This window comes from Lytechinus pictus, chromosome 4, assembly GCF_037042905.1.
Source record: "Lytechinus pictus isolate F3 Inbred chromosome 4, Lp3.0, whole genome shotgun sequence".
In the NCBI taxonomy this organism is placed as follows: domain Eukaryota; kingdom Metazoa; phylum Echinodermata; class Echinoidea; order Temnopleuroida; family Toxopneustidae; genus Lytechinus; species Lytechinus pictus.
Genome location: NC_087248.1, coordinates 26275868 through 26347956, shown reverse-complemented (window position 1 = coordinate 26347956; position 72089 = coordinate 26275868). Strand labels below are relative to the sequence as shown.

The 72089-nt window shown below is 35.2% G+C and overlaps 2 protein-coding genes across 3 annotated transcripts in view; both read right to left on the bottom strand.

The window, feature by feature from the left end:
* Window positions 1–5328, bottom strand: part of LOC129258255 (ribonuclease Oy-like) — a 14253-nt gene extending 8925 nt beyond the window's left edge. Inside the window, exons 1-2 of the mRNA XM_064098741.1 lie at window positions 4991–5328; window positions 1405–1468 (exon numbers count right to left, since the gene is read on the bottom strand). Coding sequence (XP_063954811.1) covers window positions 1405–1468; window positions 4991–5088 — 162 coding nt within the window. The 5' untranslated portion in view covers window positions 5089–5328. The remainder of the gene's footprint in view (window positions 1–1404; window positions 1469–4990) is intronic.
* Window positions 5329–17404: 12076 nt separating this feature from the next.
* Window positions 17405–55279, bottom strand: LOC129259223 (transmembrane protein 181-like). 2 transcript variants are annotated; one of them, XM_064098739.1, is made up of 16 exons: window positions 55018–55279; window positions 50983–51086; window positions 44120–44169; window positions 36983–37073; window positions 36018–36139; window positions 34448–34564; window positions 32679–32759; window positions 30693–30792; window positions 29792–29919; window positions 28706–28855; window positions 27143–27245; window positions 26095–26146; window positions 25205–25287; window positions 24451–24540; window positions 20992–21058; window positions 17405–19674 (listed from the first exon to the last, which is right to left on the bottom strand). In XM_064098739.1, exons 1-16 carry the CDS (start codon window positions 55041–55043, stop codon window positions 19602–19604), a joined length of 1437 nt encoding a protein of 478 aa, XP_063954809.1. In that variant the 5' UTR covers window positions 55044–55279; the 3' UTR covers window positions 17405–19601. The 2 variants fall into 2 exon arrangements, with proteins under 2 accessions (XP_063954809.1, XP_063954810.1); XM_064098740.1 differs by lacking the exon at window positions 17405–19674 and having other exon boundaries at window positions 20988–21058; window positions 55018–55136.
* Between the last annotated feature and the right edge of the window lie 16810 nt (window positions 55280–72089).

The window sequence follows — 72089 nt, the reverse complement described above, 5'->3', positions numbered from 1 at the left end:
TTTAAATTTAAATTTGATTTTCTGCACATCAAACTCCGATTTGGGTAATGAAGGATATGGATGGAAAGATGGGGTAGGAGCAAATAGTCTGCAGAGACAGACCATTGGTTTTCTCAATTCACATAGTGCATACAGGAATTAATCCTGCCCATTCACCTCACCTGGGTCGAGTGCAGCACAGTGTGGATGAAGGAAAATACGCCATGAGTAAGATTCGAACCCACGACCCTCTGTTTGAAAGGCAAGAGCCATAACCACTAGACCACTACACACCCACATAGACATGGTATGATTGGTTACGTGTCAAATTTGTCAAATTTGGGTCTGTGCTTTCTTTACAAAAAATATATATATGCATGTGAGTATGATAATAATTAGATATAAATAATGTGGGCACTAATGTGATAAGGGTCGTTTAAAATGAACAAAATTGTCATAAAGGAATCACACAATTTTATCGTGCATTGGAATTGAACAACACTTGATGATACCTCCATGGAAGTATACACATTGCCGATACCGGTTACACTTCTTCCGAAGGTTCTTTATTCCGACGGTTCGTAATTCCGAAACACGTAAATTGCCTATACCTCGATGTTCGTTAATCCGAAAACGTAAAAGGGTTCGTTAATCCGAACATTTGTGGCGTTATTCCGAAGGTTCGTTATTCCGAAGGTTCGATAATCCGAAAACGAAATAAGGTCCGATGTTCCGAAGGTTCGTCAATCCGAAAACGAAATAAGGTTCGTTGTTCCGAAGGTTCGTTAATCCGAAAACGAAATAAGGTTCGTTTTTCCGAAGGTTCGTTAGTCCGAAAACGAAATAAGGTTCGTTAATCATTAGTTTTCGGACTAACGAACCTCATTTTGCTTTCGGACTAACGAACCTTCGGAATTACGAACCTCATTTCGTTTTCGGATTAACGAACCTTCGGAATTACGAACCTCATTTCGTTTTCGGACTAACGAACCTTCGGAATTACGAACCTACGGAAATACAAACCTTCGGAATAACGAACCTTCGGAATATCCGAACCTTCGGAATAACGAAGCTTCGGAATTACGAATGTATGCGGCCGATACCTATCACTGGCGGATCCCTGGGAGTAAATCCGGCCCTTGGCCCCTTCTGACAGGGGCCGCAGAAGCGGGGGGGGGGGGGGTGCTTCATCCCCCCACTTTTTTCCAAAACCGTATACAAAAACGTAAAAAAGGACCATGATTGTGACTTTTTGCATGGTCAGCCACCCTCCCCACTTTTTTTGCTTGCTTTTAGTCAGTTCCTTAGACCCCCATTTCAGGGTTTCGTGAGGCACACCCCCATCAAAATATGATTTGAGTGACCCCCCGCCGCCCCTGGAAAATCCTTGATCTGCCCCTGCATGTTGATAGACCTATGACTTACCTTCTCGCAAAAAGATGGAGCCCACGATTCTACCAATGTCAACTTGTCATAGGTATCTTCTTCACTGTTTGAAAAAAAGAGAAGTTTTTAAAGAGGGAGATTGAGAAGGAGAAAGGGTAATATGAGAGAGCCAAACAATATTGAATCGAATTGAATAAAAATGGTTTATTGGGGATATACAAATATCAATAATCCTAAGAAAAACTATAATAAACCGCTTTTGTGATGTTTTATGCAATTAAAGAAAAGCCCGGAAAACCGCTTGGAATGAAAGATTCAGAACAAATTAATATGATTTATGTCGATTTATATATTCATATGTTTTAAACAAGAAAAGAGATACAAGAGGGAGCTAGGGGAACGAAAGAGATAGCTCAATTTTTCTGAAAACACAAAATATATACCATTTCTTTTTCTGACATTATTTTTCTTTTTATATGAAAAATCAATAAACGCGTTTGTTGGGCACATTCCGACCCGTTATAATTATGTTCATCATGTGTAGTTTCATCAAGTCCAGCACTCAAGAGTATATACAATATAACAGAGCGTTGAAAGAAAGTGGAGTTGCAATTTAACACAAAACAATTCGCACTTTATCAAAGAACTGACCCTTATTTGGGAGATTATTCTTGGTTTGGAATGCAAACGTACGTTCCTTGCAACTTTCATACATCTGATGCATGAGCGAACACAAATAATCTAAATACCAAATATTTCATTAATCAAAATTTCCATGTCGGATTTCTATACATATAAACTGAAATCTAAACCAAGGAAAATGACCGAGGAGTTACAAAGTTACGTTCTTTTAAAACAACTGCTTGAATTTCAAAAGTCAAATCACAAGTCTTGTCTCAAGAAATTTCAATATCTGCTCTTAATAAAAAAAGAATGACCGAGAAAATACGAAGAAATGTATCTTTAAAATAACGCTTGGATATCAATGAGGAAATCACATGCCTCAAAGTCTCAATACAGTGCGTACCAGAAAAAGGGAAACTGTAACTTAGTGTATATTTGGGCTATAATAATCATAAATTTGCTTCATGTGATGTACATCAATGAAAAGACATGCTTCCCCTCTATCCTTTAAAGCCCATCTCAACGTTCATAATGCGCGCATGACCGGGATAGAACAATGGAAATTGGTGCTACCAAATTTTAATTTGCACTAGCGAACTGCGATTTTGAATGGGATATTTCTGGATTTTACTGAAATCTATTTCGAAAACAAAGCTCATAGATTGAATATACATCTTTTCATCTTCCATATGAGACCTTATGCGTGAAATATGAGTTATTTTTGCCGGGACAAAGTGGCATGAAAACATGCTTGATTTCTACATATTCGACAGATCGGTGAAAAATAAAACAAAACAAACATGTATAAAAGAGTTTTCAAAAGAGATTTTTTAAAAATAGCAATATAGCAATATCTCTTTCAGATCATATTTTCAATTTCCCCGCCGAACAACCGATCGAAAATTGCATTCTTGATGCAGACATTATGCTAATTTATGCAAAAGAATAGTAATTTATGCTTAAATCAGCATTTCAGTGGAATCGGAAGTAAATACAATGAATAAAAGTCTAAATAACCCCATGTATCTATTAGGTCAATAGCTTTGATAAACCGACATAACCCACAATTGAAAAAAAAACATGTTCAAGCAAATGTGCTGATATGGCATATTAGCACATAATTATGTAGTACCAAAGGTATTAAAAATTTGAAAGACTGTCTAAAATTTTGGTAAAAGAGCATTAATGAATTTGAACTATACTCGAGTATCATCGAACACTACAATCAATAAAGTGTGGGGGTTTGCGGAGGGAAGGGGTGAGTAAGGAGGGGGCAGGTACAACGCATATACTTTTACAAGTTTGTTCTCTAATATTTGTTTGTTAAACTAATCTGGTACGATGCAGTGTCTTGGAATATTATTTCATGATGTGCATAATGTATAAGAGTTTAAGAAATTTGTTCGAATTATTCTTTATAATTGTTACTTTGTGAACTGCATTGTATGAAATTGATTTGAGAGAAAAACAATAAAACATCTTAACAAAGTTATATATATATATATATATAATTTTCAGCCCCTATCGATGTTTGAGAAAGTATAATTGAAAAAAAAACATGTTCAAGCAAATGTGCTGATATGGCATATTAGCACATAATTATGTAGTACCAAAGGGATTACACTGTAAAAACGCTGTTTAAAATTTTAAACACGTTGTTTAAGCCCGTCACCCTAAGCCTGTCACTCTAACAACAGGTTGTTTAAACTTTTTAAACACATGTTTAGACTTTTTAAACAACTGTTTAAACTTTTGTTTAACAAGTTGTTTAAAAAGTTTAAACAATTACAAAACAGTTTAAACAACCTGTTGTTAGAGTGACAGGCTTAAACAACGTGCTATTTTTTTACTGTGTAAAAATGTTACTGTATAAAATTTAGGTAAAAGAGCAATAATGTGACTATACTCGAGTATCATAGAACATTACAATCTATAATATATATAATTTCCAGCCCAATCGTTATTTGAGAAAGTATAAACAAAACATAAGTACGTAGATATTTTTTATCGATTGGGTCGGCCTGCACAGTAAAAAAAAAAGCCGTTTAAAATCTAACGCAGTTTATTATATGAACCTGTACCTTACAGTAGTTGTTTAACAGTTTATCAGTAACCATGCTAAATAATATTTGTTGAGAATTAAATATTAACATTTAAAATTTGATGTTTAGGATCGAATTAAATTCTGAAATAAATTTGGCAAATTTACCCAATAAAACACATTTCCTTAGTTTATATCCTAACACCATCACCGTTTGGGGTAACTGCACACTGTAAAAAAGTATTGGGTAAAATTTTAACCAGCACGAGGGCAATGATGTGTCCAACCAATTTGGGGCAGTATTTTACTCAATGCGGGAAGCATATTGTCCAGTAAGGTTAAAAAATAAGCAGCAATTACTTTTGAATGGGAAAATTTTCATCACACTGGATAATAAAAATTCCGAAAAGAAATGCCCAATTTTGGTTGGACACATATTTCCCCTCGTGGAGCATTTTTACCCAATATTTTTAGAGTGCATTACACATTAAAAACGCTGTTTAATGTTTTTTCACACAACGCTGTTTACTATATGGACCTTAATTACAGTAATTGTTTAAACAGTTAAAAAAAGTGTTTGGAATCTTCAACAACAAAGTTTAATTTTGTTTATATCATACGAGTTCGGGGAAATTAACAGTAAGACAGGAATAAGATAAAATACCAACAAAAAAATAAAATCTCATCAAAAAGTTTTCGAAAGGACCTTCCTTATTCCCTTTTTTTCTCCGATCTGTTTTCACTTCTTTCAAAATCAGAGGGGAACAGATGACAGTCGTGGCCCATGACACCCTCCCTGAGGCACAGCCCGCCTCCAGCGAATACTTTGTAAAACTGCTCTCCAATATATATATTTTTTTGTAGAATATATGATTATTAAAACAAAAGTTGTTATAAAGGGAAACAAACAGTGAGAAGAGAGAGAGAGAGAGACAGAGAGAAAAAAAAATGTAAACTTACAAAATATCGCCGAGAAGCTCCCGAAAGGACCTTCCCTCACTGATGCTTATGCAGCAGCTTAGGGCAATAACAGCAATCAGAACATAAAGGCGAGCCATTTTGACGGCAGAAATGCATACAACTCCAGATTTAATCAAAGTGTTTTTCCTCGATCAGTGTTACTTCGATACGTGTTCAGACGATCCCGTGCGGTAAGTCGTGGCGTCACACTTCAGCTTTGACTGGGTCGGCGCGAAGTTGGGCACGCCTTTTATTTAAGAGCTTGTTCATTAGACGCGTACACGGACATCCCTGGTCTTGAGATCGATCACACTCTAAACATATACCAGCGTTTTGGTGACAGGTACGGGCAGACCATCGAAGACATGTACTAACTTATTGTTAAGTTTTAAATGCCAAAGCGAGTGGACAAATGATTGATTGAGTTTGAACGATTTCATACCCATCTCCTTATAGTCTTTCTCATCGTCAATAACGCGAACATAAGGACCCATCATTTATACGACGGGGGGGGGGGGGGGGGGGGGGGGAGATGTCTTCTACAAATTCCGGCTGCGTAATGACACACAATAACATGTTAAGGGGAATCAGTGTAGGGCCCGCTATTTTTGGAAGTTTTTGAGAAATCAATGCAAGTGAGCCAAAAATTAGAATAAATTAAAATAAATAAAAGCCCCACATCATATAATACCGAAAGTTAAATAAAAGTACATGATTGAAAAACTACAATGTAATAAATTAGTAAAGTGATAAAAGGTAAATAATATGCACACTTTCGTGGAACAACACAAGGGCGTAGGCTGGTTTGAGCACGGGGAGGTGTACATCCTGGGGAGGTGGAACTGAAGTGGTATGGGGGTGCGCATCTTAATTAGGGATGTGGCACTAAAGTTTGGAAAATCAGCTGTTGAAAGCAGAACTTAGGGGTAAAAAATGTTTTGCTTACCATTGTCGGAACTCCTCTGCCTCAGCTGGAGGGTGCACGTGCACCCCCAGCCTAAGCCCTTGCGCGACGCCCCTGCCCCTTTCGAAACGAAAAAAGTGACCATTAGGAATAATATGCCTGGCTCTCGTAAAAATCTTAGAACCTTTCTCTGTTCCTAATTTGGAACCTTTTAATGTCTTCAAAGAAGCAGAAAAGGGTTCACAAAGTTATTTCAAACCGATTTTGGTGTAGGTAATTTTATAAGCTGCCCTCTGAGTGAATGTTATGGACGTATTTTATGTCATGCTTCAGTGAGCACTTCCAGAAGGCAAAATTGTTGTTTTTTTAAAAGTCATAAGCCAAATATCATCACTTTGATTCCACTTTGGAACGAATTCCTTATTCTCATCACGAAAAATAGTCAGAATTCTTGTAAAAGGTACTTTCTAAAAGACGATACCACTTTTTTGGCTGAATTTCACGGTTGAATAAACACAAGTCAAAATTTGCTATAATTGATTTTTGTACACATTTCTATCGATAAAAATGATCGACTATGATAAAAAAAAAATTTGGGAAGACAATATTCATCATTTCACAGGTCAATGAACATTTAATGAAAACAAAGAATACGATTTTCAAATATCATAGGCATGATAGGCAAGTATTGTTTCATTTTGCGAACTGAAATCATCTTATCAATTTTTTTTGCGTTATTTTAAAGGCGTTTAATTAAACATTCACACTTGAATGAACACGTGGAATATGTGATAAGCTCTTGTTTACGTTATTTGAAAAAATGCAATAGCCAACTATGGATATCTGTCACAAACCTTGCATATTTTATTTGATTTGATTTTTATGAAAATGCAAATAAGAAGGAAGTTCAAGGCCTTGGCCCCACTCTGTACCGTATCGAATGATTATTTTGGTTTGCGTGCCTTTCAGTGTTACTCTGAAGCATGCATTCGCGAAGTTTCATGAAAAAATTGTTAGCAGAAGTAACAAAAACCGTCAATGAAACACACCCTCATTTCACTTTTGTTAGAACTTTGACTTCCTCTCACAGAGGCATTGTGTACACTATGGGTGCGTATGTTTAAGAATAAGTAACCCCTTAATACATGTATTAGATATGATGGAACTTTTTTTTTCAAGGCTGTCTTTAGCAATGCCATTTTGGGCAGGAATGTTTATCAACCTATATGTACAGAATTCTGGTCATTTTAAAATCAATCTTCGATTGCTCATGCATGATTCAACCGATCAATCTTATTTTCCACCCGGAAATGCTTGATGAGCGTAGAAAACCAGCTACGAGAAATCATATCTCAAAATTACTTCATTCAAAGGTTACAGCAGTTTGATTTAGGGCGGATTTACTTTTTTGTTGTGTGTATATATAATTATATATAATATACATCCTCTTAAAAACCGCTAAGCCTGTTTTAATTGAGAGCATGTATCGTGACTAAGTGGTAAAGGTCGAACCAATCAGATGATGATCAAGTCTGAGATTCGAAATATGCCCATAAAGTGTGGTAGGAAATTTGTGAATTGTAAAAGTCATGTCCACCCCAGCAATAAGTTGATCTGAATGGAAGGGGAAAATCAAACTGAGCCTAAATCTTTAGATTCCATCGAAATTGGATGTAATATAAAACAGTTATGATGTTTTAGAGTTTCACTTTTATTTCATAAAACAATTATATGCTCATGGTCAGTATGTAAATGAGGGAATCACTGACGTAATATCCACTCAACATTTCTCATTTATTTATAGTATGAAATATCCTAATTGTGTTCCCTTCCTCATTATATTTTGAAACAATGTATACACCGTCCTGGAATATGTGAGATTACTTTTGACATGATTGTTGCAACCTATCGTGGTTCATGAGGATGTTTCTTTATTGCAAAATCTGCACACATTGAAATATTCAAAGTGTTATAAATAAAATAATTTCCCCCTTCCCATTGAGCGACTAACATAATAATATTGACTCTTTCATGTCCATATCACTGTGTATTGCATTTAGCTGTTATGTGAAAAATACGTAAAACTTTCAAATTTCATAACTTTCTTGTTTTATATCCGATTTCAATGAAAATATTTAAGCTATGTTTGCTTGATTTTTCTCGTTTTTATTCTATTCCACCTTGTCTTTGGTTGGACTTACCCTTTAAAGGTCAGTCCTAAAAGTGAACGATATAAGATACACTGCTGTAAAAACCCAAATGCGTGCACACACACACACACACACACACCCTCTACATTGTAGTATGACAAACGGGGACTCGCTAATCAAAACTTGCCAAAGTGAGGACTGAGGACGTGTGTTTGCAATGTCATAAATTAAATAATTTGGCATTAATCCACTAACCGGGCTCATTTTCGGACATGATAACGTGAGCATATATAGTTAGCTAACCGGGGACACTTCCTACCTTGCCCTATACACACTTTGAGTTTCCAGGATCAGTCCACCCCAACACAAAGTTGATTTGAATAAAAAGAGAAAAATCTAACAAGCATAACACTGACAATTTCATCCGAATTGGATGTAAAAAAATAAAGTTATGGCATGTTTAAGTTTCGCTTAATTTCACAAAATAGTTATATATGCACACCCTGGTCGGTATGCAAATGAGGGAACCGATGATGTCATCCACTCATTATTTCTTTTGTATTTCATTATATGAAATATTCTAAATTTCTGCTCATTGCCCTATAAAACAAAGTTTTATTTTTTCCTTACATGTGGAAGTACCTTTGTTTGAGAATTTTATGGTTCAGTCAAGTTGGTCCTTATTGTCAAATCTGTAAAAATTGAAATATTGTGCAATTCAAACAATAAAGAATAAAAGAAATAGTGAGTGGGGGACATCATCGACTCTCTTATTTGCATGTTGCTGAGTTGTGCATATAACTGTTTTGTGAAAAATAAGCGAAATCTTAAAAATGTCATAACTTTTTTATTTTACATCTAATTTTGATGAAGTTTTCAGTATTTTGCTCGTTTGATTTTTCTCTCTTGATTGAAATCAACACTTTTCTGGGGTGGACTTGACCTTTAACCAAATGGGAACTTTTTACAAATCATGAGTTAACAATACATGAGACGGTTTTAAATGAAATGAGGAATTGATTGGCAAGTTTATATGAACCGGGGACGTCCTCGGTTGATGGGTAAAAATGAAAGCAGATGTCCCAATTAATAAACTCACCCTCATAAAAACGCAAACATCGTCTACCTCGTATGTTGGTGTAAGGTTTATCATTTGTTCTACAGACTTCGCATATTATTAACCGGACAGGCTCGGTATTTCATAATATATATAATATATATTAATTTCATTGATATGAAGAAGACGAGAGGTTTGCGTCGAAATTTTGGATGATACTTGGAATAAACTTTTTGTTGGAACTGAATTCATTAGGCCCTACCACTTAAAGATGTACTCGTTGTACGTATACAGTGCGTATAAAAAGTATAAAAATATTCCTGTAAAATGATATACTAGTGTATATTTGTAGTATTCTTAAGCTTTTTCCACATTTAAACATTGGTGCAGATCTCTTTAAGCAAATGACGAGAAACAAGTGGAATGCCTCTGGCCGTCTCACCTGCATCACGCGATTCAATATAGCAGCAGTGCTGATTTTGAAAACTACTATAACTCGCACAAGATGTTCAGCAGTGATACTTGGTTACTCTTATTTCCACGTTTTATGAACGAGACCAATACACTTATAGAGATATGATGGCAATTCAAAAAATACCCCCCACGTGGCCAAAGTTCTTTGACCTTACATGACCTTTGACCTTGATCATGTGACCTGAAACTCGCACAGGATGTTCATTGATACTTGATTACTATTATGTCCAAGTTTTATGAACTAGACCAACACACTTTCAAATTTATGGCTGTAATTCAACAAATACCCCAATTTGGCCAAAGTTCATTGACCCTAAATGACCTTTGACCTTGATCATGTGACCTGAAACTTGCACAGGATGTTCAGTAATACTTGATTACTATTATGTCCAAGTTTCATGAATCAGATCCATAAACTTTCAAAGTTATGATGGTAATTCAACAGATACCCCCAATTCGGCCAAAGTTCATTGACCCTAAATGACCTTTGACCTTGGTCATGTGACGTGAAACTCATGCAGGATGTTCAGTGATACTTGATTAACCTTATGTATAAGTTTCATGAACTAGGTCCATATATTTTCTAAGTTATGATGACATTTCAAAAACTTAACCTTAGGTTAAGATTTTGATGTTGATTCCCCCAACATGGTCTAAGTTCATTGACCCTAAATGACCTTTGACCTTAGTCATGTGACATGAAACTCAGGCAGGATGTTCAGTAATACTTGATTAACCTTATGGCCAAGTTTCATCAACTAGGTCCATATACTTTCTAAGTTATGCTGTCATTTCAAAAACTTAACCTCAGGTTAAGATTTGGTGTTGACGCCGCCGCCGCCGTCGCCGCCGCCGTCGCCGTCGGAAAAGCGGCGCCTATAGTCTCACTCTGCTATGCAGGTGAGACAAAAACTGTCGAAAATTCTTTTCGCTTGAGTGAGCACCACTTACTTTTGAAAAGTTCGTGAAAACTGATTTGCGCAAAACTTGGAAATAGTTATTTGAATAAAAGAAGCCGTTTATCATGAAGAATACATGGACTTTATAGCTAGGAAGATTGATTTGAAGATATCGTGTAACTTTTAATTTGTTTCCTTGCCCAAAACACTTCACAGAGCGACATTGCCCCCCCCCCCCTCACAACGAGGCCATCGTCATGATATATCTGCACGGAGCAGTGATTCTCAAGAAATGGTTTAGGCTTTTGTTAATCATTGTCAAGCATGGGAAAAGTGTGGAGAATCGGGTATTAAATGAAATATGAAATGTAAACCCACTTCAAATTATAAAAACCTAGTGAACCCTCCTTAGTGAAATAATGATGGAGAAGTCTGCAATACCCTTTTGATACATTCAGTTATGTTCTCAGATGCAGCTGGCACAAAAAGGTAAAGGTTGTGCTTACCTAGGGTCAACATGCTAATTTGGGTGGCAAAGTTGTACATTTTTTTGATATATCTGTTTTCTTTCAATTGGCGAAAAGTGCAAGAGAAATGTATGAAAAACTTTCCGCACGGTCAGTTTGTATCTGTCTTTTTTCCTTGAAACAGTGAAAATTAGCATTTCTGCGCAAACCGATTTCTGCGAGCTTTACAAAAGACGACAGTACTCACTGAAGTATACATGTATATACCGTGTGAGTAAAAAAAAATTACACCTCACAAATCCCAATTTTAAGGAAAATATGTCATGAACGCATAATCATTATATATGGTTGGAAAGAGTATCTTCTCCAAAATGATTTAATTGATGCAATATTTATTGCGCCAAAACATATCTACATACAAATCCCTTTTCAATAAAATTATGTTAGAATTGATACAAATAAGTGTTTATCAAATAGTTCAATGTAAATTATTGAAAAAGTGTTTTGAAATGGATTTTAATGTAACCGTTGTAGGATTGTGAAATCATTTACATCTGGATTCATTCATTGCAGCCATGCCTTACTTTGGCGCAAACCAAAATTTACATCACTGCAAATAATTACCTCCTGATCATCCAAGCGTTAACACGTACCAACCCCATAAGTATGGTATCAGATTATTTGGGATGAGATACTCTTTTAGGCCATATATAATAGTTGTGTGCTCATGACATTACTTTCCTCAAATTGGGGATTAGTGAGGCGTCCATTTTTTTTTCACACGGTATATATATATCATATGCATACTGGTAACATAAAAATTAATGTGTTTTGCCAATCAAAAGTTTCTCAAATTTACAACGTTCTCTACCTCTTCACAAGGAGTAAATGACACTTATCAATCATAATCAGAGGGTGCATCCTCAGTCAGACGTTGCTATGATAGGCAAACAAGCACTAAATTTCGGATTTGTTTTGTTATCACTGTATGAATCCAATAGATCATACTGTAAGAACCAGTAAGCACAAATTAAAAGATATAAACACAAGGGGTTAAATAGTACTCGTCTTTACTTTATTATCATACTGTAGTAAACTTCTTGTTTACCAATATTACTATGTACATCACATTATTGTGTACTGTTATTATCCTTTACTATTACATAACAATGTAACGAAAATCACCTGAACAAAAAGTGAAAAACTTGTATGCTGCTTCTGTATGGTAATCATTTGACAATTATGCAACTCTGCTCAAATATCTCATTTATTCTTTACGAGTGCTGCTAGCTGTTCTGCTGATCAAAGAACGGACTTACATATTCCAAACTTAGATGATAGTTTTCCTGGCGAGCTGTTTCATTAAAGGGGAAGTTCAACCTGCAAAAAAGTTTATTGTTAAAATAGCAGAAAAAATAATATTGCCAAAGGTTTAAGAAAAATCCATCAAAGAATTAAAAAAAGGTTATTACAATAATGATTGATTTGTGACGTCACATGCGAGCAGCTTTCCTACATATCAAATGGACATTTTTCAGAAAATTGAGAATGGTTTTACTGTACCTTTGGTATATCAATAGACAATTTATTTTACACCCGTTCCTGAAGAGAAAACAAAAATAAGTCATCATGAACCATTGAAAACTTTAAATTTGTGCATTCTACATTGCATAAATATATAAGGCAGCTGGTCGTTTATGACGTCACAAATCCAAAACTTAAAATTCTAATATTTTCTTAATCTTTATTGGATTTTCCCCAAACCTTCACCAATATTTTTTTTATTATTCTTACAACAAACCTTTCTTCAAGGTGAACTTCCCCTTTGGTTTGGCATGTCTTTACAAATGGCCAGATATGAAATGCTCAAAAGAAGCTCAAATTTTCTCCTAAAAAAACAAATTCAGTAATTTTCATTCGAATAGTGAGAATAAACTCTTAACAGAAAATTGTGCCATATGCAAGTCGCTGGTTAAGTGACACTTGGCGTAACCCATCTTTTACAGTATTCTGTAATTCTCATTGGCTTTGTACAGGGATAACCCAGGTCCTGTAACACAAAGGGTGACCATTAATAACATGTTTGATTTTCAGGATGAATTGTGTGTTGTAGTCAATGAGATCAATCATAAAAGAATAAATATGTTATACGATCATTGCTAAGCTTTTTGTTACGGGCCCCCGGTTGCAAAAGGCAATGTGTTCATAACAGCCGACAAAAAAGCCAAGGGCATTTCAAGAAACGAGTCACTTTGAAAATTATCACCAATCTTGACAAAGAAAGATTTCAACTGCTTCTTATTATTCACAGTAAACCTGGAATCATTTTAAATCCCTGGATTCGAGATTGTTTGATAAAATGGTGAATATCAACACGGGAGAGGTGAAACAGGGATAAACAATGGGAATGACAAGTCCATTAAAATGCATAATGATATAGAGTATGATGGATTTCAATTGATGCACTTATCTTTATCTTGGCGTTGGGGGCCAATCAACACAACATACAAATGTGAACAGAACTATATAAAAATACATGTATCAAACTGCCAAGGATAGTACCTTTCATTTCACATATGCAAGCTTTTTTCATAACCGCACGAGGTATACGCACATCATAATGGAAAGGTAAATCAATGTCTTACATTAGAGGATTTTCATAAAATATTTACTCTCATTCTCAATTCCAATCCAATATCTGCTAAAAAAAAAAAAAAAAATGGCAGTTACTAGTACAAGTTATCACTTAAAAAAAAAATTCCCTATAAATTAATATTTTTTTTCTACAAAACTCTTACTTAAAAATGCTAGTACTTACAAAATCCCTATTCATCCCTGCACTGTATGTATAGTAAGTAAACCATAAACAGATGGCTTAATAATACTTTGTAAATCATTGACTTTTAATAAAACGTAACAATATACAAATCAAAACATCTGTCTGGTGAATCGCACACACCTAATAAGTTTTTACCTACATGAAAGAAAACCGTTATACATGTAACTTAGAACTAAATGGTACCAAAAATACTCTGCAACTCCAGATCAAAGTATATACAGATAATTAATCTTCCGTAATTGCAGCTATATCCCTTCAAGCACAGGTAAATATGTACAAATTTATGATCAAATATCAACTCAAAAGCGAGCGGGGGTTAAATAAAAAGATGAAAGAAAGAAAACAGGAAAAAGAGCTAGCAAGCCAGCCCCTCGGTAAAACAATCAAATTCAATAATAATATATTACTTTTTCATATAATTATATATCCCATAAAGAAGATTAAATAATTATCATCGGCAGTTAATGAAAGCAAAGGTATTTTTTTCATATTGACCCAATATTGCACACTTGATAATTGAAAACCCTTGTTTATTAATACAGAGTGAAGAAAATTCTAATAGAATACAACATATTTTCAACTACATCAAAAAAATAAAGAGGATTTATGCCCCTCGCCCTTTTTAATGCAACTTTTATTTGTGCTGAGAATAAATAAATTCAGGTATAAAAGGGACAGTCCCTAGCTGGGAGTAAATTTGATGGAAAATTAGGAAAAATGAGAGAGGAATGCTAATAAATCTTTGAGATTCTTTTAACGATAAAACAAAAATTCTGATAACGTAAAACATGTATTTTCATCAAATTCTGAAATTCATAATTATGTAAGATGTCTTTTTTTTAAAATATCACTTTCTCCTTTATATTAGTTGACAAATTGCTAAAAATAAATAGTAGCACTATACTATTGCTTCTCTTCTTAAAAAAAACTTTTAAGTTTATCAATAAATAAGGTAATTCAAGTAAAGTTATAGTGAGACATAGAAATGAAAACAAATGAACAAATAAAATACAAAGGGCAATTTGCATTACGTTCTCTCAAAACTTTGAACTACCCCCCCCCTCAGGAAATATAAGAGCTACAATTAGAAAAAAAATATTGACATTGAAATCCTACAGAACTGATTGCAAAATTAATACATACTACATGTACTTACAATTTCGAATTGTTCATTAAAGTGAAAAAAAAAACCCACAAGACACATGACCTCGTAAAGGCTGTTCAAAATTTCACATGCTGGGCTACAAATTTTATCTATCGGAATATAACAAATGCTTGTAGGAATAATAGTAACGGGGGGGGGGGGGGGGGACTCTTTATAAGCAACCCCTTGAAAAGGCATTCCAAATTTCACACTTGCTGGGCTTTATTCTAAGCAAAATATATATGAAAAAAATCTTTATAGTAAAGTGTTCTTAACGTCTGATCATGAATTTTCCTGTATTCATATCCATTACTACTACTTCTTCTAAAAATAGTATGTCATAAGAAAACATGTACAAACCCCAAAGAAAGTTGGAGAACATATTTCACATTTGCCAAGTATGAATATTCTTTGATTAATTATATTATGCCCTTCTTCCCCGAACCTTGATTCTATGGCCCGTATTCTGAAGTTGGGTTTGATTAAAACTCTGGTTAGAGGTGTGGTTTGTGTATGGATGTCCGATAGTAGCGTAAATCAGTATAAACAGTATAATTTCAATGTATCAACTCATTTTTCTCTCAAATCATTTTAACTGTTTCGGATGGATAAATAAGATAGCTTTCTTCACCATTCACGAGTTAGGAAGATCACAGTATACACAAGAAAGATACAATTTAAGGAAAGTTTTGACGTTTTTGGCTTTCCATAATTTTAGCACAGAGTTAGACCATGATCTAAGTTAAACCTGACTTCAGAATACGTGCCTATATATTTCATTACTGTGTTACATTACATCACTCACCTCTTATGGTACATGAACTAATATGATGAATGTAGGCAAAATATAAAGATTTCTCTCTTATACAGTATAACATATATGATCCATCTCGAAAACTGGGAAAACAGATTAGGGTACGAAGGTGGACAGTAATCAACATAATTTTGATATTATAATGACTAGAGGGGAAAAGACACCTAAGTATCGCACACACACTTTCTGAAATAATGCATTTACCACTAACTAAAAATAACACAGCCCGTTTCATAATTAAGCAAATATATACATAATAATCTACACGCTGAAAAATTCCTTTGTGGCAATGTTTTTTTGAAAAAATGGTCACACATTTTAACTTTTACAGAGTAAAAAGAAGAATATTATGTTTAAACATAACATTGACTATATTACATGTCTCAATCACTTGTTGCCTGAAAAAGGAAAAAGGAAAAAAACAAAACAAAAACAAAAATCAATGCAAACTGACATCTCTATTTTCATGACTGTGGTGATAAATAATTTCGAAAGTGTTTTGGAGACGTTGTGCTGATGTGTTAAGTGCTATATAAAAACACATATATTTTCTTAATCACTTGATCTATGCTTCATTACATATAAAGAAAGAATTGGTACAGAAAAAAACCAAAGGCATTTAAGCACGAATAGATCTGACATAAGCATAAACTATAATAACTTCAGGGTTGTCATAATAGTCTTCACTAAATACCTATTTTATTGATGAAAGTCAAATTCTGTCTCCAGGCAATTCCAGCTTACGAATATGCATTCAGCAAGTTCCAAGGCATCACATTCTCAAACTTCCAGTATTCAAACAAATTTGACTGAACAGTTCTACAGGGAATGTATTGCATCGGTGAATGAATATCAAATGCATCCGATAAGCTCAGCAAGACCTGTTGGAATGCTGTAAATTTCAAAGTGTGAGGCTCTTAAAGTGTTATGTCTGTTCCGTGGACCACCCCTTAGTATAAGATTTTTCTTCAGTCTGTCCATATTTTACATGCTTAACAAAGGCAAGTACAAGTATATACTTCAATTTCCAACAATTATTTCGGAACTAAATTGGCAAGGTAATTACATCAGAGCTTTTCTTGGAGGTTAGAGGCCTGTACTAAATACCAAAACAGGAAGTTAAAAGAGCTCAAATAAAAATAATTTGGCCATCAGCTTGAGTAAATTCATATATATATGAAACTGTAAAAAGCTTTCATTTTGGAGATTTAAGAATCAAAATATGAGTAAAAATGCAAATAAAAAGAAATATATAATATCCATCCCACTGTTATATAATTCAGTGTGCATTGGCAACCACAAATAATATTGTAATACACATATCATCTTCCCTATACACAATGACAAGTGGAAGACTATTACTACAACACTTTTCTGCTCTACTTTTTTTAAAGTAAGGCAACATCACGTTCCTAAACCCATCAACATAAGTCCTGCATCGTGCACACAAAGCTGCAAACCTTATGCAACAAAAAAAAAAAAAAAAAGGGGGATCATAATGGCAAAAAGAGAGGAATATCCCAAAAATAGGGAATTTCGAAACACACCCCTTTGGGAATGACAAACTGTGTTCAGTGATTCTCACGACTGTATTTTGAAATATTGACCCACAAATGACATTTACATTTGGTATCTAAAAAGACTACTACACTCATCCAATTACTTTAAATTGTGTAAGTTTTATGAAAACGGGCAATTTTTTTTATAGAGAATTGTATTTTAATGGATATAAAACGTAATGCCGTAATTTGGTTCCCAAAACGGTAATAATTAGGGCAAAAACGCAATGGTTGGCAGCTCTGTGCACATGCTGTAGGAAAATAGAGCATTTAAAGAAAACCAAAACCCAAGAAGAGAAGCAATCTTATTAGAAAGAGTAAAATGAGAGGAAAAATTTAAAACAAGTTTCATCAAAATCGGTTATGAAATAAGCAAGTTGTCAACGTTTAAAAAGTCTTGTTGTATTTTCGGTGGGGATCCTCACAGTGTCAAACGTGCTTCAAAATGGCTGATTTTGTGGACAACTCTCAATTTGTTTTGTCCACAAATTTTCAGATTTTCCCCTTTATTTTATATATTTCACTTTATCTCCTCCGGACCTTGACATATGTGGTGTGAATTATATTTTCCCATGACATTTGTTGTGCTCAGAAGGAGGCAAGATGCAATTTGAAAGATAATGAGGAAAATCTGAAAATTTGTGTACAATACAAATGGAGAGTTGTCCACAAAATCAGCCATTTTGTAGCAGATTTGCCAATTTGAGGATCCCCATAGAAAGTTCAACAAGTTTTCAAACTTCCATAACTCGCTTATTCTATAACCGATTTTGATAAAACAAATTTTAGATTGCTCCTCGCAATTTACTCTTTCCAATAAGATTGCTTCCCTTCTTGAGTTTTGGTTTCCTTTAATAGCCTTGACCTCTGTAAGATATGAGCAAGTATATACATGTACCCCGCATGTCCATCCCAACTGGTACGATCAATGTACAATTATCGCAGCCTCCTTATACAGCGCTCCTAACATAGGTCAAATAATGCCATCTACAATAGCTATGGGCTCTTGTTTTCTAAAATTGTCCAAACTGCACACATGTACAAATCTTACAGAGAATTTCAGTGGGAACCTGTGACATATTTCGATAAATTATAGTCACAGCCTGTCTTCCTACATGGGACCACTCTTTTTTTTAACATTTTGGTCCAATGTTTGAAATATGTAGGGTAAGTTTGCAGAAAAGTCCCCCTACCCAAATCTCTCCAATAAAAAATATACTTTGTGAAAACAATTAATGAATACAATCAAGAATACAAGGAAGCTAAAAACCCAATTGTATTTTTTGTATTACACTATTAGGTATTTAAATCATTCCTAGATTTATCAATCAACTGCAATATGCATAACTGATATTGAAAGGGGGTAGATCAAATATTTGGATGCCAGTTTTTTAGACTAAAAATAAATTTAAAGTGTGTACAATATGAATTACCAATTTTTTTTTTAGAAGAATGCATCGCATCCTAGGAAAGCATCTCTTAAAAAATATTCACAAATGAAAAAAAAAGCTAAAAACAGAGCAAAACCGCATGCATGTAAAAAAAAGATCATATCTGTGTTATGCTATCTACGTACTTGTTTAAAGGGACATATCAAACATCTGGATGGCATCTTTTTATTCAAAATAATACACACATATACAAAAAATCACAAATTTGAAAACAAAAAAAAATCAAAAAGATTAAAAATAGAGCAGGATTACAGTTACCATGAGGCAAATTGTGACCAACTAATGCTTATTTGCTGTTTCATTTTAAGAGTCATATGAAGTACTAAATTTTGATATTTTTTTAAGAAGGAAAAAACAAAACAAAAGCAAAATCCCCCCCCCCCCCCGAAAACGAAGCAACTTTGCAAGTGACAGATAGCAAACCACTTTTGAAAATTGATTCGAGTTTTGGAGTGTAAAACCACATCAAAATCCGAATCATGTACTTTTCTACATGACTCTTCTATCAGCCCTCCCCCTCCCCACACAAAACTCAACACACATGGAATACCAACGGAACAAAGAACGTTGAAAAATTGAGCAAGTTTCCATATGCAACGCCAGATCAAAACCTGAATCATGTACCGACTATCTGGTTTAAAGGGACAAATCAAGTTTTTGTAAGACATTTTGATCAACCAAGGAAAAAAAACACACTAAGATAAAAAATAAATAAATAAAATGTGGAAAATTAAGCAAGTTTACATGTGAGGAGACAGATCATGACCCACTTGTGCATCTAATCTACTGTCTTGTTGAAAGGGACGAATCAAATCTTTGGATGGCATCGCTTCATGGTCGGGAAGAACCTCTTTCACTCCTCCTCGTTAGCCATGTGTCTGTTGTTTCCCGTCAGTGACGTGTGTACACCATCTTCACTGTCACTCCTGAAAGGAATTGAAAGAAATTTGATTGGTATAATCCTAACTATCCAATTTAACTGATACTATAAAAATAAAGGCAGCACTCTTTATGTTTCGATATATGAATAACATGTTACCAGCTATATTCAATGATTATTTTCTTACGGTTGATAAAAAACAGTGTTAATACAAGACAGAGAAAGAATATATTTGTGCCATATTCACGCTTAAAACCAAGACAGACAAACTCTATTAAATACAAAGGGGCTCAATTTTGGAAAAGTCTTGACCCACAACTTAAAAGAATGACCACCGTTACCTCATTTAAAGCTAAAATTAAACAGCATCTTCTTGCCACTTACAAGTGATTCCTTTAAATTGAACCAAAACTAAACAAACAGTTATATGATATATTTTGTTTTGTCATGTATTGTAAATATTGTAACTTGTTTCATGTATTATTTCAATTGCTATTTCCTATGTATTTTAATCCTATTGTAATTTATTTGCTGTCTTTGTATCACTGTTATTTATCTGTCATGGATCCCCCTGCTTTTCAAGCCTCTGGCTTTCCTAGGGTGTTTGATCCTCACATTTTACAATGTATATATCTACTCATGTGATTTTTACCTAATAAATAAATTGAATTGAATTAAAAATCTCGGGGGGGGGGGGGGGAGGGCCTCCCTGCTCCTAAACACTTTATGCAATGAATCTGTAACACGAACAAATCATGGTGCAACATTCCCTGACTGTTGAAACATGGTATACATGTATATCAATTTCTTTAATAAACATCTGACAAGAATGCTAAAAGGTCTCTAGACTAGAATTCGGTCTGTAAGTTATATTTAAAGATTAACAGCCAAACAATGATTTCATGCATTGATAAGCATAATTAATCAGTTAAAAATAAAATGTGATTAATTTTGATACATTGAACTATCCAACTTTTCGAAGCCATAATACACAGTGTGTATGTACTAGAACATTTCTTTCAGAAATACAGGGTATATTATAAATTCCATGTGCTTTTGCAACATGAAAAATAAATGAGAATGGCGAGTTTTCCTTCAGCAAGATATTTCCCCCCATTGTGCTGCACTCAACCCAGGTGAGGTGAATGGGTACCCAGCAGGATTAATTCCTTGAAATGCACTGAGCGCTGGAAGGCAGCTTGAGCTAAAAGCTGGGTAATAATAGTAATAATGCCATGCGGAATAGATTATTTCTAGATAGATGGCGCAATATAAATGCCTATTATGATTACTTCCATTGATTTTTTTTTTCTGATGGAAATGAAAATAAATGAATTTTGAATGGATGGTGTCAGTTACTTACCCATAGATAAGTTCATCCTCTGATTCGTTCAGCATGGAGAATGTTGGATTGTCCTTGAAGTATGTGTCTAAAAGAACCAATGATATTATACCATTAACAATCATCCTGAATAGGTAAACACAATGGCCAGACCTGCTAACCTCTGGGAATGAAAAAGTGTATTCTGTGATAAATAAAGTGTATTTTTCCCCCAAAAAGTGTATTTCATAATAAAATGCGTGGCGCACTCGCTCATCGCGGCGCTCAAGCTGCATGCAAGCTAAAATGCGCACTGCTCTTGCAGATGAAAAAAAAAAAAAACATTTAAACATGTGTATATCTCACCCTGGTTTTAACAAAATGATTGCATTACGTCTTACCCCCGTTTGGGAACGGACCGCAGTTCGGATTGCAAACTGCGGTATTTCACCCCATTTTGCGTTTGAAAATCTAAAACATCATTTCCAGGCCCTGGGGGTCGTTTCATAAAGCTGTTCGTAAGTTAAGAGCGACTTTAACAACGACTGGTGATCATCGCCAATTGTACCATTTACCGCAAGACATGATCACCAGTCGCTCTTAACTTACGAACAGCTTTATGAAACACCCGCCTGATCAACCCCGCTTGGCCAGGTAGCCCACAGGCCAGATTATGAGCGTTGAGCCAAGGACGAAATGATAAACGACAGCTGTGCTATTACATAAGTCTTCTCTGCCTGTAGAAGGACCTTCGGAATTAAATTATTGTATTCGATATTTAATCACGTTTTCAAAGGCATATTGTTTTCAGAAATTCAATGCTAGCCCATTTTCAATTTCGAACAAAGAAAATCAACCTCGAAATAAGGAAAGTAAGTGAATAAAAAATGGCGACATGTTTTCCCGGACCGCACTCGGGCTGTTGTGTTATCTTCGGACCGAGGTCAAGAAACAGGTGTTTTGATACTTAAATTGCATGCCTGGGGCAGTAGGGTTTTCGTACTTGGAGAAGAGGGGTATAGTGTTATCAAACGGAGCTCTTTCGTCATGGAAAAAAAAAAACAAGTTGCCTACATTGATCAAATAACCATATTTGCGTAAGTTTTATGAAATAGAGACATATAGAGATGATTTTTCTCAATAAATTACGATTTTGTAAAAAAAAAAAAAAGGACTGCCGTATTTTGGTTGCAAAAACGTACAAAATACGCCAAAAACGTACTGGTTGGCAGGTCTGTAGCCCGTATTCTGAAGTCAGGTTTAACTTAGACCTAACTCCGTACTAAAATTATGGGTAGCCAAGAAATAAAAAATCAAGTTTATATTTTATATTTCTCATGTTTAATATTTTGTTTCCTTTTGCTTTCGTAATGAAGAAAATACTCCAGTTATCATTCCCAGACAATTACATGTATGAACAATTTGGGTGTCATATGAGTTAATAAATTGAATGTTTACCGTTAGGGATTTGTGCCCCGATTGGCTCTCCATAATTAAACCACAACTTTAAACCAGGGTTTAATTCAAACCCGACTTCAGAATAATTCATTTTTTTTATATTTATCTATTTATATTTTCCACAATCTGATAAAAACACAGGTACAATAGCATTAAAAAAAAATCAAAAATACATTCAAAAATACATTCAAACATGAATACAAAAGGGTACATTATAAATAGAGTAAATAACAGAAAGTGGTGGGATTAACACTAGGCCTCAAGACCTTTCAAAGGTCAATCTTTGTAACACAAAAAATCTACCAAAACGAAACTAAAGGGGGGGAGGGGGAGGAAGGAACGGATAAGGCAAATTAATATGAGTTCAGAAGAAAATTTCTGAATGTTCCTTTAAAAGTCGAAAGACTTTGGCAAGATTTCAGGCTACTAGGAAGGCTATTCCATATACTCGGTCCTGAATATGTAATGGTTGATGAAGAAAAATTGTATTTGTAATTTGGTACATACAAGTTATCGTTCTTTCGTATATCATAAACATATTTTTTCTTAATAAAACAATTACCTGGAAAGTTTGGCAAGGAGTTATGGACATATTTATACATAAATATACATGTAGAAAATTTGTGAATATCATAGATATTCAATAATTTTTTTTCTTTAAACAAAGGATTGGAGTGAGTGTAGGGCTTAGAGTTTGTAATTATCCGTATTGCATGCTTTTGAAGAACATAAATTTGATTTAAAAGATACTTTGCACAATTTCCCCATACAATGTTGCAATAAATAATAATCAGAATAATAATACTAAGTATTTCTAATGTGAACTTTCTGATAATCATCACTCAAGGTGCTACATATAAAGTGCATCCTACAAAAAGGAAACCCGTTTTCACAAAAATACTATAAATTTGATGCTTATGGTAAGAGCGGAATCCAGTCTTTAACATGACACCAAAATCCTAGCAAACCATTCACGCTTGATACTGCAGATTAAAAGCAATCAATATTGATGCATATCGGAAACGAATTGCACGGAAATTCACATGAATCTTAATACTCCACTCTCAGGGATCAGTGAGAGAAACTTGACAAAAAATACAAAAGAAATGCTAATGAGCCAATCGTCGAGTAGGCACGGTCATCGTATCACGAACCAATCTTGTCCAATTTTTATGCGCAACCAGATTCTGACATTAAAATTTCAAATTTGTCTTGCTCATTATTACGTGAAGTGTTCGTCTCATATTAGCTATCAAACTATAGAGGAATAATTGAATTGTATGGTGTAAATGAAATATCATAACTCATTTGGCTTTGAAGAAAAAGAGACACTGGAATCCCAATTTCCTTTTTTTCTGGGATGCATTGTACAATAAACATAAACAAGAATAGAATGATGATTTTTCAGTCACGGTTAACTTGAATTGTCTTCACTAATTTGATTTTTTTTCTTTCCTGGGTGTTTCTGTATCCATACGAATATCAAATACAACACAAATCAAAGTGCAAGAATCTTCTACATTACGTGACATGCCATCCCAAAACCAACAATATGTCAACCAAAGTGAATATTGAGATATTTATTGAGCTTGAGAATTCATTCCCTAAGCTTTAAACTGATAGATAATACCGGTATGTTAAAATTGACCAACAAGAACCACGACAAGTACTTGATTGAATGCAGAGGAAATTTAGCAAGAGCTTAACAAATAAGGAGAAAACAAGGTTTGAAGTTCAGGGTTCACTCAAGCATGAGATGTGCATACTGTGTAATCTCAGTGAAACTTCCAAGCAGTCTGAAAAAGTAGTGTCCAAGAAACTCTTGTATATTTTCTTTTATTCAAAATGACTTCAAAATTCCACAGAAGAAGAATTGCTCTCTCAGACGAGCTTTTTTTTAATTTTTGGAGACTAAATTACTGTTTTGGCCATTTACGGACTTATTGGTAGTTTTGGGTTGGTAGATCGCATATATAATGGTAACCTACATGTACGTCTGTAAGGGCCAAAAATGCAACAATTAAGAAAAGAGAATGATGTTACCTTTATGAGCATTCTTTGAGGGAGAATAGACAAATGCCATGGTGAAGAGATAGCAGTTGAGAAGGCTGTAGAAGGCCAGGAACTCAGCACGTAAAGAAATGAAGTCAAGGAAACAAAAAAATTTGCACAGAGAGCAGTTTTCGTTGCTCCTTCGTTGCTCCTAAAGATTTGATTATTATTTTTATTTTTTTAGACAACTGAAGGTTTTATGTATCATTTATAAAGCGTTTTATACAATAAATGGCAAGTGCCACAAACTATTACCCCTGCTTTAGCACGGCTACTCTGATTGAGCACTAAAGCATTCAAGAAATTCCTTCCTACATTTACTACACCTGACTGGAGAGTGGCACATGTAGATTTATGCCTTGCCAAAGGACGCGGGTGGTGATGTGGGATTCAAACCCCTGACCTTGTGGTTCAAAGTCCAGAGACTTATCCACTGAGCCACAACACTTGTGCGCTCTGAAATACCCCTTCAATTGAAGAGGCCTCTAACACTGGGGTGCAAAAATATAGCATTTGTTGTCTGATATTTTTGCATTATATAATGGTAATAATTAGTTGGGTCCTTTATTCTCTCTTTGTAACTCTCATCCTCTTCTTTTCATAATCTCAAAATAAAAAGTTGAAAAAGCCTTTCAGTATTGAGCCTGAAAAGTGTCATCCCTATAAATGAAATGCCAACCGCAATTTCATGAAAAAAAAAAAAAATGAAGAAAAATTTTTAAGAAAAAAGTTATGGAAAGGATATAGTTTTTGTAGTACGTCGAGAGCTCTGTCACAAAGTTTTCATTTAAAATGTTGACTCCATATCGCATGATGGTGATTGTTATCCTGTAACGTAAATGCAAATAAAACATTATATATATGAGAGAGCGAGTTAGCTCAGTCTGTAAGATCAAATTTCCTGGATTCGAGTCCAGCCCTAGGTGGATGACTGAAGCCAGCTTTGCGTATAAACGTTCCCTTCCCTATTCCATAGATGAAGGCTACTTTACAGTGGAAAACACTGTCCCTGTAATACATGTAGCATGTTAAATAGAGTCAATTCACCACCTTTGAATGTTAAGCACCCAGTGGTAGGGGGGAAACCCCAGTGTAGAGGTCCATCTGCAATCATCCAATCAGTTATATCGGGAAGAGACCTGCAGGTGATAGTAATTCAGTTCGCTTTTCACCTCCCAGGCACAGGTGACGTCAAAAAATAACACAATGATAATTGCTGGCATCATTTGTGTCATATACATGTCTAATTTTGGGCAAAATAATTAATCAAAGGATTTTCTGCATTCAACTGATGTCTGGACACAACTCAAAAAATTTTGGTATTTGTCAGTGATAAGAAGCATGAATTTTAGGACTATTCGATTTTTAGGATCTCATTTGAGCAAGCGCTTAATAGTAATGCACAAGCTTTTCTAGAGGGTTGGTGCTGTGGCTAAGAAAAACAAAAATCAGCCAAACACAAAAAATATTTATAAACATCATTCCATAGTTGAGAATTAGGTTTTACCCAAAATAAGAGAGCAAGCATATTATGGGGACGCAATATACATTAACATCAACACTAGCGACACCAAACTCCATAATTCTACCCCCCCCCTTCCCATCCAACTGGGGGAAAAATAACTTTCTACTTACGTCGATACAACTACCACCAGCATAAGCATCGTCATGACCTTTAACCTCAGATCTAGAAGAAAATAAATGACATAATCATTATTTCCAGTGGAACAACAGCAGTTATTTTTTTGTTCAAATACATATCTCAACTTAAAAAAGAGTGTACCATATTACCACATACATGTAGGCCCGTATTCTGAAGTCAGGTTTAACTTGAATAGACCATGGTCTAACTCTGTGCTAAAATTATGGGAAGCCAAAAGTTTCAAAATTTTTTATTAAGTTGTATGTTTCTAATGTTTACTGTGCTCTTTCCTGATTCATTGATGGTGAGACAATCATCTATTTATATTTCCTAGACAATGATGAATGATTTGAGAGCCAAATGAGCTGAAATATGATATCCCTACTGTTAGTGATTTATGTAACAATTGGCTATCATTACTTAAACCACAACTTTAAACCTGAGTTTAAGTTAAACCTGACTTCAGAATACGGGCCATAGTGATAAAACATTAAAAATGTACACTAATTGTGAAACTTTGTGTTATGGGCCCCATGAGATGTTTATATAAAAAGAGTTTCTTGGTTCAAAAAGTTTTCTTGTTACAAAAACAAATAGTTTACTTAAACATCAAAGACATACATTTATGGAAAGAAGTATCTTTTATGAGGGTTACTTTTAAAATGGTCAAGAGTTTTAATAATATACATTGAAGAAGTGACTATTTTAGAACCAGGCAATAGCTCTTTCAATGTATGACATGCAAGGCGATAATTTTGCTATAGTACCGGAGCAATAGTTTTCTATAACACCGATGCATAGTTTCTCATGTCTGGCAATGAGCAAAGTTCCATGAAGACCCTTTATAAGAATGACCTCATTCAAGACATGATATGAATACAGAATGACTTCATTCAAGGGGTTCAAGAGCCAAGCTCAATGACCAGAAATAACCTATGACCTTGATTATGTGACCTACAATTCATTCCAATGGAAAGTGAGACAGGAAGCAATAGTTTACAAGAGCCAGTGGGGCAATGGCTGCACCGTCGGCGTACTTACTCATGTATGGAAGCGAGCGTAGTTCCGTGAAGGCTCTAATAACCAGGAAGAGCAGATAGAGAACATAAAACCCTCCAACAACCAGGAAGAAGATCACCATACCCTGCCAATGATAACAATACAGAATCTGATAATCTACAAATAATGAATGTTTATGAGTGCAATGGACAGAATACTTCATGAGGTGAAAGATGAAATAATGATCCATTCAACGAGGCGTAGTTGAATGGATCATTATTTCATCTTTCACCTCATGAAGTATTCTGTCCATTGCACGAATGAAAAAAATTCATTATTTGGTTTATATGACACCTTAAAATTGATTATTTTTGTAATATGAAATTTATGAATTTCGATGCAAAACATGTTCATGCAGTGCGATTTCGGTCTGTTGATTGTTACGTCATTACAACATGCGCACTGCTGGTGCCTGCAGCTGCAGTCTCGGTGCGCGCATGCAATGGACAAAATCGTATGGATCCAAAATTGCACGGTTGATGACGTCATTGCAAAAAGGGCTGAATGAACGATATCAAAGAACCAATCAAATGACAAGGATCTATCTAGGTGTCATATAAAGCATTATATTGCATAGGTTATGTAGATTCAAATCACTGATAGGTCAATATGCCATCACGTGACAATAGCTGCGAAGATCGCATTAGTAATATTCTAGGTTTTGACGTCACCTCAGTGAATATACATGTAACTGCGTTGTATTGTCAATTGCGGCGTTATATTCACTAAGTTGACGTCACTGGCTGCTTAGTTGCGTAACCAGTTAGTTTATAAGATGTACGCGCTAGTGTTAATGCGTCGATTGCATGAAGAACGCGCTTGATGTATTTTCCAAAATTTGTCTATTATGATGTAAATGGATCAGAGCTGCAGCAAGAATTTTGGGTTAATCTGAGAGCCAGATGATGAATGCAATCTCTGATGGCGAATCCACATAGACTTTATAATATAACAGATATTGCCTGGTCTATCTTTTTAATAAATAACATTTCAACTCCCCTCCGAAGCTATATTTTTCCCTCGGGAGAATATTTTCCCTCAGCACTGCGCGCTTCGGGCAAAATATAATCCCTTGGGAAAAATATAACTCCATAGAGGAAATGTTATATTCAAACTCTAGGTAGGCAATATCTGTATAATATCAGAGTTTAACAGAGTAGGATCCAAATTTCAAAATCATCTTGAAAATCCTTAATCTTATACCCCAGTTAAGTTTTGTTTAATGATACATGTATCTCAGAACTTCCAAATTGAATGACCACAAATAACCTTGGATCTTGATTACATGACACAGAATTCACACCAAATGAAGAATGACACTTGATTACCAATATTTCCAAGCTTGTGGTGGGTACCACTAGATTTTGACTTTTCTCACTTCCCACAATATTTTATTTCACTGAGTAAAATTGTAGTGATATATTGTCACTGTAAATAATTCGAAAGATAGCCAAATCATATTGGTTGGCACATCTTTAAATCTCATTGATACTTTAAAAGGCCTCCAAATGTAAAAAAAGTCATAAAATAGAAGCAAAGACTTACGATGAAGTCCCCTGAATCGACTTTGTAGTTGAAGGTCGGGTCGTAGAGACTGCAGTATAACTGCCATGAGGTTAGGACCAGTGTTGAAACCCACAGCACACCAACTATTAATAGCTTGATCAAGTAAAACTTGACCCATTTTCTATCGCTCTGAAAAGAACAAAGTAAAGCCCCCAAAATAATAATAGAATATTAGTAATGAACAATTGTTAAAATACTGTAAAAAATGATTACTATAGGTGCACTAGAGAAAGAAAAACAGGGAATAATTTTGTTGGTATTGCATCGCAATTTGCTCCACATTTTTGAAAGACTGCTATGCATAAAGTCTTGTGTATAGCATATTATTACATAGGACTGTACATTACTTAGTTGAGAGATTTTGCTATTTGCTATTCAAATTTGTAAAGCAAAATTATTCCCTGAAAAGCAAGCTCACTTTGTTAATAAAAAACATATATATATTTAACTATAAAAGTCAATTTCAATTTGGGGGTAGTCCCTACAGGAAATTCTATTCCAGTGCATTTGTTCTCCTTCACTGATAGTGGGCATTCAATTCTGCATGCTCAAAGATTCTCGCTATTTGACTGGTAAAAAAATGTGATGAAATGTACTTATCCATCAAGTATCACTTGCGGTGATGGAACTTTTTGTGTTTTGCTGATAGCTTCAGCCCCACAGGGTTGTAACACATCAATAATTTAGAGTATGCTCGAAATAAGAGGTCATTGGCACTCTTTGAAAAAATATAAATCAACATTTTTTTTAATGGAATAAACCAAAATAACAATGATGATAATACTAATTCAGTTATAAAAAAATAATTGCCTTTATATTTTACTTCCCCTCCCCCCAAAAGAAAAACAACAACAAAAAACAACCAAATAAACAATAAGAGGTCATGAGTGGCTGAAAATGTTATATTTACATGTACAACCCAAATGCTGCTTGTAACCCAAAAGTTTATATAATGCAAATGTGATGTTCTACCTGTCTGATTCTGTGATAAGCACATAACCAAAATAATACAACCCAAATGCTGTTTGTGACCCAAAGGTTTATAACGCAAATGTGATGTTTTACCTGTCTGATTCCGTGATAAGCACACAGCCAAAATAAGAGAAGTGCACATAGGAAAGTTGCTTGGAAAATGTCATCAAGTAGAATAGGTATCCAGCTGTTTACCAGTAACGTCAGAGGATAGATGGGATCTGGGATGGAGGAATCAAAATTAAAGAGAGATTATGATGTATTTTCATGGGGAATTTGACACCATATGGATATAACTCACGCAGAGTAAAACTGTTACTGTTGACCAGTAACGTCAGAGGGTAGATGGGATCTGGGATGGAGGAATCAAATTTAAAGAGAGATTATCATGTATTTTCATGGGGAATTTGACACCATATGGATACATGTATAACTCACGCAGAGTAAACTGTTACTGTTGACCAGTAACGTCAGAGGATAGATGGGATCTGGGATGGAGGAATCAAAATTAAAAGAGAGATTATCATGTATTTTCATGGGGAATTTGACACCATATGGACATAACTCACGCAGAGTAAAACTGTTACTGTTGACCAGTAACGTCAGAGGATAGATGGGATCTGGGATAGAGGAATCAAAATTAAAAGAGAGATTATCATGTATTTTCATGGGGAATTTGACACCATATGGATATACATGTACCTCACGCATAGTAGAACGACATTCTATGACCAGAAGACATAAGGCAATTTCCAACGGTATTGCATATTCATAATTTATATGTGCATTCCAATCCATTTCTAGTGAATCTCAAATCTCATTCCTATCTCATTTCCATTTGATTTCCATTCTCAATCAATACCATTCTAATTTCCATTTCCATAGATTGCCATTCAATCCCATTCTTATTTCTATATTCCAATCATATCATCCTTCTTCCAAGCATTCCCACTGCCAAATTTCCCTAAAAGTTTGAAAACATTTTAAAACTTACCATTATACAGGAGAAGGAGAGGTAATAAAACGGACAGCCACTTTTGTTCTATCGACCAGTCTCTCATGGAAAACTTTCTCAGTGAATGAGCAAACATACACTGAAAAAAAAGGAAAAATGGAACAATAATGGTGAGGATAGTCTGATACTTTTTAGATTAAGATTAAGATCCTTGCATTGGTTGCCTGTCAGGTCACCTATTAAGTTCAAGACCTTACTACTCTCTTTTCAGTGTTTTCGACAAATGGCTCCATCTTACAGTATCTGTCAGAGTTACTTGTAAAATACATGTAGGAACCTGTTCAAAATCTTAGATCACTTCATAAGGATTTATATAACGTACCTGTTGTTAAGACAAAGTTTTATGGCGAACGGGGGTTTGCGCATGCTCCGCCGGAACTCTGGAATAGTATCCCACACAATTTAAGGCAAGTTGATACAATTGGGCAATTGAAATCTGCATTGAAACCATATTTATTTAACTGAAAAGAATATTATTAAAGCATTACCAGCAGCTTTCCCTCATCTTTTTTTTTTCTTCCTAAAGCGCATTGAGACCTTTGTAAGGTGTAATGCGCTATACAAAAGCTGTTCTATTATTATCATCATATCATACTCTTGATTGATAATTAGCTTCTAATAATGATAATAATTATACATGTATATATGTAGCTCCTCATACTTGTATTTTCAATATTTTGAGAAAATGGCACTTTGAGATTATTGATATTACATGGCTGCTCATCTGTGATGTCACAAAACAAAAATTTTTAAGATTCATATTAAACTCTGCTATTCTTTTTCATCAAACCTTCATCAGTATTTTTATCAAAATTTTCTGCTTTTATGAAACCAAGCTATTGTTGAGGTGAACTTATCGTTCGAGATATAAACATTTTTGACTGAGAGAGGTGAATATTGAAGAAAGGGACATATATTTAAGGATACTGAGGTATCGTGGTCCAGTGGTCAAGTCCTGTGAATCACAGGGTCTTGGGTCCGATTCCAATCAAAACACAGATTTTCCTTTGGCAATAAATTCATCCACATTTGCTACTCTCACCCAGGTGCTAAATGGGTACCGGTAGGAAATAACCGTCAATGTGGTTGGTTTAAGCAAGTGTTTGCGTAGCAGGGTGCGAAAAGAAGCTATGAATCCAGTGACCTGGCATAAATTGTGAAGCGCTTTTCTTCGTAACTGAAGATTAAGAAATTAACTCTGTTGAATTACTATACCATATATTCATAACAATTTGAAACTTAATTGTTATATCTCGGCAGCCTATCACTTTTACATTCTTCTCTTACTTTCCTCTCTTCCTTATTCTTACATTTTTATTTTGTTTTCTTGGATGCAAAACCAGTTTAAAGGTGTTTCAACCAATCAAGCTTTTATTTAGCTTATGTTGCAACACCTTTGTATGTTCATTATTTACTGTGTTTCATATATATATTTATATATTATCTGTGTATTCTTTTACATTGTACATTGTGAACATGCATGAATAAATAAATAAATAAATAAATATAGGGCGATTCCATACGTGTCGTACGGGATATTTTGACAACAATTTCTAGTCTCTTAGCTGATCGCTTGAGCAATAGAAAATTATTTTCTGTCAATAATGAAGTTTTAGTAGGTAGTCATCTGAAAAACTGATTACCAACAAAAAATGTTGGATTATGGGTGAATTAAAGGTGAAAATGTTGTGTGTCATACGGGACTCAGAAATGTCCCGTACGACACGCAACATTTTCACCTCTAATTCATCCATGGACAACGTATTTTTATCGGTTGTCATTTTTTTCATATGACTTTCCAGTAGTACTTTATTATTACCACAAAACAAACTGAAGTTCTTTATTTGTTTGGACAGTAGGTTTAAAAATGTTGCGAAAATGGCTGATTTTTCTAGCATGGAATCGCCCTATATATAGATTGGTATTGCGCTATATAAAAGTCAATTATTATTATACTATACTTACTGTTATAATAAATGTGATAACCAGAAAAACAAATCTGAACCAGATCATCATATTGGAGAAGGCAGGATTATACGTTCGAAACTGAAATGAGAAGGATAAGGATTAGATCAGAGGAGATTATCTTTTAACGCCTTTTACTGCTTTTTGTGGTGTTAGTGAAGGATTCAAATAGATTTTACCTGCTAAGATCTTACAAAAGGTTAATCGCCATCCAATAAATTATCAAATCCAAAAGGTATGTCAGCCTAGAGAAGAAGGATTTTGGATGTTAGAAAATTTTAGAGTACCCGTAAGCACTGGGAAACATTTCACGAAGAAAATGGATGCCATTGATCATAACTTTGATACACATGTAAAAGTTGTTGAAATTTATAATTGTGGTACAAAAAACTGACTTTGGTTGGACGATCAGCCCTGGTGCGTGTTTCATAAAGCTCTTTGTAAGTTAAGAGCGCCTTTAAGAGTGACTGGTGAACCGTTCTTAAACGGTAAATTATCACAAATCACAATCACAAACATTTAATGGTGATATCATTTAGCACAAGAAAGGATCACCGGTCGAAACGGCTCCTGTTGCAAAGCAATACCATAATGGCAAAGTTTTGTGAAACAGGTCTCTGGTTAGGAAAAAAAGAAAAAGAATAAAATGGTAAAAAAACAGCATTGCACATCTTCATGAATCCATTTTTTCCTCAAAGCTAAATGAAAGTAGTTGCAGTAAAACACTGATTTCGTGATTAAGTCTGTAAAACCAAGGTTAAGTATTACTATATCATCGTGGATCTAGGTCTGGTACAGTTACATAAACTGAACTTTGTGAAATCATAAAATCTAAGCTGAAAAACGATCACACTGATGATCGCCAACACAGATATGCACACGTGGGACAGTGTATATTATTATTGCTGGAATAAAGACCCGACGGAAGTGCCCGAGTCCGCGCTTATTTTGCTTATTTCTCAGTTATTACACAATTTCTTCCAGAATCCTTTGGCACATATTTTTCATTCATACAAACCGACACTTGGGTGGTCATTATATTGGATTCTGTAAAAAGTCATTTTGAGATCGTTATCACAACTGGCATTTATCTTTAACAGCTTCCTCATTCAATCTAATACATTCATAAATCATATGATTTTGTGTTTGAAACTAAAACCATCTGCAAGATCAAACTACTCAATAAGGATCACCGGTCGTTCTCAAAGTCACTGTCACCTTATGAACTGCTTTGTGAAACAGCCTCCAGGGGCTGTTTCTTAAAGCTGCACATAAGTAGTTATGAATGACTTAATGCACGACTGGTGACCCTTTCTTATGCTAAATGCTACAACCCTATGAAGCTGAATAGCAATTAAGAACGTGTTCCAGTTGTGTGTAAATTCATGCATAATTTTAAAGAGCAGCTTGAACATTTTTATGAAACACCAGCCTGGGGCCCGTAACACAAAATTTTGCAATGATCGTAGAAAATGTTTCTACAAATGATTCCATTGTCTACAATGTACAATCAATCGTGAAAATCAAGTGTACGATCAATCGCTAACCCTTGTGTTACAGGACCTAGGACACGCTGTCCCGTAACACATAAGCTAGCCATATGCTTGATTTTTACGATCAATTGAACATTGCAGTTGATGCAATCGATCGTAGAAAAAAGTTCTACGACCACTGCCAAGCTCTGTGTTACGGGACGCATGGACATTGCTCTACTGACTCAACAATCGTGACCCGACAGCAAAGCGATTGATCGCCAAAAGGCCACTTACATAGAAATTGATTGCAGTAACATGGAGCTTTTCTAATCCCTGGAAAGTCACAGTGACGATGTAAGTGGAGTATTTCAAGGTTGTTAAATGGAGCAGCAGCAGCTCGGTGCAATAGCCCTGTTCAAGAGGGGGAATAAAGAGAGAAGGAATCCTACATCATAAATCCTCATTTCTTGTTGGTTAAGATTGTCAATGGAGGTAATGTACATTTCATCATGTTTTGATTTAATCTTGTTCATAGCTTTCATCTTAAGATGTACATGTATCTTAACAATCTTTGTACATGCATTTTCACAAATCCAATTCTACTTTTAATATATTTTTTGTAACACTTGCATCCCTCCTCATACAGGTCTCAGCTTCATCAAATGTTTACGGAGCTTAAAGGAAAACACGTCACGGCTGGATGTCAAACCCACATCCTTCTGATTGAAAGACGAGAGTCATAACCACTAGACCACAGCACTCCCACAGAGCAACGTTCTCCCAGCTTTTTTTCTGAGAGCCCCGCTTTTGATGGGGAACCCTCATTTGCTAGAAGGGTATTCAAGGCTTACTAAATAAGCCCCAATAATCAGAGGCTGCAACTCTCCTAATTGGGATGACTTTGCTAAAACTATAGAAGTACATGTATATGAAGAGTTAAGTTGCAAAAGGGCTTAGGTCCACTTTGGACCATTCTGAGAAAAACCATGTTTTTTATTCTCACTGCAATATTCTCATGAGAAACTGAATTGTCATGATGTACTACCCTATCATGTAAAAATAAAATTGGGTATAAAAGAAATCTACCTGTCTTCAAATTTTTTCTATAAATTCTTTTAAAAATTATCATTGTGGACCTAACCCCTTTTGCAAGTAAACTGAAATGAATCCAATCTATTTTTATTAAAAAAAGTGATTTTCTTTGCCACTTTTATTCACGTTTTCATGTAAATTTCAAATTTTGAGACAGAAAACAATACAATTTATGAACAATGGACCTAATCCCTTTTGACAAATGAGCTCTTCAGAAGAGTTTGTTTGCAAAAGGGGTTAGGTCCACTCCAAGAAAATCATTTTTTTTTAATTCTCCTATATTGCATATTCTTATGCGAAACTAAATTGTCAAGATTCCCTACCATGACAACATAAAATTGGGTATAAAAGAAATCTACCTTTATTCATATTTTTTTAAATATTCTTTTCCAAAAAAATTCAGTGTGGACCTAATCCCTTTTGCAACTAAACTAAAATGGACCTAACCCCTTTTGAAAAAAAAAGTGATTTTTCTTTGCCATTTTTGATCACTTTTAAATAGGAATTTTAACTTTTCTTTCGTATCATCTTATAGAGCCACTAAAAATCTATACATTGCGACCAAAAAATCAAATTTGATGAAAAATGGACCTAACCCCTTTTGCAAGAGAGCTCTTCATATGTAGGTGAGAAATAAAATTGCTATCACAATAGCGAAGTAAAGTCACATGTAATCAAGTAAGGTAGGAAAACCCATGATGAACCTTTGGGCAGTGAAAAATCAGTGTTTCCCCTTACAAGATAAATCGACTGGGTTGAATGATCTGCTTACCTTTTCACAGCTGAGTTTTCTTGTTCTGTTGTAGGGGGCGCTATTGAGTTTTTCTTGGCTGCTGTCCTGGGCTACGCCTCGGAGCATGATGCTTACATTGAATGGTTTCTGAAAGGTTTCCGCTGGAATGAGAAAATGATAATTGTATATCCAGTTTATGTTTTTCTTCTTTTTTATTTTTAGCATTTATTTGAAAAGTCAATCCTCTGATGACTCCTAACCCTGTAGCATCCTTATCTTTTTTGGTTTTCTTTTTATTTTCCTCCTCCTCATCCACTTTCCCTCTCTCCTATTTCCTTCTTCTTCTCCTCCTCTTCCTTTTCCTCCTCCTCCTTCTTCTCCTTTTTCTTCTTCTTCTTCTTCAAATTCTGTTTTTTTTCCCCTCATCTTCTTTTTGTTTTCTTACTTCTTTTTTTTCTCTGTCCTTCTTTCTCTCTTCCTTTTTTTCTCATTGTTCTTATTCTTCCTATTCTTCATCTTCTGTTCTCTTTCATCCCTTCTCCTTCTTCAAGATTCTTTTTGTCCTTCTTCTCCTCCTCCCCTCCTCCATCTCATTCTCCCCTTCCCTTCTCCTTCCACATCTTCCCATCATCCTCCTCTTTTCCCCATAGCCTCACACCCCCCCCCCCGAGAGTTTCATGAAAGGACATGTTAGATGTTTTATAATTATTAGTGTTTCTTAGCCAATCAAAATCAAGGAAAGTTGTCAGAACTGACTTTTCAGATTTTTTTTTTTTTTAATATTCCAATATTGTCGCTACATGTTGGAGCTAGGTTGGGCCATCTAATTTGCTCTCCAACATCAACATGAACACTTAAAATTGATATTTAAATGTGACATACATGTTCATGTATGTACTATACCTTGATTTATAATCTCCTACAACATTGAAATGCACCAAATCAAATATGCTCTCTACACCGACACCAACAATAACACTACACATTGATTTTAAAATGCTTACCTGACGTATCGTCAACTTCTATTGCTGTTGTAAGCCATAATGATTTATTGAACTTGTTCAGGATAGGTGACGTCAACTCAAAAGGACCATTCTGCCAAAACGAAGAGAAACAAGTCAAGAGTGAAATCATATATGGAAAGTATACATTCTGTTCAATATGAGGTTAAAGGATCTATCACCAAAATATTAAGGTAAAAAAATTCATAGACAAAATGAAAAAAAAGAGCAAAATGTAAACTAGCTGAAATGAAGAAAAAAAAAATTCATATTTGAAATGAGGTACACGTGTGTATTAGAATTCATAGCCGAAATGAGGTACAGTCATGTACAATGCATGTCAAAGTATTCATCACCGAAATAAAGCGAACAAAAAGAGAATTCAAAACCTGAGTGTGCCACAAAGTTTTAAAGGACAAGTCCACCCTCACAAAAAGTTGATTTGAAAAAAAGGAGAAAAATCCAACAGGCAAAATACTGAAAATTTCATCAAAATCGGATATAAAATACATAAGTTTCGCTTAATTTCACAAAACACTTATATGCACATCCTGCTCGGTGTGCAAATTGGCAGACTGATGACGTCACCCACTCACTATTTCTTTTGTATTTTATTATATGAAATATGAAATATTCTAATTTTCTCCTCCTTGTCAAGTGAAAATGTTTTATTTCTCCCTGAACATGTGCAATTACCATTATTTTAACAGTTTACGGTTAAGTTTAAGTTGGTCCTTATTGTCAAATCTGTAAAAATTGAAATATTGTATTATTCAAACAATAAAAAACAAAAGAAATAGTGAGTGATGGACATCATCGACTCTCATTTGCATATCGCTGAGTTGCGCATTGAACTGTTTTGTGAAAAATAAGCGAAACTTTAAAATGTCATAACTTTTTTATTTTACATCCGATTTCGATGAAATTTGCAGAGTTATGTTTGTTTGATTTTTCTCTATCGATTCAAATCAACAATTTTCTGGGGTGAACTTGACCTTTAAGCGTGACAAAAATGGCTTTCTTTTAAAACCTTCAAGGCACACACGGTCTACATATAAACATACTATAAACTCACTGATTAATGAACAAGCAGGAAAGCCAGACCTGCCAACCTCTGGGAATGAAAAATTGTATTCTGTGATAAAAAAAACTGTATTTTCCCCCAAAAAACTGTATTTCATAATAAAATGTGTGGCGCGCGCGCTCATTGCGGTGCTCAAGCTGCAGGCAAGCTTTCAAAAAAACATTGAAACATGTGTATATCTCACCCTGGTTTTAAAGTAGAACTATATTGAATATCGTAAAAATGGAGAATCATATATCAAATTAAAGGAGAAAATAAGGAGAACACGATGGTGTAAATCATTTATCATGGAGACCGATGGAACTCAGTTAATTGATAGTTTAAAGTTCTCTCTCTGAATGCTTCAAACACGCAGAATTACGTCCGCGAAATTGGGGATTTTTTATGACGTCACTTTCTGTACGAGAGGCGTGATTGGCTCTCCAACGTGAAGCTCCACTTGCATGCAAAACCTGTTGCGAGGGTACGTTTTCTCTGCATTGTCACTGAATACTTTGATCCCGAAATGAAAGAAAACCCAGAATTTTATCTAGATTTGGATTTTCAAGTTGATGATTATGAAGATGAAGAGAATGATGATGAAGTTTCTAGCTCTAGAAAAACAAAGTGACGTGGATAGAGGTATACATTAGGGGAATTACGCCGGTGATTATGAGTCGGACAATTCAACTTGCATGCCGATTCGCTACCAACACATGCAGCTGATAGCTGCACCGCGGGTCAAATCCATGAAAATTAATTCCATCACGACCACATCCAGACAGAGTCTCTTTCTTCTATCAACAACATAATGAGAATGAAAATAATGATATAACTGTACTTACAAACAAGTGAATATATCCGAACCTAGGCTGAAGGTAAATCAACTCAAGGAATAACAGCAGACGATATGCACCGACGATGAATTTCACGTGGCTGGGAGATTGTCACTCGTTCTGTTAGATAAAATTTCGATCTCATTATTTTGACTAAATTACGAAACTCGGAGAATTAGTATTCTACATAAAAATTAAGTAACACCTGGTACTATATTTTTTGAATTACGATAAAACCTTTTTGAAGCAAAGAAAATGAGGTGAATTAAAATTAGATATCATAAAAGATCATCCGCCTAGCTCGCATTCGATTGTAAACAATCAGCAAGGCGAGCACATAGAGTTGGATAAAGCTACGCTTTATCCAACTATTTGGGCGAGCAAGCCACTGAACTGAAAATACGTATTTTCAGTTCAGTGGAGCAAGCTGGCCATGTGCTTTTGATTGTTTGTTTACAATCGCATGCGGCTAAGTGGATGATCCTTTATATCTTATTTTAAGTTACCTCAATTTTTTTGCTTCAAAAATATTTTATCGTAATTCAAAAAATAGTACCAGGTGTTACTTAATTTTTATGTAGAATACTAATTCTCCGAGTTTCGTAATTTAGGCAAAATAATGAGATATACATTTTATCTAACAGAACGAGTGACAATCTATTCCAGCCACGTGAAATTCATCGTCGGTGCATATCGTCTGCTGCTATTCCTTGAGTTGATTTACCTTCAGCCTAGGTTCGGATATATTCACTTATTTGTAAGTACAGTTATTTTATTATTTTCCTTCTCATTATGTTGTTGATAGAGGAAAGAGACTCTGTCTGGATGTGGTCATGCTGCATGGAATTCATTTTCATGGATTTGACCCGCGGTGCAGCTAGCAGCTGCATGTGTTGGTAGCGAATCGGCTTGCAAGTTGAATTGTCCTACTCATCATCACCGGCATAATTCCCTTAATTTACCACCATCCACGTCACTTTGTTTTTCTAGAGTTAGAAACTTTATCATCATTCTCTTCATCTGCATAATCATCAATTTGAAAATCCAAATCTAGATAAACTTCTGGGTTTTCTTTCATTTCATGATCGAAGTATTCAGTGTCAGTGTGGAGAAAACGTACCCTCGCAACAGGTTTTGCATGCAAGTGGAGCTTGACGTGGGAGAGCCAATCACGCCTCTCGTACAGACAGTGACGTCATCAAATTCGAGTCAATTCAGAGACCGATGCGAGGCATATTTCGGAGAGGCATTTTAGCGCTTTTTAATTTCCACCTTATGTATTATTTTCGTTATTTTTGAATGACCTAATGGTAATCCTCACATCATTACCTCTCCACTGATATATAATAAGGCCATATTCATTATCAATATATTTCTCCTTTAACAAAATGATTGGAAAAATAAGGTATATGTACCTGAAATTACATTGATCCAATAACCATATTTGTGTATAAAGTTTTATGAAACAGAGACATATAGAGATGATTTTTCTCAATAAATTACAATTTTTTACAAAATTGTATTTTTAAAAGAAAAAATGTACTGTCGTATTTGGGTTGCAAAAACCTACTAAATACACCAAAAACGTACTGGTTGGCAGCTCTGGAAAGCCCATCCTGTAATGCATCTGATCAATTCAGTGATGCTTTATTAACACCACAAGTATTTAATAAACTAGAAATTCAAATGACACTCAATGGAGCATTCTCCACCAAAAATGAAGAGGGACAATACAAAAATACAATCTACATACCTTTATAAATAATTTACTGTACATGGTGTATTGTATTAAATTCATAATGAAATCGTACATGTAAACTGTAGGGGAAGGCGGGGTAAGTTGTGACACTTTTTGCATTTTGCATGTTAGAATTGATATGACTAATAATATTGTAGAAATAAGTACCTTGCCTTTAAATTTGATTCTTGGGAAATATTTTTCACCTATATATAACTTCCTACCCCCACACTGAAATTCATTGTGACCTTTGAAAAAACCGATCTCAAATGGCTCAACTTGCCCCATATGTGGGGTAAGTTGTGCCACCTTGTGGGGTAAGTTGAGCCACAAAAACTGTGTAGAAAATGTATGTGGGAAGAACCAGCATGTCAATTTTTTATTTCAAGTCTTCACTTGCCAATTCTTTATAAATACTAACATCCTCTAAAAGTAAAGGAACTGTCATGTGAATTTGCACCTTTCTGCCTGCATATCAATGGCTATTTAAAGGTTTGTATCTTTTATTATTATACATTACCATACAAATTACCATGGCTCAACTTGCCACATGTTGGCTGGCTCAAAGTACCCCAGTCCTAACTTAATGCGATATTTTTACATCCACACATTTCTTATGCATCCATCATGTAAAAGACTATGACAAGAATGAAGATCCATACATGGACTACCAATATTGTTCTTATTTCTTTATCATATTTTAAGACGTGCGTGGGTAAAAAGCACTGATCTTTTTTACACCCTTTTTTACTTTTTTGGCTGAAATTTGTATTTTCCCCTCTAAAAAAGTACATTTTGTTTCAAAATAATAAAAATGTGGCACTGGTGTAAAGGGTTATGTAATGGGTCATCAATACATGACACCACCACAATGTCTGACTCATTCATTATTGGCCTGGGGGTGGTGGCTCAACTTGCCCAGCACTCAACTTACCCCGCCTTCCCCTATCCATCAGTCATAAGAGATCAAAATCATTTTTGGTTCCAGGAAACACTTCAGAATCCAGATCTTTGTACACTAAACCAGCATACATGTACACTGTATTGCTGTTGGCTGACAGCAAAACAATAGGCCTACAGTGTACTTTTAATTATTTAACAAAGGCTGACTGACAGCACCTCATAAATATTGTATTCAACCACTGTTCTCGTGAAACAGATGAGCTCCCGGGGGCGTTTCCAAGTTTGAGTGTCGGAATCTGATTTAGAGCTTTGGTTACATACATGTAGTGTGAGTGTCAGTGTTCCTTCAATTCACCAAGACATTTCTCAATTGCTTTGAAGTGACCACTCAAAGCTGAAAGTATTGTGTTTTCAAGAGACAGATCTTCATGATTCATGACTTCATGTCTTCATGAATACGCAATGAGCAAGCTGATGATGTCATATCCCCACTTATTCTTTTATATTTCGTATATGAAGTCATATTAATTAAATATTCAATTTTTTCGTCCAAGAATGAAAAAAAAAGACTTCTAATTAAATAATAATGTGTATCATGCACTGCAACTAATATTATCTTCGTACCACGCAAGTACTGTAGAAACATTCTAGCATTTTAGGTACATGTATCTCCTTTCCTCTCCATTTTGAAAATGTCAAGACTCTTTAAAAAAAGGCTCTTTACACAGAGGCACTACAGGGAGGCTTGGGGCATGCTCATTATTCAGAAGGTGTCATTTAAGGACGTTCCACAGGTATATTTGTGCGCATTATGATCTGCGCATAGTTTACACTCTGCGCGCTGACGTCACAATGGATGAACAGGTGATTAATTAGCTGCGGGAATGAGCTGATTTTTCTCATCTTCTGCACTTTAACTGCAGATCCGATGCGTTATTTCATGAAGCTAAAAAATTGAATTATTCCATGGACCATTCAAAAAAATATTCTCTACAATTTCAAAATACTTTACTCTGCAGTGCTGCCAAGAATCACGAATATTAGCCCGAGTTTGAATAAATGGTAGAGTGGTTTTGATTTTTTCTTCACATAGATACTAAGCATTCGGCCCATTTTTGGTGTTTTAAAAAGCACATTTGCTCTAATAAAAATGCTGATAGTTTAAAAACAAGCACATGAACCCCTATTTTTTAATGTTTGTACCTCTTAGGTATACCTTCCTCTACAACTCTGCAAATTTTGGTGAAAATGACATGGATTTTGAATAAAGTGCAGCATTTATTGTACGTTTGTAGTTTGTTACTGAAATTTTACATTTTATAGATTAGGATTTTGTTATCTTTTACGCCATTTTTAAGAACTGACAGTGCTGTTAAACTTAAAATTGCAAACAAATAGCACTATTAATAGATTCTCCATTCTAACGATACAATTATTAACTCTTTTGCGAAATTTGATGACTTTTTCATGTATTTTGACTGAGTAATGGAGGTTTAAACTCATTGTAGTAATCTTGGGCGGTCTAAAAATGCCAAATTCTTTTGAATGCGCAATTCTTAAGAACATCAATTTGGGTGAACTTTGAAGCTCTATAGCAAAAAATCAAGCACATGGACCTATGTTAATTTGTGCATATTTCGAATATTAAGGTTTTAAAGTATCTATGTGCAGAGTTTGGTGAAAATGACATGGATTTCACTTTAACTGTGGAACGTCCTTAACAAGTTCATAAGTTCAACAATCCAAGCACAGCAAACTTGTAGCCTTCAAAGTAAATTGTATTTGACAGGAATAGATCTGGAAAATAACTGTCTCCTACACATCAAAGCACAACTTTCATGAAATCATGACAAAAAACTTAAACAAAAGCTTTATAAATACACTGTAACAAATGATTCAGATTTTTTATTTCATCTGGATCAATGCATCAGAAGAAGTTGATCATTTCAAAGGTTTGAGGATCCATTATGAACACACAAGTGAAAACATATTCCCTGGTTTTCCTTTTACAAGTAAGTATTTCAAACCATTTCTTTCTTTGATATGAAATCCAATGGGTCGTTTTAGCTCCATCGCCGTTAAGGCAACACTTCCGAAACTGGAGTTTGATTCCGAGTAAGATGAGATTGCCAAAATAGGAACAAATTTCCTAATTTTACCAATATGATAAACTTTGCATTATTATTGATGAAAATCATAATCCAAAGAGATAATGAATAGAGGAATAAAATGATTTAGAACAGAAATTAGATTTCGAATTTCAAGTTCTGTTGAAATTTAAAGTTCTGTTCTAAATCATTTTTACATGTAAGGCCACTTTTCAAAAGAGCACATTTTTATATTACAACACAAATTGGAAAATCTAAAAGGCACAACAATATTACCTTGAAATGGGTATTGAAGGCTTGAGGCTTGAGAAACAAACTTGATTTAATATAATATTTATTACCTGACTTCACAATTAAATATCTATGGCAGAACTTGAACACTTTAAAATATGTTCGTTTTCTGGTGGGGCTCACTAACTATTTACATTGTAGCTCCATTCCCGGGGAGGGGGGTGGGCAGTGATAAGAAAATTCCAGATCAATCAAACTTACCGGTAAATTTTCAACCTCTTTCTGTAGTTCATAGGCTTGTATATTAGGACCTGGAGATGCAAAATCATTAGAAACAGAAATACAAATGTTTGATAATGTTCTTTAATGATATTCTGCATCATGGGGACTACATACATGTTGGAATTCCGGATTTTATGAATTAACCAGTACTGTTGATCATGGATCTGATAGTAAGTTCTCAATCTTCATGTACATGTAAATTAACATTACTGGATTAATTCAGTCTGTACAGTACGTATGTTTAATCAGGTAAACAAAAGGCACCAACAAACTTGTATCTTCGAAGTAAAGCATATGTGACGATCTAGAGAAGTATGACACACAAATGTCCTGTCAACCAATCGTATGGTAATCAAGTTGGGTAGTAGGACTTCATGAGGTTCACGGACACATTACATGTGTACATGTACCTACAATGTACATGTTCATGAGCAGTGATTCTCTTTCATTTTGTGTTACGATAGATCTCCATGATTAAACTGACAATATAATTTTATTTTTGTCATTAAAGAAAAAGAAAATGACCATCTCTAATAAAAAAAAATCAAACTTGATAAATAGAAGAAAAAAATTAATTGCAACTACTGTAGTCAGACTAATCTACATACATGTACTGTACAGTTGTAAGGTATGAATTTACACTTTTTACAAATTAAAATGGTTTGGAATGTCAGAATAGAACAGACTTTTATCAGCGTTTATTTTAATGTGGCATAAAGATGTCCCAATATCAAATTTTGTCATTATGTTATGAATTTGCCTTTTGGCACTACAGTAAACACATTATTCTGATGATAGCCTGCAGCAAAAATACAGCATTGAATGAACTGACTGCTTGCAAATCAAGTGTTTGGAAGCTTTTTGAGAATACAATTTGGTGTCTCTACTTTGTGTTTACTTTAAGAGAATTAGATGATATAGTTTGCTCTTCAGAAAGGTCACAGGTTCTGTACATGTACATGTAGTAAGTACTACGGATAATGGGATTGACAGAATGGCTGATTTTTTTTCTTCTTTAAATGTACAATTCATGCCTGCATCGACTCACTAACTAAATGAATACATGTTTGTCCTCTCTGTGTATAATTGTTGGGATAACTATAATTCAAGCTTTCCAGAAAACTGTATGTAGGGGAAGGCAGGTTTTAAAGATGAGCCTTTTTTTCCCTTTTTTTTTGCTTTTTGCATCTTAGGACTGATAATCTTGTAGAAATAAGTACCTTGCATTCAAATTTAATTCTTGGGAAACATTTTGTTTACCTAGATATGAAACTTTCTTCCCCCCCCCCTAAAAAGCACTGTCACCTTTGAAACAAAAGATATCAAATGGCTCAACTTTCCCCACCCATGGGGTATGTTGAACCACAAGAACTATGAACAAAAGCTATGGGACAAGAACCAGCGTGACAATTTCTTATTCAAAAGTCTTTTTACTTGCTTATTTTCAATAAACACTAACATCCTCTAAAAGTAAAACAACTGTCTTGTGAATTTAGTCCCTTCTGCCTGCATATCAATGGCTTTTTATTGTTTGCTTTAATTATCATGAATTACCATGGCTCAACTTGCCCCATGTTGGCTGGCTCAACCTACCCCTGTCCGAACTTCATGGGATATTTTCACATCCACATTCTACACATTTTGTATGCACCCACCATGGATCAATACCTCGACTAACAATATTGTTCTTATGCCTTGTATATTTATACATTTAAAGAGGCATGTGAGTTAAATGATAAACAACCGCGTAGCCAGGATTTCATTTTGGAGGGGGCGGTAATCGCACGCGAAGCGCGCTCCCTAGGGGGTGGGTGCAGGGAGAGCTTTTGGTGTTTCATAAATCAAAATGAAAAGGAGCCGTCTCTCTTGTCTCTAGTACCTATATCACCTCCAATTCAGTTGACAATATTGTGATTTTGAACCTTTTTTTATGAACCTTGTTTTCAAAAGTGATTGTGAGCGAACGCATAAAAAGGGAATACAATGGAGGAAATTAAAATAATAACCCCGCGCGAAGCGCGGAAGCTAAAGCATTTTTTCAATTTTTTTCTGCCATGAAAAGGGTCCCGATAAAAGGGTATTTTCAAAGATATATTGAATACTTCCCTTGGAAAGATCAGATTTGATTACAAACAATTTAGCGACAGTGCATAACTCGCAAAACAGAGGAGAAGAAGTGTACAGCGCGTCCCAAAAAAAATGTCCCTCTGACATAGGGCTGAATTAATTCTAAAATGTGGTAGTATTCTCAAATAAATGTTCATGAGTAGAAAGCTCATTTCATGATCTAGCTTCTATGAAAATTTCATTGGTCACGCTTCAGCGGTTTTGTATAAACACTCTGTTACGTAACAGTGGTGCATTTAAGCCCATTCCAAGTTTGCAGCATTGATTCATTTTTGCATTGTCTATGGCATATTAACCCCCAGTTTTACATCTAGGATCTGAGCAGGGACATTTCCCTAATCATATCCAGGTTCATCAAATCATAAACTTGGGCATGTTCAGAAGGACAAGAAACATAAGAATTAAGTTTGTTTCATGATTGATAAGGGGAATCAGTGCACCAATGTGGAAAGAAAATTATTAACTTGAACTTGCAGAATATTAGGCATGAATTAGGCATTAAACAGACATAACCAGTTGTCCTAATCATTGTGCATCTCCTGTTATCAAACATGAAATGAACTGTCAAATATTGTTTTTGCCCTTCTGAACATGCTCAAGGTTGTGATTTGATGAGTCTGGGTGGGTCATGGAGATTTTCCTGGTCAGATCAGGGAAATTCTTGGTAAGAATGTTCAAAGGGGGTTGATATGCTAGAAAGTGCAGAACACACAGCAGTGTTGCATGCAGGCAAACTAGGAATGGGCGGAAAAGCACCACTGTTACATAATAGTAGGAGTGGGCTATAAATGGGTGATTTTTGGTTTTACTGTGGGAACAGTTTTTTTGTGTTCCTTTTACCTTATCTCAACATGAAATGACAATATTTTTTGTCTCGGGTCCGAGAAAAAAGTGTGCCGGGCCAAAATCCAAAATGGCCGCCAAAACCCCCCAAAATCACAGTTTTGGCCACAACTTTTTTATTTGGTGGTCATTTTCTCTGGTTTTAGTGTCTATTCATATGTTTTTGGGGGCAGGCAATTTGTTTTTCCTATAATTAGTACTTTTAAACCATTATTTGTAGAGTTAAAAGGTAATTATACCTAAATTTTCCAATTTTTGTAGCATTTTTTCAGCCAAAAAGTGGGTTTTATCATCCTGGGGTTCTGGGATATTAGATGGTATGAGGTCAACAATAGCAAGCAGCTTCATGTAGCTATATTGCTTTTATTCCTCCACTTTGGGTTTTACGGATATTTGTGAAATATATCTTATCAAATAAAAGAAAATGTCTTTTATCCATAGGGGCTATACGATGTACAATGCACTGTACATACTACACTGCATATATCCATGCATTGACCACCATGGCATATGACAAGGCCTGTATATAAACTATAGTGTCAGAAATGAGCTTCAAAGGTTTAGAATTAGATTGTGAATTTGATTCCTTGTCAGCTGATGTACATGGTGAAACCAGTAACGTAAATTAAACTTAATGTAAATATCACATACATGTATATATACGTACATCACATTTTTAGCCATATCTTCTTCATTTGGAGGCTTTTTTTAAACCTGGTTCTGGTGTCTAACTGGCCTATGTTTATGGGGTCAGGTAACTACTAGTATCATGGTAACGCTGATCAACAGCCAATCAGAATCAAGGATTGCATGCAAGTTACCATTAAGTTAAGTTAACATAATTGTAAATTTTTATGCAACGGGGCCCAGAATAGCTACAGTGTAAATTACCTCTCTCCGCCCCCTGAATTAGCATATTTGACAAAACATGTCCTCAATTTCTGAGACAAAACATATCTTCAATTTCTGAGGCATCTAATTCTAAACCTGAGAGCTCATTTCTATGACACTATAGTTTATACAAGCCTTGTTATCTGTCACGGTGGCCAATGCATTTATGCAGTGCAGTATGTATGTACAGTACATTGTACATATGTATACTGTATAGCCCCAATGGATAATTGACATTTTTTTTATTTAATAAGATATATTTCACAAATATCCGTAAAACCCAAAGTGGAGGAATAAAAGCAATATAGCTATATGAAGCTGCTTGCTATTGTTGACCTCGTACCATCTAATATCCCAGAACCCCAGGATGATAAAACCTACTTTTTGGCTGAAAAAAGGCTACAAAAATTTGAAAATTTAGGTAAAATTACATTGTAACTCTACAAATAATGGTTTAAAAGTACTAATTATAGGAAAAACAAATTGCCTGCCCCCCAATACATATGAATAGACACTAAAACCAGAGAAATTGACCACCAAATAAAAAAGTTGTGGCCAAAACTGTGATTTTTGGGGTTTTGGCGGCCATTTTGGATTTTGGCCCGGCACACTTTTTTCTTGGACCCGAGACAAAAAATATTGTCATTTCATGTTGAGATACATTACAAGGAATAAAAAAAAACTGTTGTCATATTGAAATTACAAAAAAAGTATTTTTGACCCATGTATAGCCCACTCCTAATAATAGACTGTGTATCAAAAACCACTGAAGCGAGACCAATGAAATGTTTATAGAAGTTAGAACATGATATGAGCTTACTAGTTCCATACATTTCATTGAGAATAATTTTTATTTTTTGAAGTAATTCAGCCGCATATCAGAGGGACATTTTTTTGGGGACGCGCTGTATATGCCGGGAGGAAGATATTCCCCGCGCAGAGCAATGAAACTCTGAAGTTTCTAAGGGCGGACGTTTCATCAAATGCAGATATCTCTAATACCCCATCGGGTCTAATTCGATTGATTTTCTAAGATTATTGAACTTCATTACAAGGAAAATAGTGCGCAAAAAGTTGAAACTTCTGTGATTCATTGAAATTATATAAAAAAGGATTTCTTTGACTTATCCTGAAGCGCTTCATTTTGAATTATAAAGAACCCTAAGTGTCATTCAAAATTTCAAACTGAGTGCGCAAAACAGGACAGGAGATGAATGTGCAGGGAAATTACATGAAGTTTAATAGAATTTGATAATAAATATTGTACTTTTTTATCTAATACGACACAAATTTTATACCTTCCTCTTTTTAAATTAGGAACCTGTTTGCCCCAAAATTATGGTTGTTTAGTAATGAGCTGAAAAGCAGGAGAAGTTGACTTTATGGAGGTGACGGCAGAAATTGATATAAAGATTTTACCCGCCCAGGGCCGACCCGTCCAGAAGTTGCGCAATCAATTAAAAAAAAAGATAACTTCATATACTTCGGCCTAACCTTACTCTAATTATATGCCCTAATGTATACATTTGAATTTTAACTGGCAAGAAACACATATAGCTGAGGTGGAAAAACAGGGTTAGAGAAAGGGTGGGGGAAACAATGGAGAACTTCAATATTATCATTTAACCGCGCGCCGCGCGGAAGCAAAATTCATATATAAATTTAGAGCAAGAGAGAAGGAGTTTCTCTTTTGAGAAAAAAAATAAAGAAAAAAAAACAAAAAAAAAACCACAAAGCTACCTTTCTTCCCTTTCCTCCCTTCCCTTTTCCTTTTCTCCCCTCTTTTTTCCCTTCTTTTTTTTTCTTTTTGGGGACGTTTTGGGGGGGGGGGCGACCGCCCCCACCGCCCCCCCTGGCTACGCGCCTGATGATAAATGCACTCATCTACATGTATTTCACACATTCTTTTGGCTAAAATTCATATTTTTCATTGACCATCTTTGTGACCGAAAAAAAAGATACACAATTTCAATCTTGCTTTCATGAATAGATAAAATAATTTACAAGCACAGTGTATTAATATCTATGCGGTTCGCAGATAATGTGAACACACTAAACACAATTTCAGATTGCCAGCTTTCCAGATTTTTGATTCACTATCTTTGTAAACCAAAACAAAACATGTACCGGTACTGTAATAGCAAGTGCTGCAATGCCAATCTTGTTTTTATGAATCTAGACAAATAAAATAGAAGCACAGTGTATTTAATATCCAGACAGTTCATAGATAAATACAAGATTTTATGTATTTATCAATTTCTTGATCCTGTACACAACAAAGATATGTTATGCACACGTACATGTATACCGTTTCTCCCACTATCATCATGGAAGTCAACCTTGAATTGCAACATTTTGCAGGGTGAAAAAAAAAACATTTGGGTAGAAAAAATATTCCCAATATTTTGCAATAGACATTGCGTATTTTTCAATTTGGGAAAAAATCGATTTTTTATAAAACTGCAGTATTTTCGTTTTCAAAACACAGTTTTTAAAAGTGCAAAAAAAGAGGAACAGTTGGCATCTCTGCATTCTTCGAGCACCTACAGTAACACAATACATCGTGTACATGTACATACCTTTTATTTACATAAAAATCATAATGTGGTATACAGATAGGACCTTGATTCTTAAACTTTTATTCATAAGAGGTGCATGGGAAATAATGGAATGCATACCAGCAAAAAAAAACTTGACAAACAAGGGGATTGCATTTGAAAGTAATTGATAATCAATGCAATAAAAGACATTACATATGTTTCAGGCTCACTTTGTCCTGAATAGACCGTCACCCCCCAGTCCTCTTTTTCTTCTCTTTTTTTAAAAGAATTATTTAGATTTAAATAGATCTATGGAAGAGATGTATGCATGCATGTGCAATATCAACTGATCCATTTGTAAGGATCATTCAAAATTTACAAATTATGAATCCTGACTTAAAAAAAAACAATAGCTCATAAAAGTTTAGAAATAAGAATTACCTGCAATGCCAATTAATAACGAGATGCCGAAAGCCATAAAGAAACATATGAAGACTAAGACAAACTGCCTCTTGCTTAGGGTATAAAGGCGCATCTGAACGGACCTGCAAAGATAAATGAAGGAAAAATATTATACAAATAATGCACGTAAGCGCGTGCATGCAGGGCCAAATAATGATGTGCAAGAAGAGCCAATACCGCACCGAGGTCCACAGGACCGAGTGCGGTATATCCATTTGGCGAGTCGAGCACAGAGTTCATTATTCAGGTCAGGACTCTATGCACAAGAATGTGTGCATTGTTTGTTTTTATATACAACCCCCTTCGTCCCCATGTTGCCGAGTTGCTCCGAATGCTATATTTTATCTAAATTCTAGATATTTCTATAATTCCAGAACTCACACCAGAGTGCAGGATAGTGCATTTTAGATGCAATGGTTCGATTCGCTGAATATCATATGATCCGATTTGGACCAATCAGACTACAGAACATTCTTGGGAGTTGTATAAAGTGTTGCACTAGACTATGTGAACGTTCTGTATAACACAAGCACAGCCTAAAACCAACAGGTACATGTAAACCTGCTTGGAGTTCACCTACATGTAGTCCAGAAGACTCCAGATTGAACGTTGCTACATCTGGAAACTCTCTTTTGCAATGCAGCTCTTTGCCGAAATGCAAATTACTTAACATGCATGTGATTGGCCAGCGCATTTGTATGCTCAGGCTGTATGATTACTACAAATGATCGAAGAACCAAACCCTGTGCGTTTGATTGTTTGTCATAAAAATTACATATTTTCCAGCATAGATATTTCGCAAAGGTGGTAAAGCTGATTATATTTATAGTCTGATTCAATTCTAGCGACCTTTTCTGCCCATTAGAAGAAGTAATTAGCATGTAATCGAAGGGTGAGCTACATGTACATGTATGTACTGTACCTCACCCTTATCCCAATAGACGCTCTACATGTAGTAAAGCTTTGGGCGAACCTCCACCATTACGAGCCCTGCGGCTGACATCTGTCCGTTTAGGAGGACTGAAAAAAATCTTCTGAAACAGCAGATATATATGTATGTCAGTCTAGTTGACGGCATGCTAGCAGCAGGCCTCCATTCAAATGGCCACTGCAACTTCCGGGTTACATATATATCGCATGCCGTGCGATGCGATTCAGCAGCGCTCGCACGCATTGACTTTTGGACCCCCGATGTGCTACAAGTACATGTACATGTATGTCAAACGGAAGGCAGGGGCGGTCGAATCGTGGCTGCAAAACCCCGGGGGTGGGGCACTCACATATATTAGTGGTACGGGGACGCCGCTTTGATGACCCCCTTTTCAAACCTAATTTTCAGTTCTCTAGATACTCCAAATGACAAAAGTTCAGTTCAGAAGCCGCCCAGCCCAGATGCAAGACCCCCATTACGAGACATCTCGGTTCCCCAGCCCTGCCATAATTGATTTTGTCAAGCCCGAGCACCGAATGCGAGAGATGCACGTACGGCTTCGCAACTCCCTACATGTACATGTAAATATAAGTAGTAGCTGCTCCATGCATGCAAAGCGCTATGGTGCAACATACCTACAGTGCCACGATCCCGTTCCAAAGAACTTGTTTTTCACACACCGTGGTACATGTTTATATTTAGTTACCAAGACCACGTACTTTACCCTTTTAGTCAGTTCCTTAGACTCCCATTTCAGAGTTTCGTGAGGCGAATCCCCATCAAAAATAATTTGAGTGCCCCCCCCCCCCCCCCCGGTGCAAAACATGGCGATACACTCCAAGATTGTATAAAATATTGGGATTAAGATTAAGGTGAAAATAAACATTGTGATTAATAGACAAATATATTCAACAAACATTGATGCAAATTTTATTTTGTGAAAAGACATTTTTAGAACAACAAAAAATTGCAAATTATAAGCTTAATAGATCTATGTGGCATTGTGGGCAGGTTACTATCTTTTTGGAAAGACTTCCATACGTCCCCTTTTAACAAAATTCTATGACCAAACCCCCTTTGTTTGCTACCCTTTTTGTTCTTTTTTTCCCCCTTCTTTATACTTCCGGTAGTCCCAAGTTTCGAACCTCTACAATCCGTCGCCTTACTCACTAAAGCTGGCAGGAATTTTTGAAAGCTGGGTTTCACAGCGATTATAAGCCGGTATTCGACTAGTCTCCAGGAGTTTCCTTTTCCTTCCTAAATCTCTTTGATATATGTTAGATATTACTTGATAAACATTCTCCTTATTTTCTTTCCAATTTTAGTGGAGGGGACATATGGAAGTACAGGTGTATTGCCTTATTGGAAATATATGTGATATTTAAAGGTCAAGTCCACCCCAGAAAAATTTTGATTTGAATAAATGGAGAAAAATCAAAATAGCATAACGCTGAAAATTTCATCAAAGTCGGATGTAAAATAAGATTAAGAAAGTTATGACATTATAAAGTTTCGCTTATTTTCCACAAAACAGTGATGCACAACTCAGTGACATGCAAATGAGACAGAAGATGTCCTCACTATTTCTTTTGTTTTTAATTGTTTGAATTATAAAATATTTCATTTTTTTGCAGATTTGACAATAAGGACCAACTAATAATTGAACCATATAATGTTTAACAATGGTAATACCACATGTTCAGGGAAAAATAAGTTTGTTTCACAGGACAATGAGAAAATTAGAATATCTCATATTTCATTATACAAATGAAATAGTGGGTGGATGAGGTCATCGATCTCCTCATTTTCATCAGGATGTGCATAGAACTGTTTTGTGAAATAAAGCAAAACTTTAAAATTTAACTTTATTTTACATCCGATTTTGAGGAAATTTTGATTAAAAAAAATGTTCATCAAAAATTTTAATTACTTGTTGGATTTTTCTTTTATCAAAAAACTTTTTGTTGGGGTGGACTTGTCCCTTAATACTTAGTTTACATTATTCACAGATCTACTTTATATGTACAAAAAAAAATTCTGAAAATCGGGTTCAATATACCAGTAAATGCCACTCAATTTCAGGTAAATTGGGAAAGACTTCCTCACGTCCCCTCCACTAATTTATAAAAATATTTCTCCAAAACCCCCTTCTGTCGTTCTCTTTTTGTTTTTTTCTCCTTACTTCCGGTCAGAACTTGGATTCGAAACTCTCGCTGCAAAACGAGGCATCTCCAGTCATGCTACTGCTAGTCTGTCCCCTTACCGTACTCACTGAGCTAGCAAGAATTGTTGAAAGCCAAGGGTTTCATAATGGTTATCAACCGATATTACGACTAGTCTACTCTCCAACACTTGATATTTTGACGGAATAAAGCCATGTTTTGGTTAGACATCTGGCAGCCGTCTGCGGAGAATTGGAATAAGAAACTTTATTATCATGATTATTGTCCAGTTCTTTTTGTGTATTTTATGAAATAAAGACAGAAATCGATGAGCCCTGTTGGGGGGGATTTTGCATTGTTAACCCCCTAAATACTGATGGCGGCTGCACGATCGCGAGCCGTCTGTGTACGAGGAGATATAACAACAACAAAAAATGTTTAAAAACTTCTCGAAAACGGACGGCCGCCAGCTGTCTAAAACTCTAATCATGCTAAGCTAATATAATAAATGGAAGTCTTGCCTAAATTCAATGAAATTGGGATTTAGTTTCCGGAAATTTCATTTTTTTATAGAGCTGTGGAAACAGTTCCGCTCCAACTCCACCAACGCATCGGCATTCGCGTCCCACCACTCCTCGCTCACTGACAGTGACACTGGCCAGCTCCAGCGCAGCGCCGCCCACTGCAGCTGCACTATAGCTACAGAGTACAGTTACTGTAGCCGCAGCTCAGCCAGTGGACCAGCGGCGGCGCCAGTCAGTGCGATAATGGACCTACGGCGGGCTGTAAGGTGAGGAAAAGGTGCCGCAGGCCGCGGCCGCATCGGTTCAAAAAGAAACATTCGGTTAACTTACATAAAACAAAGCTTTTACCAGATAAAAAAATTTAACTACAATCAGGAAGTAACAGTATGTAACTCACGAGTCTAGAATCGCTGGAATTTTCATGATGATAGGTTTAATTTCACGAGAAACCTCAACAACAACTCACAGCTTTTCTTCTCACGGCACCACGTAAACATAGGTGCAATGTACGTTACCGGACCGGTACCGTACTCGAATTGCGCATGATTTGCCGAAAAAAAAGAAAACACTTTATGTGATAACCGAGTGTTAATCTCAGTTTCAATACTGTACTTGGTATATGTTTCGGTCCGGTTTCGGTGTATCTACCCTGTGTATCTATTTATTCTCCGTCAACAAAATACAAGCAAAAATGACAAAGTCAAATTTTAAATCAAATATAATTACGGCCCTACTCTGACAAAAGGGTTTTAGTGCAATTTGTTTATACTTGTTTTCATATTCAGGGGGGGGGGGGGGTTAGGTCAAAAGGGTCATATTATATACATATAAAGGTCATATGTATGACTCTATAATAATAATCTTTCAAATAAGTGATAGAATGGAGTCCACCAACCAAAAATAACTCCGGTGTTTTACAAGTTAAATAATTAATGCTCAAACTTCAAAGCTGATTTTCTCGGAATGTTTTTGGAGGGCAAAATTTATGCAGATCACCCTCCTACCAAAATAAACCTCACGTACTAGCCCCAATTTCACGTTCAGAGATTGTAGCACTTATTCACTAAAATAATCAGTTTCAGCAGGGTCAAATGATTGTTTGTTCCTTCTTTTTTTTTACCGGAGGCCCATGGAAGGGGACAGGGGTGGGGGTATGATCGCAATAAAATCGGCTAGCTATAAGGGGATTTGATAGTTTAGTAAACGATTATCAAACAATCATGCCGATCAAGCGTTTCAATGTCTACTCATTAGGCCTATAATACAAAACGTTCTCTGCATGGCGAAAACCATAGCAGTGATCAAGCGAGAAGCGAACCAAAATTGAAATCGTCCCCATGAGTTTTTTTTCCTTTTCAAAAAATAAAACTGCAGTAGCTAGAGGGGGGGGGGGGGGCTAGCATCTATTCACTGTTATTCCACTATTACGCCTGCAAACTTTTTAATAAAACTCAGTAAGATGAAAGTAGAAAGATACATAAAGTATGTATTTAATTATTGACATGCTCGTTTTATTAATAATTGTTACTTCTCTTTTTCGATTTTTTTTTTTTTTTTTTTTTTTGGGGGGGGGGGAAATTATGAATCACCGGTAATTATTTTTATCACAAATTAAAGACTACAACACATAGCAGGGCCTACGTGATTACGAAGCACAAATTAATCAAACTTTTCGGTTCTTCATGTACTGCCATCTCGATATATTCCAGACTGTCCCCCAACCACCCCCCGCGCTATCTGTCGGGACCTTACAGCTAATATAAACCAGTGAGTACAGGTAAGTGATCAGCGCTTCCCCCAAAAGCACCGTAGGGGGAGATATCCAATTTTCCTTTACAAAATTTGATACCAAAATTAATAAGGGAAGGTGGAAGGGGAGAGAATGACCATACATGTATATCACCCAATTTTCATTTGCGAATTCGGGAACGGCAAAAGTGACGGAACAAATGGCCTTCAATTTTTATTTGTTAAAGGGATGGTCCGGGCTGAAAATATTTATATTTTAATACATAGAGTAGAATTCACCGAGCAAAATGCAAAAAATTTCATCAAAATCGGATAACAAATAATAAAGTTATTGAAGTTTAAAATTTAGCAATATTTTGTGAAAACGGTCGTCATGAATATTCATTAGGTGGGCTGATGATGTCACATCGCCACTTTCCTTTTTCTTATGTTATTACATAAAATCATAATTTTTTCATTATTTCATACTTGTGTGAATAATATGTCTGTCTTATAATGAAATAAGTTGCAGCAATAAATATCTAATGCACTAAATCAGTTGTCAATCCAATTTTTCTAGTTCTTGGAGGAAAACATTTGAATAAACCTAATTTCATATAATAAAATACAAAAGAACAAGTGGGGATGTGACATCATCAGCCCACCTTATGAATATTCATGACTACTGTTTTCACAAAATATTGCTAAACTTTAAAATTCAATAACTTTGTTATTTGTTATCCGATTTTGATGAAATTTTCGGCATTTTGCTCAGTGAATTCTACACTATTTATTAAGCTATAAATACTTTAAGCCCGGACCATCCCTTTAAAGAAAAATGGAAAAACAAATAAAAAATATATAGTTTATCTATTAAAAATCAATATTCAATTCAATTTAAAGACAAAATAATATGGAAGGATTAAAAAACCATTTCCATTTTGTAATAACCCCAAAAGGAAGAGCTTTATTTATCCATTTCACTCAATTTTCTGGATTTTGTTTCGTTAATTTTTGTTTTCATCTCAATTGAGTGGAGTCTTGAATTAACCATGTTGTTGTTTTAGCTTGGCGCGTTTCATTCAGCAGTGAATATTGCGCCAACAAGTGTAATTCTTTTTAATTCTTTATTCAGTGTTTGCTCTATAATAAAGTAGGTTTATTGCAAATCCGAAAAAAAATTACTTTGGTCTAATATATCAGAGTGCATGCGAAGTGGCGGTTATTATTTTAAGAAGAAATGTTTTGAGTGTGGACCAAGTAGAAATCCTATGACAGAGAAAGCAGTCGTAGGCCTACTCAGTATATCTTCCCTATAGCATGTATAGTCATACATGTACATCTGTTATAAGTATACAGTAATTCCGTCGAAAAGTCTTAGCGCTGTTAATTTCCTGCTACGTTTTTATTTTGATTCATTAGCGACCGTCTCCTTCTCCATGGTGATGAGGGAAGCCCAGATGACTATATCTCGGAGCGCTACCATGGCAACAAAGGACCACCAGAATGTGATGACGTCAAAGTGATTTTGTGCCCCAGTTTTGTGCCTACATCAGCTATGTAGGATGATCAAACGGGTTTGAAGATGGAGAAATGCATCATCCATGAACTGTTTTGAAGTGAGGACAATAGGTATAGGGAATTAGGAGAAGAAGTGGGGAGGAGATCGAAGAATGTGGTGTCGCTATACAGAGAGGAACACGAGAAGGGAAGACAGAGAGAGAGGGATAGAGGGGGGAGGGGTAGATAAGAGAGAGTGAGCGAGAAGAGAAAGTGGAAAGGGAGAGGAAGAGAGGGGGAGAGAGAGAAGGAGGAGAGGGAAGGAGGAGGAGAGGGAAGGAGGAGGAGAGGGAAAGCGGCAGAGATGAAAGAATGAGAGAGAGAGAGAGAGAGAGAGAGAGAGAGAGAGAGAGAGAGAGAGGGGGAGAGAGAGAGAGGGAGAGAGGGGGAGGAGGGGGAGGTGATGCATGTTTATGCCTCCATAATGTATCTTGATTATCTCTCTGACCACTGAAGTAACTGCATATTTCGGGGCAAATATGTCATAGAGCCAATGTCATATCTTACGGCACTGTCGGCAGAATAGTGGAGTGATCTTAAGAACCATATGGTAGCATATTTTAGTGGTTATACCATACCATTGAAAACACGCGCTGTCCCAGGAATTGTTATCATTGCTATTCACACCAAAATCGTTATGCAGCCTCATCACCTTTATCATCGATCATCATCATCATCATCCTCCTCATCATCATTATCATCCCCATCCACCTCCATTCTCATCATCATAATAATGATAATCATCATCATCATTGTCAACAACAACATCAGCATCATTACCATCATCATCACCATCATCATCATCTTCATCATCATCAGCATCATCATCATCAAAGTCGTCGTCGTCATCATCACCACCAACAACATTAATATCATCATCAAGGGGGGGGGGGGGAATTTTCCCTTAGCAAATTAGAAAAGCAAAAAAAGGTTTAAAAAAATGAAGGTCATTCTGCATGTCCCACGTAAAATTTGACTAGCAAAAGTCCTCCCTTGTGTATATGAACGGCATATTCCCATTAAAACATTTGCTGTGACTCCCAAAAGGGGATAGGGGCACACTTGAGTATGAACGACATATTTACATTAAAAATATTGACTATGACTCACAAGGGGGGGGGGGGGTGGTGGGCACGGTCGGATGTGATCCGCCACCGTCTACATCATCATCATCACCACCGACATTAAGATGATGATGATCGTCATCATATCATCATCAGTAGCATCCTCACCTTCTCCTTCCATGCCTTCTCTTCCTCCTCCTCCTTGTCATCAACAACTTTAACAACAGCACCATCATCACCATCACCCCCATCATGACCACCACTATCGTCATGTTATTAATTTTATCATAGCAGCATTAACATCATTATCACAATCCCGAGAAAAATTACCTTCTTTCTCCAAATCAAGTTTATTCTTGTATCAATAATAACATATAAATCTAAAGTTTAAAATCGCCCGTGTCCTTAACATTTTTCCATAATCCATTTGATTTTTTGAAGACACGAAAATCCCCTTCTTCAGAGATTGATGTTTTAAATCCATATAGGGTTAGTAATGATAATAATTATATAGAATAATACTCATACTAATACCAATGATGATAATGATGATGATAATAATAATGATAATAATCGCTAGAGGGTATTCATTTGTCTCGCAAGCTACTATGGTCAACAAGGAAATTCGTGACCACTCTCGCAAAAAGTGTTCACTAGCTTTCTAGGAAATTCGTGATCACTCTCGCAAAAAGTGTTCACTAGCTTACAAGATCACGAGCTTTCGAGTGCCGCTGCAACTCTTTATCAAGTGTCACTTGATAAAGAGTTGCAGTTTCAGTCCGCAATAATGAACCTATTTAGTAATAATGATAATAACAATAATAATAATAATAATGACAAAAATGATAATAATAATGATAATGATAATAATAATAACAGTAATTATATTAACGGCAACTCAAATAAATCCAATCTCATCCGCTAACCTCCCCCACCGCACCCATATGTATTAAAAAGACTTTGGTAAACCAATTTCTCTTGATCATCGCATGCATTTAAAACAGGTGTGGCAGATGTACCTTTTAAATGCTTTTGCTGCCTTGGTTAATTTAATACACATTATTTGGATTATCGTTGATTTCTGCATGGGGGCGAGCTGGCAGTATAACAATCAGGGTATATTAGTGGCTCTCAAAAACCGTGTGATGAAAATAATGTATCAAATTAGTTGCATTGGGTATATAACAAATGAATTATACATATCATTCCCCAATACAGGACTGCACTTCACGTGAAACTTAGACGGGGAAAGGAAAATATTTCCACCTGATCAGTCTGCGGTGAAATGAAGGTCGTCCATACCCCACTCTTCGGGGACGCATTTGAAGTGGAAAATTGATATTTTAATCACTTATTGATGCTATTGATCGGCACAGTGCCCGATATTGTGGACTAGACAAGAGAATTACCGAGTCAAATTACTGAAAAGAATCAAATGATATTTTAAGGCTTTGAAGTAGAAAACGAAGGATGTTCTAAATTGATAACTGATATGATTTGAATAACTGATAATGTCGGATTGATATTGAGATATTTCAATGAGCGGGTTTAAGATTTCACAATTCAGGGTCTCATAAATGGGTTGACCCCCCTGAGTTTGCTTACAAAGAAATATTGAAGAAAAAAACCCCACCAAATCATTCCACTCAACAAATAGCTCTCATGATAAGTGGTTAAGACTCTCGTCTTTCAATCTGAGGGACGTGGGTTCGAATCGCAGCCATGGCGTGTTTTCCTTCAGCAAGAAATTTACCCACATTGTGCTGCACTCGGAGCGGGTGAGGCACTCGGACCAGGTTTGGTTTTTACAATGTTTCAAAATCTATCCATCTGAATTCATCTTTCATCCCTTATTCGTTTCTCTCTTATATTGATTTCTAAATTCTTGGATCACTTGTAATTCATGTAAAATTCAGAAACCTTATTTATTTGGTCTATAAAACAATATTGGTCTAATTCTTCGCAGGTAGTCTAATACCATTTGCTCTCTTGTCAATTTCGTCTAATTGCCTTTTGATCTACACCAGACTTTGTCTGTAATAGACCCTACCCAATTATAGTCTAATTCTCATATAGTATAATACCCAATTGGTTTATAATTGCACTTCGCCTACTTATCATAACTGCGCATTGTCAAAATGATGAAAATCAGGTACGAAAGCAATTAATCTAACCATACAGATTAAGTGTTATTATAGAACAAGTGGATATTAGACAAAATGGTAGGCTTATAGGCCTATACCCAACTGAAACTCAAACGAATTCCAGTAGGAAATGGGCTTAATTGATATTACACATGCAGTAAAACAAATTATACAACGCTGTTTACTATTATGAACCTTACAGTAATTGTTTAAACAGTTTAAACAAGTGTTTAAAACTTAAGCAACAAAGTTTAATTTTCAATAAATTAAACATGATTGTTTAAACGGTTGAATAAATACTGTAAGGTTAATAGTAAACAGCGTTGTATACAGCGTTTTCACTGTGTAGACCAAATGTTTTGTAGACGAACTGGTGAGATGAACTTGGACTAAACCCCCCAGGGCTCTCACTGACTGGAAGTTATAAATACCTATTATTGAAAATTAATATACCCTTTGAGATGACTATGACCAATACTTAGAATAATAATAATAATTCCGTTTTCATATAGCGCTTAATACGATGTGTTTAAGCGCTTTAAAGGAATGGTCCGGGCTGAAAATATTTATATCTTAATACATAGAGTAGAATTCACTGAGCAAAATGCCGAAAGATTCATCAAAATCGGATAACAAATAATAAAGTTATTGAAGTTTAAAATTTACCAATATTTAGTGAAAACAGTCGTCATGAATATTCATTAGGTGGACGGATGATGTCACATCTCCACTTTCCGTTTTCTTATGTTATGACATAAAATCGTAATTTTTTCATACTTGTGTGAATAATATGTCTCCCTTATAATGAAATAAGTTGCAGCAATAAATATCTAAGGCACTAAATCAGTTGTCAATCAAATTTTTCTAGTTCTTGGAGGAAAACATTTGAATAAACCTAATTTCATATAATAAAATACAAAAGAACAAGTGGAGATACCTGGTCTGCGACTGGCTTGCGACTGAGTGAGGGGAGATGTGACGTCACAGCTCTTGTCAGCTTGAGAGTCGCAGACCGGTCCGAGACAAGTCGCAAGGAAAATCGTAAGGATTTGACATGTCGAATCCTTATGACTGGATCGCAAGCTCATCCAACTTTCAGTCAATCAGACAGCAGAGTTGCACGACGTGTATATGATAAACAACGCGCATACGCAGTATAGTAAGGGCATTTTCTCATGAGGCTTTAATTTAATTTAACATTAGGCTTTGTACATTATGCAACCTTCAATCAATTGGTGATGAATTTCACTATATATTCGTTTGTCCTTCTTTTGCTGAAGAAAGAAAGTTTCATCTTCAAAGATATTACACTGAAAGACCGAATACTCTCAAAATAAATCAACTATTTAACTGTGAAAAACCAGAAATCCGTTCCAACCTTGTAAAATTTTGCAAGAAAATTATGCTTCGTTTCAAAATTCAATATTTTGAGCTGTTAATTGAATGGTGGTATAACAGCCAATGATATGCTGATGCCATTACTTGCCTTCTATTAGACAAATGTTTATGCTAATTATAATGTTGATAAGCTTCAATTAATCCATTATCTCAACTGTAGGCCTAATTATCAATTTTTTCTAAACTTTGCTACGCTCGAAATATAATATTTTGAGCTTTTTTAAAGGCTGTGGTTTAATATCCGACGATGTGATGATGTCGTTACTATGATTTTTTTTTAAATCATATGTAAACTTTGATTATATTTTTGAAGCTTGAGGGTAGGCCTACTATTTAACCGTAATTATAAAATTATTTTTAATGCTAAAATTTGTATTCCTTTTTAATTGATTTTTTTCTAAATGTACTCTAAATGATTTGTAAATTACTTGATGAAATACTATTTATGTTACATTTGTATGATTGTTTCTCCAATACCCACTCTATGGGTGACATGGGAATAGATCATTGTCTCAGTTGCTATGGCAAAAAGCAAAAGGCGCATGCGTGAGTTGCAGACAGCATGGTAGTCGGATCGCAAGGTGTGCGGTGTCGACCACCTTGTGATTCATCTCCCCTCACTCAGTCGCGAGCCAGTCGCAGACGGGTTGTAAGGTCTGCGGTGGCCTTTACAGATATATTATTACCCCGGTCATCGGATTCAATCAGCCATTCCCACTCTCGATAAATGCACATCCTCCACTCCCTGGAGTATTCCAGTCAGTCGCCGGTAGAATCGGAACTGGACAAGCTGCAATGACTTTCACATCCTACCGGATACCAATTTCGCACCTTGTTCGAGAGTGGCAAAGTGTGGATTAACGCCTTGCCAATGGACGCCAGACCGGTGCAGGATTCGAACACACGACCCTCTGTTTACAAGGCGAGAATCAGAACCACTACACCACGGCTCCTCCGCACAAACATGATAGAATAAATTAGCGTATATAGGATTTTATTTGTAAAGAGAAACTATTTTTTTGTTGATAGTGCGTTACTGTGATTTAATTCAGGTGGGCATGCACGTATTACAAGATTACACCGCTCAGAACGTTGCATTATGGGTAATGACCTAGCCATGCAGATACGAGTAGTGGAGGACCTGAGGTAATGCTATTTAAGACTGCTGCATGGTTCGTAAGCCCTTTAATGGAATAGTTATAGAGTGTGTCATATGGAAAAACGAGCAGACTTTATCCATAGTGTAATTGGAAATAAATAATTGAGAAGGTCCTATCAGACTGGCCGTCTCGATCAGCAAGGCCCGGTAACACGAGGACCAAGGATTGATTTTGAAGATTGGCTGTGTCACTCAATCACATCAAATCGTAAAAAACATCAATCACAAAATCACTTGGCTTTGGGGGCTCTATCAGATTTGATTTGTTTTAACCGCGTGGTCATGCAGCTAAAATAGAGAGGCCTTGCCAACTTTAAGAAAGACAATTAAGATAAATATTCTTTCGTGCCATCGTCAATATAGGCAGAATGAAAGGTTAAATATTTCCTTGCATTGTATACTATTCATTTTTCTACAAAATCACACTTGGTATCATGATCTAGGCAAACCAAAGCCCGGGGAAGTGCAGTTTTGCCCTAATTTTGATATCTATAACACCCTAAAGTTCGATAAACTACTGTAAATTACAAATTAGGACACGAAATGCAGATGTCTGAGTTGTTGTTATTTTTTAAATAAAGTCATATTTTAATCAGTCGACTGAATTAATCTGCAAGTTAAAAGCAATAAAAACATAAATGAAATCTAAAATAGTTCGTGTTATATATTACACATGGCAATAAACAATGAAATGAATTAAAACCGATATATATATATATATATAAATATATTCAAATTATGATGGGATTTATGGGAGAAAAAGAAGCGAGGAGAAGGAGAAAAGATGAGAAAGAAGGAATAAAGAATTGTAGGTCATACATGTTATAAAGAACATGGGCAGACACCCCGAGGAGAGGGAAGGGGAGAGAAAGAAAGAAAGAAAGAAAGAAAGAAAGGAAGAAAAAAGAAAGAAATAAAGTAAGAGAGAAAGAAAGAAAGAAAGAGAGAGAGGGAGAGAGTAGGAGGAGAGATGGAGAAAGATTAAATTAGGGGGTGTGCGGGGATGACATGGACGAGATAATACAGCGATAGGAGAATTGTCATTTATTGATGGCTTTCAATCTAACTGGGGCTATTTTGGGAAGTTGTAAAGGTTATACATTAACACCAATATACATTACAATGCTACGATCGGTTCGTATATTATTTCGATGAACAGAAACTTGCAGAAAAAAATACATTTGAAGATTTCTGAAATTGATAATGTATCAATCAATTAATAAGATTTCATGATTTTTTTTTTCTGTTTTCCATCACACTGGTCGTAAAAAGCTTACCTTCCACAGTTCCATTTTAAAAACCCTTTAGGTGGTATTCCTATTCGGATAGCCATGTTTTAGTTAAACCCGGGTTAATTTAGACCACACTTATAACACCCTGTATAACGAGTTCCATTTGTCAACTCTTGGATTCATCAATATTTATTAAATATTATTCCTATTCTGCTGCAAAACGTTGTAAAAAATTAATTGAGTTATGAAATGGAATGATAGGAAAATACAAAAGATATCACGACTTGTTATTCATTAATTATAATCACCACGAATATGGAAGAAATATCACGGAGTCCAGCACTTCTATAGAATTGTTGTGTAAAGTTCTCGTTTAAACTAGGGCTAAACCAAGGTTTAATCAACAGAATAGCATCCTTTGTCTACATTGAGTAATGCATTCGATTAGACCAATTAACCACTATGGAAACCACCAGTTTAAAGATTAAATGTAAATACTTCGATAAAGAATGGTCTGTTTTGATTTCTTCTCAGATCCGAAGTGTAGAATACAAACATCAACTGGGGGAGGGGGGTGGAGGGGGAGGGGTAGCACATTCTGATATGGCTGTATGTGGCCTCACACTCACAAATCAGAAAAGAAACAATTTATTCCTTGACAAAAAAGGGAGCGCTATCAGGATGGGGGTGGATCCAGGGTTTCCCATGGGGGGGGGGGGGGGGCACATTTTCCCGAGAAAATTGATAAGAAAAAAAAGGTTTTCACTTTCAAAGGGGGAGGGGGGCACATTTCTGTTTTAATGGCATTTTTACATTACACATTTTAATTGTGCCTCTCAAGGGGGGGGGGGGGGGTGTCACCGGTCGGCTGTGCCCCGGCCCCCCCCTGGATCTGCCAGTGGATGGGGATTTTAGGTGCATACTGCCGCTCCAAAGTTGAAGTGATTGTCCCTCGAAGTTACTTTCAGAATCTTATGAGTGTAAGTATGATCATGCTTATTCAAAAGTGGTTATTTCACACGACTGCCTGCCTGCATGCATCTAATAAGCAACTAGATAACCGACGGCTGAACGCCCTCTGACATATTTTCGCCATTTTAACCCTTCCCTTCTGTGGTTTGTTTTCCAACCCTACTAGTCTGGACGTCTTGTAAACTTCCCCTTTAAGAGGTCAATGTCCAAGTTTTATTTGGACGGTTGTCCTTCGCTATTTAGTCTATAGAGAAATCCAGAGGAATACATTATTGTTCTGCCTTGTGTGGGTGAACGGGATCCCTATATATATTTGTGTGTTAGTCTTTGGTTGCTTCGGATATCTATTTTCAGTGTTGTCGGTTTATTCACTTAAAACACCCGACAGATTATTATTTTCTCATGAAAGTAAAGTCATAGAAATCACAACAGCTTTGGCAATTCCTTGAACAAAAAAGTGAAATAATATACAACACCCATCCACCTACAGCAGCAGTCTATCTACATGATCTATAATAATCATTACATTTATATCTTCCATTGGATAATAAAGCATTACACCATTCGATTTTTTTTTACAGACCTTATTGCGCTTGGATACCCCGTAGGTTAAAAAGCAGTGTGATTTGTCAGTGCATCTAATTATGGGACTCAACGCTTTGCATGTTATCTAAGAATGTATACGTTAACGTTTATGTTTATTGGAAGGGCGTGGAGAGGTGCAAAAAGGTGACATGATTATACAGTAAATAAACACATTAAACATACACAAAGTCATGATATTGGTTCAGGATCGGCGCAGGCTGCACGCAAGGCGACTGCCCATAATGATTTCTGAAGTTATGATCAATAAAAAACAAATAAGAAACGGAGGATGAAGGGGATGGGTGATATGAATAAGTTATCACAAGCTTTGCCCCCCCTTGATTTTTCAGTACGCCTTTGGTTTGAACGAAAATTATGTACGTTCAAGTATAAAACCAACCTAATATCTTTTACGGAATTTTATTTAAAGTCACCAGTAATGAAATCGGCTTGTGTTTCATATAAAATATCTACTTACAATATCACTCTACCCATTTTTTATGTAAACAGTTTCACTGCATCACACATTCTCTATAAAAAATTCTACAAAATACAATCATCAGGTAGAAAATGAAAACAAAGATGTATACCTCTTTGAAACAATATATACCGTATAACGCATCAAGTTCAAACACGTCACATCTGCTTAAATCATTCATATTCAGAACAACAATTAATGCAGCATAAGTGCTGACTGCAGCGCTCAATATCTGACGTCAAATCTAGGCAGTAATGGATTCCTATTAGTCGCAAACGGTGAGAAACGCGGGAGAACGCTACCGATCAAAATGTGAAAGTTCATTCCCTCCTTCACGGATGTAATAGAGTGTTAACGGGACTTAAATCCTTACAAAATGAATATCATATGCATTTTTATCGCGTCATGATTTATGTACGCCAGGAAATATGGAATGATCCAAAGTAAAACGCGGTTTAATACAAAGTTGTTCACTACATGTACCTTACTGGATTTGATTAACAGTTTGAACAAACACGCTTAATTCATTGAGAATTAAGTATTAAAAAAATAAACTTTGTTGCTTAAGATTTCAAACACTTGTTTCAACAGCTTAAAACAAATACTCTAAGGTAATATTACTATTAGGAATAGTAAGCAGCGTTGGAAAAAAAAACTCAAGACACTCCGCGTTTTTATTGTGTATTTATTAAATCTGATTTGATAGGCATAAACTTAGACGCGATGTTTATTCGTAGCTTCTGAATAATGTCACAACATTAGATAAACTTTAATAACTGAAACCAATCTAACTGTGATAAACTGGTCTTATATATACATGATTAAACACGATCATGATGATTAAGATCAAGATTTAAATGTAAAGATAGCAAGTTAGCAACAGTACGGAATTAATTCTATTATTTTGTACAAATCATTCAGGTAATTCATGGGCCTGATATCATTCCACCACCTGCTACAGAATAAGAAAAAAAGTCGACCATAGTAGCAAATTAGAGAATTGTCTCATTTTCATTAAGGGGAATCCAGCCTTGGCCATAAAATGTTGTGTTGGGAAGGAAAAAAATAAATTAAACAGAATGATGAAAGTTTGAAAGAAATCGGACAAGAAATAAGAAAGTTATAGCTGCTTTAAAATTGATATCACTAATAGTATGTAGATTTCAAATTGGCAACTGGGTAAGTAAATTATGACAAGGTGCAAGGACAACTTTCCCATAGGCCATGTACGTTATTATCAGGGATTTGTGGTTTTCTCCTAAGTACCCATTCCCCTGGGACAGTAATCTAGATATAACCTAGGTATTATATTGTTTCATGTCCCCGTGAAAGAAAAATATAATTTGAAATAAAACTTTTGGGAAAAATGACATTTTAGCCATAATATGTATTGAGTAAATGTAAGAGTAGTCCTTGCCTTACATCACTATGACATCCTATGTGCGGCCAATTTGAAGTCTCCATTGGTATAGTGATTACCAATATTTACAATTGTCAAAAATTCACAACTTTCTTGTTGTTTGTCCAATACTGTTCAAACTCTCACCTATCAACTTTTCTTTTTCTTATAAAAACAAGTTTTTATTTGGGTTGGATTCCCCTTTAAATTGTTATTTTATCAGAACTAATAAATTGTAGTATTATTTGATTGTTTGTTTCTCAGTTTTTATACTTGTCTTATTTTCATGCCAGTAGCATGATCAGTATCGCCTATTTCATTTTATTTTAATGTTCATGTAGTTTATCATTTTATTGTTACATTTCGAAAATTCTATGTATCTATTATGTATTGTTAATTTCATATTATATGCTTTTGAATTTCATTTCTTTTATATTGCATGTAGTTTTTCTTTTTAATTCATTCTGTAATTGTTCCCAATTGTATTATGATTGTTATATGCATTTTTATATGATCAGGGCTCTCTCGAAAAAAGTTTTTTATGAACTGAATAGACCACCCTGTCTAAAGAAAACAGAAATAAATAAATATTAAATAAATAAATTTTAAAACACATTCACTGAAATTATCAAAAATATTATTGCAAGGGGGGGGGGGGGGAGTCATTGATAACTTAAGTAGAATATATTACAGTGGACGAGAAATATGACCCAGGATAATGAGATAGAGCTCTCTACGTCATTCCCAAACAAGATTTACTATGCAATATAGTATACGCTACCATCCCCACCCCTTTTTTATTATTTCTATCTCTTCAGAGACCGACGAAGATACATGTACACCATGAATAAAATCTGCAACACCACGGAAATCACATTAAAGAGGTTTACATTATGCATTAAAGATATCACGCTCCAGTTATCATAATTGCTTTTCAATTTTCAAAGTATATTTGCCCAAGGGGCCAGACCTCAGTTAAAATATCCACACGGTCTAGTGGATGGAATTTCATTTTGCGTGTTTTCTTATGGGTTTTAATAAAACTCGGTGTCTTCATATTGACTGTATAATTTGCATTTGAGTTCAAATGAAGGGGTCGAAATGCAAAGCAATAAATGTTTACTTTTCTTTCTTGATCGAAAAAGACAAGGATATATTAGTAGTTTAAAACACCAATAAGTATGCACTGCAGATGAGCACCCAAGATATTTCCTTAGCATCACATCCTGACTTATGGTACATTCTCCACAAAAGTGCACCAATAGGATTGGACAAACTTTCAAATTTTGACATACGAAAAGTAATTAAACTCATTTGAATTCAGAAACTTAAATACTTCGAGAACACATAACAACAAACGGGTGATTTTTTACCCCAACATATTTTTCAAGAAATAGCATTGAACTTGAACACCTTTTTACATAGTTTTTACCACCCGTCAGATACGTTACCATTAGGCCTTAGACAAGAAAAATCGCTGTGGATGTATCATTTGTGGACCAATAGTATCAGTAAATATTTCAAAGTAAACGTAACTAATATACACACATGATTAAAAAGTAATTCTTGACATTTGATTGGTCGAGATGTATCAAAATGATAAATGTTAGAAGTCTGTAAGTCAAAATCAGCGCGAAAAAAATAGTATATTTTCAGATAAAATACATTACCTAAATTGCAATTCATATCTCTAATACAATTTGATCTTATATTGCTTTGAAACATTAATAAAAATCATACATAAATGCTGAAATTATTAAAGAAATTTCATTGTAAGCACACTTTACTACAGATTTCATACATTCTGAATTACAAGAAAAGAGAAAATTGGTAACGTATCTGACATACTTCCACAAAATTTCGTTTACTGTGGTTTATATCTCAAGATAACGATAAACTCAATCGTGCAATATATTTTACATCCAAACGAATTATCAACTACGAACATTCAGATTTATAATCCCGATTAAAAAACACTACTCAGTAATGCAAAGTCATGTATTCATCTAGCATATATACGTGCATGCAAATATATAACTGTAATATGTCAATATGGTAACGTATCTTACAGACATCTATACTACAAAATGTTGTTACTGTGACGCAATAACATAATTATGTTCTGTTTGAAATGTATGAGCTAAACTTTTGATTTAAAGTGCACAACGTAGTCCATTTCCTTCTATAAACTCATTGATAATATATCTAACACTATTAAGATGGAACAATATCATCAAATTTATTACCTGCGAGTGCAAGGCAAATATATAACTGTAATATGTCAATATGGTAACGTATCTTACAGACATCAATACTACAAAATGTTGTTACTGTGACTTATAATAGTAACATGCGTAAACTCACTCTTGCATTTTGTCTTTCATCAAAATGTTATATCCACCTCGAACATAATGATTATTTATGATGATCACCTTGACATAGTTCAGTAAATAAAATTATGCATCGATAAACAAACACAGACAAAATTAACCTAAGACATAATTATAATACTGTTTTAAATATATGACCAAAGCTTTTGATTTCTAATGTGTACAGTCTATTATGTAGCTTTGTTAACTTTTAATGAAATATGTAACATCATGCAGTTTGTAAAAACATGATAAATTTGATTACATCCGAGTGTTTAGACAAATATATAACTGCAACGTAGGGTAACGTATTTGACTGTTGATAATTTAAACTTATAAGTACAATGTTATTTCACTTGGGCTATACTTGGTGTTTCGGCTCATTCTTAACAATTAATCACGCTGAATAGTTATAAAAAGATTTGTATAAATTAATGTATTTCCACATGTTCTGTCATAAAATTTGTTTTTAAAATTTTAACGTAGCAGACACAACTCTCAAGTAATTAAAATGTCTTTGTAGCACATCTGATTCATCATCCACTCAAATATTTCGGTACATTAAAGCTTACACTATATTGACGGATTCTACTTTTTCATATTTTTGTACATTCAGAGAGCCAAGACAAAACAACTAGACTACGGAATCGAAATATTCTCCTTCCACATATCAGTTGACAATTAACATTATGTTGCCGCTTGTACATAATGTGGCACGTATTAAAGCAAAAAGCCGGGTAAAAAAAATGATTAGCATGATTTAAGAAGGAAAATACAAACCGGATAACAACCGACAGCAAGTAAAGAAAATATTATATTTCAAAATTTCACATTTTCAGAAAACATATTCTAATGAGCAAGTTGTTCATGTCATCCCCTCATAATTTGTCACGTTTAAATGACATTTTGGATTGTTTTTGCAAGCATTGAGGCAACCATACCCCTTTAAGATATGTCAGAACAAATATTTCAGAACAAATAGCATCTCTCATTCATTTTGTTTTAATTTGGGGTTAGTTGAATAGGAAAACTTTACTGTATCATATTTGATAAATGGATTTTTTAAAGGATTTCTGTAAATTAAATGTGAAGAAAATTGTAAGGGAATTACATCATTAACTTGATCATAAAAAAAGAAATGTTTCCGAAAAAAAATTAATAACGTCATTATTTTCCTTTTTTATTAAAATATGCCATTTTCATCATTCTTGCATCACAGGGAAAGGATTCCTTTTCTTTGTAAATTGTTCGAAAAATGGGAGGATATGGAAAGTGCATAAATACAAGTAATGCTGTCCAAATATTTGTCACCTGCAAATTCTTATATTGATCCTTTTACTTTGTGCTTCTTTATATTTTTTGGCCAAATCTTCGATTAGTG

Coding starts and splice junctions, on each gene's coding strand:
- LOC129259223 (XM_064098739.1), bottom strand. CDS start 55,043: ATGAAAATTCCAGCGATTCTAGACTC. Junction 26,147..27,142: donor ACGCTCGCTTCCATACATGA/GTAAGTACGCCG, acceptor ATTTTCTTCTAG/ATCTGAGGTTAAAGGTCATG. Junction 19,675..20,991: donor GAGGATGAACTTATCTATGG/GTAAGTAACTGA, acceptor AATTCCTTTCAG/GAGTGACAGTGAAGATGGTG.